Source organism: Hyaena hyaena, unplaced genomic scaffold (assembly GCF_003009895.1).
Source record: "Hyaena hyaena isolate Hyena2069 unplaced genomic scaffold, ASM300989v1 scaffold_420, whole genome shotgun sequence".
Classification (NCBI taxonomy): Eukaryota; Metazoa; Chordata; class Mammalia; order Carnivora; family Hyaenidae; genus Hyaena; species Hyaena hyaena.
In genome coordinates this window covers 80208-152296 of record NW_024081045.1, presented here as the reverse complement: position 1 = coordinate 152296, position 72089 = coordinate 80208, and the positions used below count along the sequence as shown (strand labels likewise).

Sequence of the window (72089 nt, the reverse complement as noted above, 5' to 3'; positions counted from 1 at the left end):
AGACAGATTCTGCCAGTGTAATAGTTGTCCAGGCAGGAAAACAGATTCCCGGTGCTTCGTGCTCCTCCATTGCCCTAGAATCTTCTGTTGCAATCCACTCCTCCTAACTTTTTAAGGAATATAATTGGATATTTTTAAAGGTGTTTGTATAAGCCTGGTCATAACACTATTTATCACTGCAAAAAAAAAATAAAATAAAAGGAAAACAACCTATGTTTCCAATAATAGAAAGTGACCCAAATAAGTTATGATATATTCATAAAATATAATACTATGCCATTACAAAATTATACTATAGATCAAGGTTTTGAATGAAAAAGTGCACCATATACATTGCTAATGTTACAAAAAAATCATAGTGACTGGTTCACAAAACATGAAAAAATAGTATGCGTGAGCTTTTGTAAACACGTGCATGTATGTGTGTGTGTGTGTGTGTGTGTGTGTGTAAAACACAGGCCCACTAAATTGTAACCTCTGTCATGGGAAAAGTCAAAATCCTCCTGTTTTCATTATGCAAGAGACATTAAATTGCATAGAAGAGTCAATGGCATTTCCATGTTTATTATTTCAATGTAATTCACATTTAAAAAATATTTTTCTTTTAATGTTTATTTTTGAAGGAGAAAGAGAGAGACAGAGCACGAGTGGTGGAGAGAGAGGGAGACACAGAATCCGAAACAGACTCCAGGCTCTGAGCTGTCAGCGCCAAGTCTGATGCGGGACTCGAACCCACAAACCATGAGATCATGACTTGAGCCAAAGTCGGACACTTAACTGACTGAGCCACCCAGGCACTCCCACATTTTTATTTTAGAAAAAGACCACAACGTAAGTTTGTGTGTGGTTTGGCACAGGCTAAGAAATAAATATCTCAAAAATATTCAATCGGAAGAATTCAAAATCTATGAGGAGAGAATGGACAGATTTGTAAAGGGGCCAAGAGAGTTTTGTGAGAAACAGAAAATCTCTTCCTTCTGTTTTAAGGTCAATATTATGGGAAAATTCCCGGTGGGTGGAAGTACCATGCGGACAGCCCAGGAGCGCCCTTAACATGTTAATCACTGTGTGAGAGGTAGAAAAATGGACTCTAAACTGTGCTGAACGCTAGGATACCCAGGGACAGACATGGCTGAGCCGAAAACTTAACACTTCTTCTTCTGACCCAAACGCATTGTTTGGGAAAAGCCGCGTTCTAAGTGCTGGAGGGGGGGGGGCGGCAAAGTTATGTGGGTGTGACTCTGTGTGTGTGCCTGTGCGTTCTCGGTCAGGCCTGCATTCTCGGTCAGGTTTGTGCTTATACACTGCAAGAGCTCTGTGCTGAAGCCTAACACTAGAAAGCAAGAGCAAAGGAAACAGAATTAAAAATGCAAACAGTAATTTTCTTAGACGAGTTGATTTATTGGAGACTTTGCTTGCTTGTTTTAGAATTTCTTTTTCTGTGTGTTTTGGAGAAAAGTTTGGAGCTGTGCCAGTTATCAAATGGATTATTCTCCCTTCTCCTAATTTGCGCAACGCAGAGAAGAAATAAAAATCAAAGTAATATTTTTGTAACCAGCTCACAAAATGGTCGAGGCAGCTTTTGAGCAAACTGTATTGTTTGTTTGGCTGATGGGTTTCTCTTCTCTCTGTCTTTGTCTCTCTCTCCAAGAGTATTTATTCTTTCTGCAGAACTGTTTTGGGGGAACAATCATCATTTCTGCTGACTGCTTTTTGGAACTGAATCCTTTGGGAGCAATACCAGAAAGATATAAGACTTTAGGTTTCCATTTCAATGAATTACACAGGATGGAAATAGAAAGAGGATACCCGTCCTATCCCCGCTTTCATGAATGTGGGTGAAGAAGGAACAGGTTTCCTGTTCAATGCATCTGTGCTCTGTCTCTAGGCCTTCACTGTGCTCCCTTTTAAGGACCGAGGCTTGCAGAAACCTGGGCAAACTCCCATCCTAGACACAGAAAATAAGGAAGGAATTCCTGTCCAGTCATACAAATTTTTATTTTTCTTCTGCTTGCTTATTTGTTTATTTTGCTTTGCTTTTAATCTTTTATTGAGGATAAATAAAAGATTTTATTTGGACTGTGCCAAGCAGTCAAAAGGTAAAAGGAAATAAAACTTGATTCTGGAAGAGTTTAATTTTTACTCATAGTGGCCCTGGGTCTTTATAACAAAAGAGAATTGGAAGCATTTCGGTTAAAGTGGTAAACCACAGGGGCGACTGGGTGGCTCAGTCGGTTAAGTGTCTGACTTCAGCTTAGGTCATGATCCCACAGTCTGAGTTCGAGCCCCACCAGGAAGTATGGAACACAGAGGAATTAGGCCCCACACTCTGACCCCGCCCCAGGCAATGAGGTAGGAATTGGAAGTGTATTACCTGAAAACACTCCAAACCTAAGGAAACAAAATAAATTCGTGAGAGGTTACAAATGAAACTACAGAAACTTCGGCCAGCCAGCGGCCTGCCCCCCACATTGGACCCCCACAACTCTACCCCTCCGCCCTCCAAGTCACAAGATTAAGCTTCTCTGAAGATACTAAGCAGCTCTGGATAAATGCCCTCCAGCACAGAAAATTGAGGGCACCCCGGAGAAGAGGTCCTCCCACAACTTAATCTCTAGAGAGTGATTGATTCTGTCATTGCAGGTGTTCGACAAATAATTGCATGAGGAAGTCATTCATCCAACAAGCATTAAATGGTTGCCTACAATATTCTAGGCATCGTGGATAAAGCAAATAAGTAAAGTTTCTCCCTCGATGCGGCATATACCCCTGTGAAGGAATTACCAAAAATAAACACAAGAACTAATTCATTAAAAATAAATACCAACAAGCAGATAATACGGCAGTTGGCGGGAGGGTATAGAGAAAACGAAAACTGGGTAAAGGCGTAGCACTATCCAGGGGGACATTTACTGTTTTATGTGAGAATTCTCAATGAAGGCAGGAAGGCAAGAGGAATGTAAGTGTGAGACAGAGTCCGGGAAAGCCCTTCGGATTTCCTTGGAATAAGCCACTGGGGAATTTTAAGCAGAGAACAAAAAGGATCAGACTTGCATTTGCAAAGGTTCCTTCTTGCCAGTGTATGAATAGACCCTCTCTGTTCTCTTCTCCATCCTAAGGGGAACAGCAAGGAGGCCTGATATTTGTAAGTCCTCATGATTCCAGCAGATTCACCCGCCAGGGGAGGGTTGGGACAGGTGAGGGAACAGGTCAAGGGAGAAGGTAGGTCTTTTTCTCCCCCTTTCTCTGTTTCAGGCAACAACTTCTCTGCGGTGTCAGGACTCATGGTGCAGACCCCACATGACTCTAGGTTTTCCGAACAACAATTGATTTTCAGAGTCTGGAAATGCCATCTTACCCTGTAGCACCTCCAGCCCCTGAGCCATTTCTCCACAGTGCCTTTCACCTTTTCAGCTCTTCCAACCCTAGGTAAGCAATTTCCTGGGTAAGAATGTCTCTACTTGAGGTTCTTAGGTAATTTGTAGCTGTCCTGATTGAGCACTGATTGATTCACAAGCTACCGCCAGCAAGACATGATTGAGGTTTGGACTTGGATATAATGGCTAGAGACCAAAACAGAAAAGCAGAAAAATAGACACTCAGGGATGGAGGGAAATTTTCCACAAAGTTACAATTATTCTCGGAGAGATACACAAAATATACTGTAAACATGAAAGAAGAACCCAATGCCAAGGTAAGAAAAAAATAAGGCAAAGTTGTTTAAAATTGAAAAAAATAATAGATAAAACATTTAATAAGATGGTACTATGGACTGAATGCTTGTGTCCCCCTCAAAATATATTTTGTAGCTCTAACCCCCAATATGATGGCTCTAGGAAATCTGGCCTTTGGGAGGGAATTAGATTTAGATAAGGTCCTGAGGGATTAGTTCCCATATAAGAAGAGCCTCTCTCTCTCTCTCTGTCTCTCTCTCTCTCTCTGCCTCTCCCTCTCTCTCTCTCTCTCTCCCTCTCCCTCTCTACCATGTGAGGACAGAGCAAGGAGATGGCCATCTGCAAGCCACAAAGAGAGCAGTCACCAGACACAAGATCTACCAGTGTCCTGAATTTGGTCCACCAGCCTGCACAACAGTGAGAAATGAATGATCCCTGGTAAGCCAGTCTATCATGTTTTTCTTTTAACAGCCTGAAATGACCAAGACAAAGAGTTGACGTCTAAGAAATTACCAGAAAGCAGAACAAAATAACAACAGAGACTAAAATGAGCAAAGAAATGAGAATCTGTGACCGATCTCAAGGAGTTCAAGCTTGTGAGAGCAAAGAAATCAGATATTATTCAATGAAGAATATCATAGTTATTCATCTTTCTGATCCGTAAGAAAATGGCAGCTGCCTGATTTCAAATTTTTCCACACATGCTCCCACACATGAACAGCTAAATGCACACAGGAGCTACCTTCAGTATGACTAGACAACAGAGATTACTATAATTTTTAAACCCAACTCCAAATCCCAACAGAGCTCCTACCACCATCAAGCCTTTGAGTGTGAAGAGCATGGAATGGATGACTTAAGACAATTGGTAAAAGTGTGGAGAAACATAGGAGCTGTAGAAAAGCAGAACAAATCACTCCATAAAGAGGAAGTTTTATGTTAAGTGCCACAATACTGAACACTGGTCAGGACTTGCCTAAGGCACAGTGCTAGCTGCAGGGAAAGGCTTGAAAGAGAATGGGACCAAAATGGCGTCTCAAAGAAGGAGAGCTTCTGCGAGCGAATTTGCTTCACGGATAAGGGGTTGGTGCCTTTGGAGGCATGATAGTGAAGGGAAAGGAGAGATAGGGAGGGAAGTTAAGTATTCTGGGTAGAAGAATATTGTGTTAATGTTACAAGTTCTAACAGAGTAAAAAGAAGAAGGTGAAAAGAATGGAAAGAGAAAAGAGAAAACTGAATAAGGTAATTAATTGTTATCTAGGTAATACATAGGAGTCAAGGATACTTCTAAAGACTGATAGATGGGGTGCCCGGGTGGCTCAGTTGGTTAAGCTTCTGACTCTTGATTTCAGCTCAGGTCATGATCTCACAGTTTCGTAAGTTTGAGCTCCGCTCCGGGCTCTGCACTGACAATCTGGAGCCTGCTTGGGACTCTCTCCCTTTCTGTCCCTCCCCTACTTGTACTCTCTCTGACTCTCTCAAAATAAATAAATAAACTTAAAAAATTCAAAAACTTGATAGATGAGATAGTACAATATTAGTTATGACAAAAGAATTGGAGGGGCATTTTGGTGGCTCAGTCGGTTAAGCATCTGACTTCGGCTCAGTTCATGATCTCCCGGTCGTGAGTTCGAGACCCACGTTGGGCTCTGTACTGACAGCTAAGAGCCTAGAGCCTGCTTTGGATTCTGTGTCTCCCTCTCTCTCTGTTCCTCCTCCATTTATGCTCTGCCTCTTTAAAAAATAAATAAAACATTAAAAAAATGAAAAAAAAAGAAAAGAATTAGAAGCACTATAAAGGAAACTCTTAGGATAATACAAGTTTTGCTAAATACCAAATGAAATTATTTTTAAAAAGCAATAAATGACATATCAAAGAGACAATATCACAGGAAAACACACACCCACATAACTGGATTATACCAACAACCATCAACCATATGAGCTTTGAAGAGGAGTCTAAGCTCTAAAAGAGGAACACACCTGGGGCACCTAGGTGGCTCAGTTGGTTAAGCATCCGACTTCAGCTCAGGTCATGATCTCACGGTCATGGGTTCCATCCCCACGTCGGGCTCTGTGCTGACAGTTCAGAACCTGGAGCCTGTTTCAGATTCTCTGTCTCCCTTTCTCTCTGACCCTCCCCTGATCACACTGTCTCTCTCAGAAATAAATAAAACATTAAAAATTTTTTAAATAAAAAATAAAAAAGGAACACACCCACCAACACTCCTGATTCAGCCCAGGAGACCCTACAGGGAGAACCCAGCTAAGCTACAACTGAACTCCTGACCCACAGACATTATGAGGTCATAAACATTTGAGGCACAAAGTTTGTGATGACTTAGTACACAGCAATGCAAAAAGGATACAGAGGCCCACAGGAAAAATAAAATAGAACTGATGTTATCATGTGTTTAGAAAATACTGCTGTTTTGCTTGAGGTAAAGATATTGGGGAGAAATATCAATCAATCAATCAGAGATGAGGAGTAGTAATACCAAGAACACAATAAGAGTCTCTTTACAAGAAAGAAGAAATGTTAACCATGTGGCTCAGAAGTATATTTTTACACTATTATAAATACTGATATCGTTTTATCCGTAAATTATAACATAGCTATGTTCGGTAATGTGGGTTGTAGGAGACAATGCAGGAAGTCAATATACTATGTGCATAAGATATAAATCAAGAAAAAAATAGGTGCTTTTTTTTGATGTGGAGATAATACAAGTGGAATTGGTGAGGAGAGTTGAAGTTGATTGCCTCTCAGGAGCAGCTCTGTCAGGTGAGAAGAGGTGATGTGGAGTACTGCTGACTTATGATAAGACATTAACACTTTTACTTGAACCGTGTGCAGGTAAATTTCCTATTACATTTGGTTTTAAGCAGTGGTGGGCCAGAATCACCTCAAAATGGTTCATTTTCAGGTTTATTTTACATTTTACATGATTTTACATTTTTAGGAATCTTGCATGTCCATTAGTAAACACAACCATTATTAAGAATTGAATTACAGAAACATATAGTTAAATAAATTATGCTTAACAGGTAAATACTCAAAACTCACCACCTCCTAATTATTTTGCTACGTTCTACTATTGGTGTATTCTTGAGGATATTTATGGCTATTGTGTTTATGATGAAATATGATGAAATGGTGCACTAATGTGCATTTCTTCCCAGTTTCTCACTGCTGACATCACGTCGGTGGTCTGAATTGGCCATGGTGGGAGAATTTGCAGTGTGGAAGCTATCAAGTGTTTCAATTCAGAGCCTGGTTATTGTACCTTTCTTGTCTAAATTTCACAAACTGGGAACAAAATGTTAATAATGAAGACTACACTTAATCTTGTGCCCAATTTGTAGCTGCCATCATGTGAGTAGCACAAAAAGTCTTCAGAAATATCCTTACAATGTTTGAAAACTGTTATTCAATTCAGCAAAGCTCACAGACTTAGAACAAACATCTACATTGTTTCATTTTGCCTCACTTGTTACCCCAATGAAAACATCAACAGACATTCTGTCAGAACTATAGTTACTCATCAGTTAAAACCATAGATTGGATACAGTTACAAGAGTTTGGCAAAATATCAGTGAAAGCTTTCTGTGAGAATCAACTCTTTGGAATTTCAGTAAAGAATATTGTATATTTGATTATTGTTTATAAAGTAATGCTATAATCTCTTATATCAATAAAATCTATAAAAATCTTTGTACATATTAATACATACCTTTTTAAATTCAGAATCTCAATTGTTAAAATGTACTAGCATGTGAGTGGGGCATAGTATAATTCATTGAGCTCTATTCCAAAAACTCTGTGTTCCCTCATTTTTCTAGGTCTAGAATCATGTATAATATTTTTAAGCTTATTCATTTATCTTTGAGAGAGAGAGCATGAGCTGGGGAGAGGCAGAGAGAGGGGGAGAGACAGAACCCAAAGTAGGCTCTGCACTGTCAGCACAGAGCCCAAGGCGGAGGTCAAATTCACAAACTGTGAGATCATGACCTGAGCGGAAGTCAGGCGCTTACCCAACTGAGCCACTCGGTGCCCCCTAGAACTATGTATAATTTTAAATAAGTCAATTGGTGCCACCTTTTCCAGAATTCAAAAAATCATGAGATTCCAGGTTGCAAGTGGCCCCAAAATAAAACACAATAAATAAATGCTAGCACAAATTCCTTACAAATGACTTCCTTATGTTTCAAGAGCCTTAAAAAATGTTCAAAATTTTTATGAACTAATTATATATTTAAATATATTTCACAATGGAAATTATTAGAAATGTGAATGGTAGTACCTATATATTAGATGTTCATATCATTATTTGCAAAAGCAAAACTTAAGGGAAATTCAACATTTAAATTTAGGTAAGGGTTAAAGTGATAATAATACATCTATGTGGTAAAACATTCTGTAATTAATAATGAGATTTGCAGATAATTTATGTGAAATTATATATAGTTATAGTAAGATATTAGCAATGCACAAAGATAATATATAAAATATAAAAATCTCAAGTATCCGGGGTGCCTGGGTGGCTCAGTTGGTTAAGCATCTGACTCTCGACTTCAGCTCAGGTCATGATCTCACAGTTCATGGGTTTGAGCCCTGCTTTGGGTTCCACACTGACAATGCAGAGCCTGCTTAGGATTATCTGTCTCCCTCTCTCTCTGTCCCTCCCCTGCTCGCATGCTAACTCTCTCTCTCTAAAAATAAACCTCTCTCAAAATAAATAAACAAACCTAAAAAAAACCCCTCAAGTATCCAAAGAAAAAAATAAATAGAATAAAAAATAATATCAACATATTTACTATTATTCCTGGGATGTGTGGTTATTTTTATTTTTGCATCTTTTCATATATCAGTGATTATCAAATTTCCCCACCAGCACTTTCATAATGAAGGAAATACAAGGAAAACATTGAAAACTTCTCAAAGGGAATTGACTAGAACATTGTCTGATCCTTGGAGACGGAAGAACTTCCAATTGAGATTGCAAAGTGATGAAGAAATAGCATAAATAGTCAAAGGACATAAATTAGTGACTCATTTTCTGTAAGAATATGATATAGTAAACAAGCACATGGGAAATGCACAATCTCAGGAGCGAAAAAGAAAAATAATATAAAATTAGTAAAATAAAGAATAAGACAACATGCGGACAATCTCAACTGAAACAGGAACAAAAATGTCTGGATTATAAATTGGAATGAAGCCTTTTGAAAGTATATATACATTATATGGGGCGCCTAGGTGGTTCAGTCGGCTAAGCGTCTGCCCTTGGCTCAGGTCATGATCTCACAGTTTGTGAGTTCGAGCCCCACGTCAGGCTGTGTGCTGACAGCTCAGAGCCTGGAGCCTGTTTCAGATTCTGTGTCTCCCTCTCTGTCTCTGCGCCTCTCCTGGCTCATGCTCTGCCTCTCTCCCTCTCAAAAATAAATAAACATTAAAAAATTTTCCATTCTGTGTCTCCCTCTTTCTCTGCCCCTCCCCTGCTTGCACTCTGTCTCTCTCTCTCTCAAAAATAAACATTTTTATGTGTGTGCTGAGTGTGGGTATCTGTGTCTGCATGTACATATATGGGTACATTCACATTTACTCAGCATTCTTAAACACTGATGAAACAACTTCACTTCTAGAATTCTAGCCTAAGTAAAAAATTTTAAAACAGATAAAACCTTCTCACTATGTAAACTACCACAGAAGAGCAAATATATAACAATAGAATGGTAGGTTTAATCACAGACCCAGAAACACACACACACATACTCACATACGATGGAAATATTATACACCCAATTAAACTGTGCTTAAAATTTTTCTTTCAAAATATTTATATCTGAATGGAGAAAAGTAGACAGCATCATGGGAAGGGAGACAAAGTGCAAAATCGCACAACCGTGGAAGTAAAACGTAATAATTCATATTCATTAAATACTGGAGGTTGAATACTATGCTCCATGCTCAAACATTAGATTTTGTTAAATCCTCACAACTCTCAGTAGGTAGAAACATTACCCCAATTTTATAAATGATAGAACTCTCTAAACTAAAAATGACATATCATAAAATTGGGGAAAAAACATAACAAATGTTAACAAAGGATTGTTTTAGATTATTAGATTATTAGATTAGAGTGAGTTTTTCTTATTTTTGCTTCCCTATTTTCTAGAGAATCTTATGAATTGGGAACTCTTATTTTGATAATTGCGATGACAAACCAATGCACTTAATTTTTTAAATTGGTTATTTGACAATAAAAGCATACATCAAATAAATGCAGTGAACACAATGTTTGATCTCAGACAGTAGCCATAAAGGAAAACAAGTGGAGAGATCGTAAGTAGCATAACTATATTAAAATGTATGATTTGATCAACAGAATGTTGAGAACTAATATACTTTAAGATATCATTTAAAAAGTTAGTATTTTTAGTGTTTAACAATTTAGTGCATAAAAATATTTAAAGTAAATCCAAACAGAATAACTTCTGGATCAAACAAAAAATAAAACTGTAAAAATCTAAAAAGAAAGTCCGAAGTAATATAATACAATATTTACCAGATCTGTATCATGACAGCAATCTCAGCTTTGAAGCAATGGCAGAAATCCCAGAGAGATAAACAAATGTATTTGAATATAAAATATTTATGATATTTATGATCTGCAGAAGGAAAAAATCAAGAAGCAACAGACGAAGAAAAACATTTTTTAAAAAAATATTGCAATTGGGAAAAATCACTTGCCAATTTAATTTTGCATTTTAATTGATCTTTATGTTAACATCCCATTAGATACCTTGGAAAAGATTAAAGTATTTCACACACAAAACTGCATACAGCTTTATAAATCGCAAACAAAATGTGAGAAAATAGAATTCTAAATAACCAAAATACAAAATACAGCAATAGCTGAGTATCTTTCACTTAATAGCAAAAAATACTGTATAAAAATGATAGAAGCACCCAATGGATAGGATTACCATGGAATTATCTTGGCTCACTTTAAATGTTATAGGCTTTTTGGAAACTATTTTTTTTAACACAAAACAATCTCACATTATGTGATGCCATACTTGCATTATAGGACTTTGATTTAATGAATTTATGAATTTATTCTAAGCCTAATGAATTTAGTATCTCATACTATTCTTACGGCCACCCAGAAAAATAGGCATTACAATCCCCAATCGGCCAAAGAGAGAGTCAAGACTCAGAGCAATTTAATAAGTCATTCACTGCAGTTAGCACAACTCTGTCTCTGCTCCCCAAGATCACGTTTCTTGCACTGATACCTGTTCTTGCCAAGCAGCCAGGCAGTCGGTCCCCAAGCAGTCACAAGGGCACAAATGGGAGCTGCAATATCACTGGTGTATCTGTTAGGTCTGCCTGCGACAGCCCCCTAGACTCAGTGGCAAGGTGACAACAAGCCTCCGTGGATTTGCATGGTTGCTCACTTACATCCCAAGTCGAACAGCCTGGTGACAGTTCCCCATGTCCTTAGTTCCACAGGATGACACTGAACCAGAGAGTCCAGATGACTAGTGCTCAGCCACTGAGGAGCCACATAGTTTGACAGGCTGCAGCCATACCCAAAAGGGCATAAAAAATTGTGTGTCCCATATTTTACAGACACTTGGAGGTGCAGAAGAGAGAGCCTCACAGTGGCCTCCTGTAAGACGGAGAGGATGGTGAGCAATGGCCTTGACAGCTGCCCACGGGGCAGCTTATCTCCCTGCATGCCGGGCCAATCCAGCAAGTTTGCAATGATGTGGGTCAGGTTGTGATGAAGCCTCCTCTACTTGACGTTGCAGGCTCATCAGAGTACTGCAGTGAGCCTAATCTCCGTGTTGCTTTTTCTTGCTTTCTGTCTGGCTCGGGCTTTTCCCTTCTTGATCCATGTTCCCTTGTTATTCTCCTGCCAGATAACCATCTTCCCATCTTTCCAGTATGCCTCCAACTTCAAGAGCGTCATCTGAATCTGGGCCTGACTTTGTGCCAAGTCAGTGCTGCAGGGCCATGCCGCTGGCGAGGCTACCAGACATCCCCAGGGGCCACACACATGGTTGGAATGAGCAACAGGTGTGTATTAAACCATCACAGAACTTAGTGTGGGTTCTCCACTTAGAATGTAACTAGTTGCTTTAGTAGAAGATGCCCCCATTGCAACTACCACCATTCCTACCTCGTACAAGTCCATGGGCTTCTATTGAGTGGTACTGGCTTTACCCAGCGCTTGATTTGCTCCATCAGCAGCAGCTGTGTGGCAAGCAGACCCTGGACTTCTTAGGCGGGAAGGTCTCTCACAGCAGGGGCCTCTATGCTGCCTGCTGATATGGCCTATGTGATAGGACATCTACTGTGACGTTTTTATGATCAGTCAGGTGGTGAGTAGAAAATTCACAAAGTACAAGGGGAAAAAAAAGCCCTAAATTTCTTTTTCCCTCCCACTTGTGGGCTCTGATGGCTAAACTCTATCAATAGGGGTTCATTGAGCAAAGGTATCATATTCATTTCCCAGGGCCATGTCCTCCGGAGAAACAGAACTCACTCTGCCATTAGGGAGCAGGCAAGCCCCAGCATCTGCAGGGTGAGTCAGTAAGGGGAGAGCCCAGGAGAGCCGATGGTGTAGTCCCTGTGCAAGTGAAAGCCTGAGACCCAGGAGAGTCAGTGGTGTAGTTCTAATCCGAAGGTGGGAAGCTTGAGACTCAAAAAATTCAAAGTTTCAGTTTGAGTCCAAAGGCAGGGCAAAAGCCAAGGTCGCAGTTCAAGGCAGCCAAGCAGGAAATAGTTGTCCTTTACTGCATGGAAGGTCTTTAAAGGTTTTCAACCAGTTAGGTGAGGCCCACCCACATTAGGAGGGACAGTCTGCTTTACTAAGTCTACTGATTCAAATGCTAATCCCATCCTAAAATACCCAGAATGATATTTGGCCAAAAATATGGGCACTCATGGCCCAGTCTAGTTGAGACTTAAAATTAATCATCGCACATGGCATTCTCTCTATGTCTAAAACTCCCCATTATAATGGCACTAGTCAATGGATTAGGGCAATTAATGATTATTACTTAGAATTAATTGTGACTTGATTACATCTACAAAGACTCAATTTCCAAATTAAATCACTTTTTACAAGTACAGGAATTAGGACTTGACCACCTCTTTTTGAGGAACACAATTCAGCCCACAGCAGGTATCAATAGATCAAAGCTATCTCGATTTCTGGCAGATTACATCTTCATGGGACAATAGACCTTCACTGGGATCATTTGAAAATTGTATTGAAAAATAGAAGCAGAGGAACGTATGCTGTGTTCTCCTGGCATCCACAATGAGGAAGTTATCAACTCTGAACATGTTGAATGAAACTTGATCTGGACACAAAATTCTGTATTTTCTAGGCTGTTACAGTGCTGACTCCAATGAGACAAGCAATTTCCCTTTCCTGATAGAGCCATGATAGAACAATGAGGGGGAAAATACTAGAGTTATTGCTGGTGTGGGCGGAAGGTGGTAGAACCACTTTGGGAAATTGTCTGGCAGTTTCTAGTAAAACTGTAACACCACAGCCCCCTACTAGATATACATCCAAGAGAGGAGTGCATATTTGCACCAGAAGACACATACAAGCGAGGACACAACTGCAAAGAACAGGAAACAACCCAAATTTCCCCCCACCACCAGAAAACCAGTAAATACATTATCATATATTCATACAATAGAATATTTATCAGCCATAAAAATAGAAGAGCAAACTACTGATACAGCAACAACAAGGATGAGTCTCACAGACACAGTGTGGAGCAGCAGAAGCCAGACAGAAAGACATACAAACCGTATGGTTCATTTGCATGCCATTCAAGAATAGGCAAAACTGGGGCCTCTGGGTGGCCTGCTCAGGTCATGATCTCGTTGTTCAGAGTTCGAGCCCTGCATTGGGCTCTGTGTGCTGACAGCTCCGAGCCTGGAGCCTGTTTCAGATTCGGTGTCTCCCTCTCTCTTTCTCTGCCTCTCCCATGCTTGTTCTCTCTCTCTCGCTCTCTCTCCCCCCTCTCATTTTTTTTTAAATAAGCAAAATGAATCGGTGGTGACAGCCATCAGATTGGTGGCTACCTCCTGGAAGGGGTACTGAGTAGAAAGGGCACAAGGGAACCTTCTGGAGTGATGGAAATGCAACTAGTGCAGCGAACACCCAAGGAACAGCGAGGAGCTGGTGAGAGTGGACCAGAGCAGGAAAACAAGTATGGAAGGCGTAAGATCCACGGGGATGTGTTGGAAATGGTGAGGCTTGGGAAGATTTCAAAGAGAGAAGCAATGGGACTTGTTGATGGATTTGAAGTGGGATTTTCAAAGAGAGTGTATCTGTATTTTGCATCTGATTGTCTTGTAGCATAAAGTTGTCTTTTATAGATATAAGTACAGGGGAAAATGAGGGTTTGAAGAAGTCAGGAATTCAGTTGTGACCTTATGGATCTGTGATTCCTACTAGATATTCAAGTGCACTCAGGAAGGCAGCTAGTCATCTCTGTCTATAGTCACGGAAATGGTCTACACTGGAAGTTTCAATTTCTAATTTTATAGCATATATATTAATAATGTAATATATATAATATAACATATAATAATATAACATGTATATTTATATATATAAATAATGGGGCTGGATAAGATTGACAAGAGAGAGGCCGAGGGGATGCAGAGGTTGGAAACTGTTGGATTTTAAAAGAAACAACTGCTCTGCAACTACTTGACTTCTTAAATTATGTGCCTGCATAACTTTGATAAAACAAAACCTAAAAATAAATGTAATAGTTAATTACATTTACTCTCGTAGGTAATTAATTTCTGTACACAGTATACCCATATCTTCCCTCCAAGTTCATTTTTCTTCTTGCTGAAATACATCTCAATATTTTAGCAGTTGTCAAACCTCCTGGTCTTTTTATATCTAAAAATGTCTAAATTATCTTGAATGCTAATTGAGTTGATATAATGGGATATTCAGTAAGAAAATGCAAAGGCACCAAAGTCCAAAGTGAGTTCTAAGGCAGACAACCCACTTAGAGGCACACATTTTCACTGGAAATGGCTCAGCCGTCTTGAACAACCTTTTAAATATCACAGCGACTAGCGGGTTAGCTGCTAACAGGAGAGCTGAGGGAGAGGTGACCAGATTAGGACCAGCCAGCAACCCCAGGGGTGGTCAGGTCAAAGGGGAGCATGAGTTTTACACATGGAGCAAATGTGGACCACACCCCAAGACCCCCAGCATGAGTCCTCGAAGGTCCTGTCCAATAGGCTTCCCATAGGACTGGGGTCTTAGCACCAGAAGCTGGAGGTGGCACACTGGATTCTGAATGGCCAGAGGACAGAGGGTAAAGGCAGCTGCAGGAAAGGGAATATCTGGCCAGATCAGTTCAGTGCATGGGAATCACAGCCAGCTTCAAACATTACTCAGCCCAGAAAGTAGAGATTCTGGTTCTGAAGAAGTCCAGTGAAATTTTCCGGTCCCCCTTCTTGATCTTTTCTCCACCAGCCTCTGCTGAAAGGAGGAAAGTGGCATAATTTTGTATGAAATTAGAAGCTTTCACTGTGGGACAAGATTGGACAATCTAGAGACCGGTTTGAAAATGTGTTTCATATTTTGGAGTGCCCACAAAACATTTTTATTAACTTAAGAGTGCTCAGAAAGGGGGGCGCCTGGGTGGCTCGGACGGTTGAGCCTCCCATTCTGGTTCAGGTCATGATCTCACAGTCGGTGAGTTCAAGCCCCACATTGGGCTCTGTGCTGACAGCTCAGAGCCTGGATCCGGCTTCGAATTCTGTGTCTCCCTCTCTTTGCCCCTCCCCTGTTCATGCTCTGTCTCTCTCGCTTTCAAAAATAAAATAAAAGCATTTTTTTAAAAAAGTGCTCAGAAAGACCATGGGGCTGCTCATTGTGAGAGAGGACTTCCTTCACTGGAAATATTGAAAGGGAAAGTGGGGGAACAACTACATTTCATTTGCAATGATGTCATCCTTCAGGCTGGGTTTGGCCAGCATGGAGACCACAATAGCTATATCAGCACTTTGAAAATATGATCCCCATTTACCAATGCCCACTATTGCTGCCCAAATGTTTATCCCTTTGAAGATTATTGTTTCCCTCGAGATGCATATTAGATTTTCTTTATATCCTGAATATTCTGCAGTGTGTCATGTATCTAGGTGTGGATTTGTTTTTATTTAACTATCTTGAAGAGCTTAGACACCTCTTTTGATCTCAGGTCTCAAACAATTTTGATTGATTGTTTCAATGCTGACAATTATCTCTTAAAATATTTTGTCTTCTCCATTTCTTCTATTCTGTTATTCTGGAGCTCGCATCAAATGTGTTTGAGAGATTCTCAATCTGTTTCCATGTCCCTGGGTTATAACGTCACATTTCTGGTTCTAACTCTTGCGGTAGCACTCTGCAGCAATTCCTCAGCACCAGCTTCTAGTTCCTTATTTCACTATGCAATTGTGTCTAGTCTAAAATCCCTCCCATCTGGCTTTTTAAAACAGTTTTATTTCTAAGATTTTAATTGATTTTTCTTTATATCTTGCTGTTTTTAGCTTTTCTGCTTTTTAAGCATATTATTGTTCATATTTTTACAGGGACTATTCTGTTCTATATCTTTTTTTTTTTTGCATTTTTCACTGTAATTATTGCAAATATTTATCCAGCTATTTCAAGTAAATTTATCTCCAGTAAATTTAATATTTAAATTTACTATTTTGTTTCTTAATTTTGCCTTATGTCTTTTTATCATGAAATATTTTATGTGTTTTACATATGTATCCAAGGTTATTTTCAGAAGTTTTTGTTTTTCCTTTTATTTTCTCTATCTGTTCTCTCTGTTTATCTCTCCTTATGTAGAGATTTTATGTTGCCTCCACTTAGTCTCCCAGGCATCAGCTTAGAAACAGGTAATTTTATATTTCCTCATCCATATTCATAGTTGGGACAATATTATTTGAATAATGTGTTTTGGTCAATGTTATTAGGCAAGTAGGCACATTGGTTCAGGTGTGGGCATGAAACTGTACCTCTGTCTAGCTGCTTTCCACGGCCAAAATCTCTTATAAATGAGACTTCATTTATATTTTTCTGTCAGAAGATTTATCCTCCCCCATCCCCCCGCCAGCTTCAAGTTGTGAGCCTAAACCTAGAGTCTTTACTCAGCAGGTGTTAAATGCTGCCATTGCTGTGGCCACACCCAAAGTCCAGTAATCTTTGCCAGCAACATTGCTCCTGTTTGGATTTTTTAAATACCTATTATTTTAAAAATATCTATTATTGCTTTGAGTTGAGGATACAGAATGCACCAAGGTATGAACTTAATATACCATTTTGACCAGAATCTCCTTATCTGTTCTACCCTATTGAATTGAATAATTGGTTTATTTATTTCCTCTCTCTGTTTAAAACAGAAGCAGTCCCAGCTAATATAATAAGGCAAGAAAAAACATAAAGAGTACACTGATTTGGAAGGAGAAAAAATAAAACAACCTTTGTTTGTAAATGACTTGATTTTCTAGGTAGAAAATCTTAAAGAATCAGCCAAAACACCCTGGAACTAATAGCAAGGTTGCAGGATACAAGGTTAATATCCAAAAGTCAACTACTTTCCTATATAACAGTAAATAAATGAATGGAACTTGAAATGTAAAATGCAATACCACTTATATTGGTATCCCATAAAAAATGTTTATATAAAATAAAACCTAACAAAATATGTACAGGATATATAGGAGGAAAACTATAAAACTAGTAAATGAAATCAAAGAACTAAATAGAGAGCTATTCCATATTCATGGATAGGAAAACTCAATATTATCAAGATGTCAGTTCTTCCCAACGTGATATATAGATTTAACGCAATTCCAATCAAAATCCAAGCTTGTTATTTTCTGGTGATCAAAAAACTGATTCTAAAGCTTATGTGGAAAGTCAAAAGACCAAAAATAACCAGCAGAATATTGAAGGGGAAAAACAAAGTTGGAGGACTGTACTACCCATTTTTAATATTTACTTTAAGCTACAGTCATCAAGATTGTGTTGTATTGGCAATAGACAAATAGATTAATGGCATGGGGACCCCATAAATAGACTCATATAAATATAGCAACTAACCTTTGACAAAGGAGCAAAGGCAACACAATGGAACAGAGATGGCTTTTTAAATAAATGGTGCTGGAACAACTGGACTTCCATATGCAAACAAACAAAAAACAACAAACAAAAACAGATAAACAGAAAACTGGTTTTATATAACCTGAAATATTAACTCACAATGGACCACAGACCTAAATGTAAAATGTAAACCTATAAAACTCCTACAAGATGAAAATCTAGATGACCTTTTGTTTGGCAATGACTTTTCCCCCTGATAGGAAGTGCTTCTGTGTCAAAAAGTTTAGAAGGTGGAAACAGCTCTTTGAGTTGTATTTGAAGACTTGTTCAGGAAGGTTGGTGTTAGCAAGCTTCACCTTCTTGGGGACTCAACAGCAGGTAAGTACAGCAGGCCTGGGGACAACAGCTTCTGGAGGAGGGAGAGCCTAATGCAGATTGGTGTAGAACGCACCAGGCGCTCATTTATGTCAACTTTTCTTTGGGATCCAGCTATACAAATAAGTTTGTTGCATCTGAGTATAGGGTCTTCTTGTCCATGCTTCAAACATTACAAGAAACAATTTCCTTCCTTCAACTGTATCAAATTGGGTATTTGTCACAAAAACAACAACAACAAAAACAGTAGGAATTTAAAAGTGATGTTGAGATCATCAGTCATGACAAATCCCCCAGCTATAATTGCAGACGTATCAACCGTTGCATCAGTCATGGTTGCAATGGCCCCTCCATGAAGGAATCCAGGTACTCCTTGCAGCTAAGGACCTCCTCAAAATATGCAAACTATCTTTTCTTCAACATTATTATGGAACATCACTTATTCCAAGTCCAAGTCTTCCTCAAAGCTTCTAGGGAAGAGCTGAACCTTTGACATTTGTTAGATTACAATATTTTTGTCATGAAGAAAGGTTTCAAAGTCTTCAATCCATCAAGTAGATTTACATTTATATGGAGGCAAACATTTCCAGGAGCTCTCTTCATATCCCTTCATGAACTGGTTAAAGAGGAGTCTCATGTCCTTGCTCCATCTGGGTTGGGGACAGAATGGTCCCTATTAATGATCTCAGATGAAAACTCCCTTGGTGGCAGCTGTTCAGTCCCTTGCCAGTGGAGGCGTGCCTCCTTGTGGTTAAGCAGGGCCCGGAGTGGGCACAGTTACAAGGCACAGCTCCATAGCATGGTTCCAAGGGTGCCCGGGCTCCACAGGGATGGCTGCCTGGCTGCCTGGCCACCTGCTTTCTCCTCTCACTCACGGAGGGGCAAATGACACCTGGCTATGACTTTTTAGATGCAACAAAGGTACAGTCTATGAAGGAAATAGCTGACAAACTGGATTTCACTAAAATTAAAGCTTTCTGCTCTTTAATAGACACTGTCAAGTAAATAAAAAAACAAAGCCACAGACTGGGAGAAAATATTTGCAAAACTATGTCTGACAATGAGCTGTTATCCAAAATATGGACAAAATTCTTAAAATTAAACAATAGGAAAAAATCTCATTAAAAAATGAGGTAAGGTCTCATTCTGTATCTCCCTCTGTCTCTGACCCTCCCCTGCTCACACTGTCTCTCTCTCTCTCTCAGAAATAAATAAAAACATAAACAAATTTTTTAAAAAATGAGATAAGGTCATTAACAGGCATCTTATCATAGAAGATACACACGTGGCAAATAAGCAGATGAAAAGATATTCCACATCATGTGTCATAAGGGAAATGCAAATTAGAACAATGGGATACTACTGCATATCTGTTAGAATGGCCAACATTTGTAGCAACATGGATGGACCTTGAGGGTGTTATGCTGAGTGAAATATGTCAGGCAGAGAAGGACAGATACCATATGTTTGCACGTATAGGAGGATTAGGAGGAACTTAATGAAGTACCATGGGGGAGAAGAAGGGGAAAAATAGTGGGGGAGGGGGAAGGAGGCAAACCATGAGAGACTCTTGAATGCTGAGAACAAACTGAGGGCTTATGGGGGTAGGGGAGAGGGCAAGGGGGTGTGATGGGTATGGAGGAGGGCACTTGTGGGGATGAGCACTGGGTGTTATATGGAAACCAACTTGACAATAAACTAAGGAAAAAAAAAAAAAAGAATGGCCAAAATGTGTAACACTAACAAACACCAAATATTGGTAAAAATATGGAGCAACAAGAACTTTCATTCATTACCAGTGTGAATGCAAGAAGTATAGCCGATTTAGAAGATAGCATGGTAGTTTCTTAGAAAACAAGACATAGTCTTACCGTACTATCCAGCAATAGCACCATGAAGTTCTAAACCTTATTTTCAGCTCCTCTCTATATATATTTACCACTATATGCACCATGAAAAAGAAGCCCCAAGTCATCAAAGTTCCTATTTATCCATTGTCAGGAAGAGACACAAGAAATGCTATTGCTGAATAGTATTTACTCAAAGAAGTTGAAAACTTATGTCCACCCAAATACCTATACATGGATGTTTACAGCATAACATAACTCATAATTATTCATAATTGCCAAAACTTGAAGGAAACCGAAATATGCTTCAGTAAGTAAATGGGTAAACTGTGATGTATGAAGACAGTGGAATATTATTCAGCAACATAGGGAAATGAACTATCAAGCCATAAAAAGACATGAAGACACCTTAAATACATAGCACCAAGTAAAAGAATCCAATATGAAAAAGCTATATATTGTACAATTTCAACTATATGACTTTCTAGAAAAGGAAAAACTATGAAGATAGTAAAAGATTCGTGGTTGCCAGGGATTGATGGGAGACAGAGATGGACAGGCAGAGCACAGAGGAGTTTTAGGGTAGTGAAAATACTCTTTATGACACTATAATGGTAGATATGCATCATTATACACTGGTCCGAACCCATAGAATGTACAATACCAAGAGTGAACCCTAATGTAATCTATGGACTTTGGGTGATCATGACATATTAATGTAGGTTTATCAATTACAATAAATGTACCACTTTGGTAGGGGGTGTTGATAATTGGGGAGCCTATGCATGTGTTGCGGGAGGGGTATGAGGGAATCCTCTGTACCTTCTTCTCAATTTTGCTGTGAACCTAAAAATAATAAAGTCTTAAAATACAAGACAACCCCCTCCCCGCATGGCATTTTAGGCTTCAGAGTTTGACCAAATCCTATGAGTTTTTATAGTCTTTTCATTAATTTCATTTTCTCAGTAAGCTAAAGTTCCTCTTTGGCTTAAGAACTACTTAAGAATTTTGTTTCTTTTGCCTTCAAAATATGAATCAGTGAATAAATCACCTCTTTTTTTCTAGTTTTAAACCTTATTTTCAGCTCTTCTATATATACATTTACCACTATATGCACCATGAAAAAGAAGCCCCAAGTCATCAAAGTCCCTATTTATCCATCGTCAGGAAGAGACACAAGAAATCCTACCTCAGCAACCTTCATAGCTCTTTCCTATCTTTTACTGCTGATGAGATCCTGGCTAAAATTCCCCAGAGCTGACAATATAACCAATAACATAATATGAGAATTTTTCGTAATACATGTCTCCATTCCATAATGTTAGATTTACACTATTTTTCTCTATCTTATACCCTGATGATTCAAATTGAAAAGGGAAATAAAAAACACTTCAGGAGACTTATTTATATCCATTTTATTAAATTCAAGCTCAATCCATGAAGGCCGTTAAGAGTGTGCATCAGAGCTGGAAGCTGCTTGGGGTAAATTTCTGTATTTTGTCCTACTTCACATTGTTAAATTCAGTAAAAATGCACTGAGAAAACAGGCAGGAACATTGAATGAATTTAAATCTATCTCAGCTGCTGACTTAATCTGATAAACGTGTACCCTTCTTTAGAGCGTGAAGTAAAAGTTAAAATTTGAAATAGGCTCCATTTTACCTCGTCTTCCTGAAGGAATGGGATATTGCCAAAGGAAAATGTCAGCAGCAATGTCCGTCGCTCCAGCCTTGGGGCCAGCAGTTATATGTCAGTTGTCTGGTGTGCAGGCACATCACCAGCCAAAATGAGCTAATGAGAAGAAAAAGAAGTTAGAACTGAGCTGGATAGCCATTTGGAAAAACAACAACAACAACAGCCTGGAATGAGGGAGGTCTTCCCTCTAGACAATGTTTTGGTTCCGAACACTGTTTCTCAAAGGGTATCCCTAAACCAAGAGCATCAATTTTCCTTGTGAGCTTGTTAGAAATGCAAATTCATGGGCACTTTTGTGACCTATTGAATCAGAATCTCAGGGGTTAGAGCCCAGAAAACAGTGTGGTAAAAGCTCACCAGGAGATTTTCTTATGCATATTAACATTTGAGAACCACAGAGGTAGGGAAAAATATTCAATTAGGCAAACTGGGTAGGGGAAACTCAAGAAGTCAGAACTACTTGTGAAGACAAATGGAAATAGTCATCTGGCTTCCGGGATTGGTGCAGCTAGAGCAAGACCATAACCCACAGCTGGTAGAGAAGAGGTCCAGAGAGGAAGTTTAGGTTTTTAATTAGAATTATTGGCAGGAATTACACAGGGTTTTAGGGCTTAGACCAGCTAAGTGGAGTTAACAGTGCTAGTCTACTCCCAGGGGGAACTGGATTGTTAAGTAGTCAAACCCAAATTTAAGTCTGGTTGTAAAGGTTAGAATCAAATTAGATTCTAATACAATCATTAGATAAATAGGGCCGGGGACAAAATGAACACTGCTATGCCATGTGCTCTGCAGATGTCTGGCGCTAATCTCCAGCATATCAAGTGCGGATCTGTAGTTAGCAACATGAGGTACTGTCCCACTAGATGAGTTCCATCAGGCTTAATGACTCTGATTTGGTTTCTGCCTTTGGTCAGCGCTGATTTGAGACCTGGCTCCACCAAGACAATGCCTGGCAGGGGAAGGAAGGAGACGATCGCGGAGGAAATGGGAAACAACCCATCCTGATTTTAGCACTGAAAATCCAAGATTCTAGCAAAACCCACAGTTTCAGTAAAACCAAGAAATGTGGTGACCCTACAGCCAAGTGAAGTCTGATTTTGTGAGGTAGATATAACATCTATAATTTACCCTTTGTTCTCTTTTGTTATCTTGGCATCTTGTTAAATCAAGTCAAAGGATTACTTTAATAATAATTTTTTAAAACTTAAAAAAAATTTTAAGATTCGTGTGATTTGAAGGTGTGTATTTCCAGATATTTGCATATCTGTTTACTCTTTGTAGATCGTGGACCAAAAAAATAACTGGAGATGCATATTATGTAAAATCATGTGCTATAGATTTTTGGTTTTTTGCAACACCACTAATCAAAATTTAAAAAAAAGGAAAGTTCATATTTTTAGCTTTTAATCAATGCTTACTAGGCAGGTGGATAGTTGAAGAGCCATGGGACACCTGGAGTGACAATCTTTGTTGATACTCAAGGACAAAACTTTGGAGCAGATGTGTTGTGAATGAGATACAAAGAGGATGAATGAATCACTAAATCACAAAACTGTTGGATGCAGAAAGATTCCAAACAGGTGCAGGATAAAGCAAACAACTCTGATCTATTTAATCAAATTGGAGGGCTTATGTCTGTTATTTAGAACACTTGTGAAAAGAAATACCAGTTCCTCTTAACTTGAAAGGAATATTCCAGCTCTTGTTTTATAATTTTGATATAAATCACTAATATTAGAATTTTCTCTGGAAAATCCTTCTGAAAATAACCACATCTTTTAAAGGAGCTAATTTTATATATAAAGTCTAGTGATGTATATAAGGGACTTGGGACTTATTCCTCTAAATTATGAGTCTATAATGATGCACTCTGAGTTCAAGGTCACATAAACAAAAATCAAAGGCTAATTGAGCCTAAAAAGTTGCATTATCTCTTGCAGAGAAACAGCTGCAGGAGAGTCAGGAATACAATGACTTGAGGCCCTTTCAAAAGCAAACATTTTTATATGAATCCTGTTCAAAAGAAACCCTTTTCACCAAGTCAGCATTGCACAAACCGTGAGGAAGAGGGTGACTTTTATAGGAAACAGCTGTCCTGATAAACTGTAATAGTCTAGATCTTCTTAAATTGTCTAAATTCTACTCACCATGGTCCCAAAAGCCTTTAGGATCAGTCAGAGACAGACAAATACCATATGGCTTCACTCATATGTGGAATTTAAGAAACAAAACAAATGAACAAAGGGGGGAAAAAAGAGAGAGGCAAACCAAGAAACAGACTCTTAACTGTAGAGAACAAACTGATGGTCACCAAAGGGAAGGAAGGTAGGGGGATGGGTAAAATAGGCGATGGAGATTAAAGAGGGCATTTGTCATGATGAGCACTGAGTAATGTATAGAATAGTTGCATCGCTATATTGTACACCTGAAGTTAATATAACAATGTATGTTAACAATACTGGAATTAAAATAAAAAAAATTTAGAAAAGCCTTCAGGAAATAAGTACATGGGAAATCAGTAAAATTAAGAAAAATCAATTTTTAATGTGTAGGTCAAGCTATGTCACTTTAAAATAACCTTAATTTCTAGGGGAAGGCAAAAAGACTGCCTGGCCTCCTTCACCCTCTTACAATTGGTATCAGGCTTCAGAATGTTTCTTAATAACACATGTCAACAAAATATCTTAGGACAGAGCAAAGAGATAACTAAAATTTAAATAAGTTTCTTTTTTTTCAATAATTTGTTTACAACATAGTTTATTGCATGATGAAAGGACATTTTTAATACTAAATAATTTTCAACATGAAATTATTAAGATTTCTTACTATTGAGGACTTTGTTGGAGACAATATATCGAACATGTGACTCTCCAACATGCTGAATGTATGTGTATGAGATTTGCATGGGATAAGAGAGGAAAGTTATCTCTTTTTTAAAGATTTATTCTTTAATTCTTGACAGAAAGAGAGCACAAGCAGGTGAGGGTCAGACTGAGAGGGAGACACAGAATCTATTTGAAGTAGGCTCCAGGCTCTGAGCTGTCAGCACAAAGCCCAGTGTGGGGCTCGAACCCACAAACTGTAAGATCGTGACCTGAGCCAGAGTCAGACACTTAAGTGATTGAGCTACCTAGGCACCCCAGAAAATGTATTTCTTGAGTGTGAGACATTAAACTCTTTGGTATGCAAAAGTCTCCATGGTTTAGTTACGGTTTTAAATAAATAATCACAAGATGGGGGTTCTGGTTTTAGATGGTGAGCAACTAACCAAGTCAAATTGTTCTTTCCCAGCTCTTTGTTAAATTGCCAAGGAAAACAGAGGGATGAACAGATGAATGAATGAATGGATAGATAGATAGATAGATAGATAGATAGATAGATAGATAGATAGATAGATAATGGATAATTAAGTAAATGATTATCCATAGGGAACTTAAGAGAAGTAATGCATGTGTTTAGGACAGGGGTGGATTGTGACTGTGTGGAGTGCAAGTTGGCAGTAAGTGGGTATAGAGTAGGGAATAGGTAGTGAGTAGGTGAGGTTGAAAGGATAGTGAGTGAGCATGGAATGGGAAGTAGATAATGAATGGTTGGTACTAAGCAGGGATAGGACAGGGATTAATTAGTGAGTGGATAGGTAGTGAATAGATGTAGGTGGTAAATGGCATGGGATAGATGGTAAGGAATGAGTAAGTGTGAGGGGAGGGGAGGCAGAATAGTGTGGTTAGGGGAAGTAATTAGAGTGGATACAAGACAAAGATTATGCATATGTGTGGGTATGCATAGAGAGCTAGGTAGAGAGTGAGTATGGAAACAAATAATGAGTATGTGTGGTTAGAAGTTAAATACCTCTAACCCTTTAACCCCCAAGTGAGTGGCTGAGGGGGCTAAAGAGGTGAGTAGGTAGAGAGTGGATGTGAAGTGGGTTGTGAATAGTAAGCGGTTAGGTAGTCAATTTATCTGACACAGTGTAGTTTTTAAGTGGCTGTGAGGCAGGGTAAAAATAGTAAGTAAGTAGGTAAAGAATGGGTTTGGAGCAGGATGTGGATAGTAAGTAGATAGAGAGTGGATATGGGTGTGGACCTGGTCCTTGTGGTGAAATTTGTCTAGTTCATTGGACCTGACCTTGAACATGGAACTTGGTTTTGGAACTGTACTTTGAACATGAATCTTGAACCAGGATTTTAAAAAAATGTTTTATTTATTTTTGAGAGAGCACAAGTGAAGGTGGGGCAGAGAGAGAGGGACAGAGGATCTGAAAAGGGCTCTATGCTGACAGCGGTGAGCCTAATGTGGGGCTTGGACTTATGAACCACAAGACCATGATCTGAGCTAAAGCCAGGCACTCAATCAACTGAGCCACCCAGGTGCCCCCAAACCAGGATTTTTGATCTAGAGCTTGAATCTCTGCACTGGCTTTGGACTTTGATATTAAGTATTGGAAGAGACCCTCTTGTCTCCGGCCTGAACTTCTGCCTTTTCATGAGACTTAGACCTGGACCTTAGAAGTAGAAATTGGACCTTGTATTTGAACTTTGGAGGCAAACCTCAAACCTGGATCTTTGACCTAGACCTTGTACTTGGATCTGAACCTGGACCTTAGATCTGAAATTGTTCCTTGGACCTAGACATTGAAACTTCATCTGGATTTTGAATCTAAATTTTGAAACTGGAGTTTGCATCTTATCTTGTGGTTTCCTCATGTTAGGGCAGGGACATCTCCCTATAAGACTGGCTCAAATGTCAAGGCTGATGATGCCATACATGCACCAAAAGGGTATAAAAGTTATTACTCACATAGTGAGGTCTTCCTAGGGAAAGCAGGAAAGAGCTCTAGGGTGGTCTGAAAATGGTTGAGAGAGCAAGGAGGGGCAAGTAGTTTGAGGTTTTATTGTGGACAGGGGATGGGGGCAGGGTGAGGGCGTGGGCCAGGACTTCCATGGTTTACACTTTCTGCTAGTGCCAATGGAAGGAGAACATGGCCTTGTTGCAGTCTTTCCAAACTATGAGGCAGAAAAGGATGAGAGAGAGGTGGAGCTTGAAAGATATCAATAGTCAAACATTAAAAACAGACTCAGACTCTTTATTAATATTCACCTCCTGATGATTGAATTATGGCTGAAATATGCCTCTTTCACAAAATTGAATTTGAACTTGTTTAAGTAAGCCAATATAGTGCTCTATGAGGCCTATAGCTGGAGGCCAATAAAAGAAGTAAAATTTCAATTGAATGCTGTGTTCAAGAACCCAGCACTGTGTATTCTGAGAAGTTAAATGAGAGTCTTTGCTATTCTAAATAACACCTCAAACTTTGCAGAAAATAGGGAGTACTTTAGTAAGGCTTTGAATTATAGATCTAGTGGTATGCTGAGACCTGTGTGATCTTGACTTATATTGGGGGTAGGTGTGAGGCAAGAAATGCCCAGTTCTTTATACTAGAGACCACGGTTTTTGCCATTGGCTAAACCCAATGGTCAGATTATGAACAATGACCAAGAGTGTATTTATTTTATCAAGGTTTCAGTGGCCATGCCAAGCTTGTATTCTGTTGCCTCTAAGACTCAAGGGACAATGGCAACTGGGTGTAGAGAGTCACAGGCTCAGGGCCCATAAGACTCCATCTCTAGAAGGACCCAACATGGAGGCAGTAACTTTCACTCTACTGGTGTATAACATGGGACTCAGGAGAGCAGAAGCTCATGGGTGACTTATGGCCGTCTTGGGCTCCCTACAGACTCTGTGAGGCAGAAAAAGAGGCTCCTAAAAACTCTACAATAAGGGACTTTATAAGGAGCACAAATGACAATGCTTATTATATTGTCATTTAGACAGATCTAGAGCCTTTAGGCTCTAGGGCCAATTAGTGAGTAATAGAATAAATGGTCTTGAGTAAAATTGTAAATGAGGTATATGTTGCCTCCAAAACCCAAAAATGCCTTAAAGTGCCATGCTATTTTAACATTGTAAGTGATAACAGAGTCATTACTTGTTTCTTGACAGTTTCAGGAAGAGAGCATCCTTCAACTGACCAAATAATGTCCAGAATTTTGCTGAGGTGGTGGGGCCTTGTACTAGGTGTGGGACATCCCTTTCTAATGAGCTCCCTCATAAATGTTTGTATGTGCTGAGTGAGTGTGCCAAACGAATTTCCTCAGAGGAAGATTTAACAATGTAATGTCATATCTATGTTCCTGGAGAAATTTAAAGGTGGCACTGAAGAGATGGTGTCGAATGGACTGTCGAGGTACCCCTAAGTAGCCAGGTTAAGGTGTATTATTGTGTCCTTTAAGGTAAAAGAAAATTAGTGCTTGGGAGGCTGTTGAAATGGGCACTGAACAGAATATATCAGCCAAATCTTTGACTTGCTGATTAGATGGAGTCAATAATTTCAATAATACTGAGTATTAGAGACCTTAATGGATGGGACCGTGGCATTAAATAATTCATCGTGAGCACCATTCATTCTTTCCAGGTTTAATAACAGGCTATACTGGGCCTAAATAGATTTCCTATAATAGATTTTGATCCTTGAAAGTCTTGTTTTAATTTATTTTGGTCTGTGTTAACAATTATAATAGGTTGGGACAAATCTGCAGGGTTTCTTTTGGTCAAAACTATTTTAAATGCCTAAGACTTAATTTAATTTTAATTTATTATTTATTAGGTCAGAACATCCATGCCCACTGTAAGATATTTTACGGAAAATGGAACTATGAGCCTGGAGAATTTAGGCAAGGCAATAGTTTTAATTATTAAGGTGAGGCATATTTCTGTTTCTTCTATTTTATGTTTGCAACTCCTTTAAGATTATAGGAAGTACCTTATTTAAACTTAGTGAGATCCCCAGGTATAGGATGACTTATTTAAATTTAGTGGGATCCCCCAGGTATAACTCTAATTTGAACTCCAATACAGATTAAGGTCTATATTGATGAAGGTTTAGTAGTTTGAGCATTTCAGCAGGTGTTAAAGTTAATTTAGAATTTAGAAATTAAATTTAATTTATATATTAAAGTAAATTTTATCTTTTTATTGTATAATATGTTTGGTAAATCTTTGATTTCCAATTAGATCAAATCATGGTGCAGAGTTCCCATATCCTAGTCTAAAGTCTAAGTCCAGGTCTAATTCCAATTAGGAATTAAGGGCCTAATTTCAAATTTAAGGTCATGTCCAAGGAACTGGAAATTTCTAGATCCAAGTTTCATGTTCAACATTCACGTCCAATGTTAGGTCCAGTTCCAGATCCAACATCCAGATTTTATCCTCTGGTCCAAGACAAGAGGACCAATTACAACATTCACCACCATGGTACAAGGAATAGATCCAAAGTCTAGGTGTTTCAGTTCAAAGACCAGGTCTAATCAATTACAAATCCATATTTAACTTGCAGTATTAGTTCATTGTCCAGGTACACAGTATAGATCAAGGATGGAGGTTCAGATGCAAGTTCTAGATCCAAAGTTATGTCCAGATACATGTACAAGGTCCAAGATAGACTTAAGAGATCCTCATCCAAGGCCCAAGTCCATGCAAACAACCAAGTCAAAGGTCAGGCCCAAGATCCTGGACACATTCAGGCCGAATATTTGGTGTCCTATATCCAGGTCAAAAGCCAGGATCTATGGTCCATATTGAAGCCTGAGGCCCATGTCTAAATTCCATTGTCCAAGTCTTGGTCACATCACAGACATAGGTCCAGGTAAGTATAAAGAATAATATTTACCTATAAGTTGCAGTTCTAGCCCCATAAACCCTATGTCTAAGAATCATTTCCAGGTCTGAGGTCCAGGAATAAGATATGAATTTCACTGTCAACCTCCAGGTGTAAAGTCCCAAATCCAGCCCAAGGTCTAAGGTGTTTATCCAAATTTGACACCCAAAATCTTGGTCTAGGATCGAGATCCAGATCCTAGTACCAGAGCCAAGACTGTGTATTAAACTAGATCTGAGATCTAAGATGAAGTTTAGAGGTTAATATACAGGACTCTACTCCAAAGTTTAATTCCATGACCAAAGACATCATCTAGAGTCAGTTCCAAATTCCTCAACATCTAGGTTCTAGGTTGAGGTATTATTTTGTCCAGGTGCAAGAGCTAGATTCGAGGGTCAGTTCCAGATCCAAATTCCAGGTTCAAGTTCCAAGACCAAGGTCTATGTTCAAGGTCCAGGATCACAGTTTAATCAAAAGTCCATGGCTTATTTCAAAGGTCACGATCCAAGTCCAAGTCCAAAGTCTAGGTCTAAGCTCAAGTCCAAGGAACTCAGGTTCAAGGTTATATCTGATGTCAATGTCCAAGTCCATTGCCTATGTCCAAGTTTATATTAAAGTTGTGCATATTATGGGCTTCTGGGTTGCTCAGTTGGTTAAGTGTCTGACTTCGGCCTAGGTCATGATCTCACTGTTCCCAAATTTGAGACCCATGTCGGATTCTGTGCTGACACCTCAAAGCTTGGAGCCTGTTTCAGATTCTCTCCTCTCTCTCTCTCTCTCTCTCTCTGCCCCTCACTCACTCATGCTCTCTCTCTCTCTCAAAACTAAATACACATTAAAAAAATTAAGTTGTGCATATTAAAGAAAATGCAGTTGAGTAAAATGTGTGAGTCTCAGAATGTGCAATTTTGTTTAGATACAGCTTACTTTAACCTTAATAAACATTCCATAAGAATCTATTTTCAAGCTGAATCTAAGAAGTATCTGATTCTGAGCTTGACTTCTTATAATACTAGTTTGTATACATGCACACTATTTTCTTCTAAATGTACTCAAACTCACAAGAAAGTACCGGTGAGAACAATGTGTGAATCTAAACTTATTCCCTATGTACTGCTTAGGTTTACTTGAATTTGTTCTAACTCACAGGGAGAAGATGGAATTGGGAAGAATGTAAGTTCCTGAGCTATTTTTTCTCTCATATAAATCTTGTATTCACCTTAGCTTATTCTAATAAGTTACTTTAGAGACAAGTGTCAGATACAGAACTTATTTGCCCATACAGTACTTTCCATAAAAATTGCTCAAATTCATCTTACCTTGCTCTAACATGAGAAAACGCCTTTGATATAAATTTGTGTTTCTGACTTTTTTGCCCATATAAAGCTTTTTTAACAGACAAATAAAAATTTTAAAGATGTTTCTGATTCTAAGCTTGTTAATTTCGTTCTCATTTATGTATACTAGATTCCATCTAACACACAATAACACATATTTTAAAGGATAATGTATGATATTGAGTTTGCTTAATCATATATTATTGTTTTCACACTGTGTTGATTTATCTTAATTGCTCAAATTCGCTGTAAAATAGTACAGTTGAGAATGTGTGTTTGAGAACTTTTTCTCATATAATCTTACACTCATCTCAGTGTATTCTAATAGATAATAATTTTCTTTAGAGAGGAATGTCTGATTCTAAATTTTTCTTCTTATACTGTTTTTTGTATACTCAAATTCTATTTAGATTTACTTTAATCTCTACTAAGAGTTTTAAAGCACTTATTTATACTTATACTTGTTTCTACAAATACTGCCTTGATACCTTAATTTGGTTGAACCAATATTAAGAAGAAATATTTGAGAGCAATAAGTGATTATAGACTCACCTACACAAATACTCTTTGGATTCACTATAACTTGCTCTGACTCAAAATAAGAAGGTATTTTTGAAAATAATATGTGACTCTGGGATCCTGTTAACAAATACTGCCTAGGTTCATCAGAATTTGTTCAGACACTAAATAGGTAGTTCCTTTTGAGAGTAATATGTAAATAAATACTGCTTTTCACAACTACTAGACCCAGACATTGCACCTACACCTTTGACCTGGATTTGGATGTGACCCTGGACATAGAACTTATACCTGACCCTCACTATTGGACCTAGAACGGAATAAGTACCTTGGCTCTTGACCTTGAATTCTGAACTGGATCTAAATCCTTGGCTCTTAACCCTGGACCTAATCGTCAACCTGTGCCTTTGAACTGGACCTTGGATATTAACCTCTAAATTCAGACCTGGGTTACAAGCCTGCAATTGTGACCTGGATGTAGACCTGACCTTTACCATGCACACTGGAGCAGGAAATTGAATATGAACTTAAATCCTGAACCAGAACCTGGCTCTGGATTTGTCTAATTCGTTGCACTTGACTTAGAATATGTTCTTGGACTTGGACCTTTGACCCAGATCTGGATCTTAGGCCTGGATATGGATGTAAACTTTGTACCTAGATTTTTCCACATCTAATGTCCAAGGCAAAACCAGGTATGAAGTCTATTGAAAATATCATATGTACAGTTTCTCCATCAAGGACTAAGTCAAGGTACAAGGTTCAAATTCTAGGCTCAAGTCCAGGTCAAATCTAGACCCTATATCCAATACAAAGGTCAAAGGCCCAGATCCAAGGTCCAGATCCATGTCAGGACACGAGGTCAAAGTCTAGGTCCCATCTTCAGATCTAATATCAGATTAATTGTACTGGAAGATCAAGGTCCAATGTCAGAATCTAAAGTTCAGATCTTTTACTTTAGCTCGAAGTCCAAGTTACAGGTCAAAGTCAGTCTAGTTCCTAGTTAAATGTCCAAGACCAAGGTCCAGGTCCAGAACCAATTACAAGTTTTAAATCAGGTCTATGTCTAGTGGACACTGAACTGGATATTTATATTTTTTAATGTTTATTTATTTTTGAAGGAGAGAGAGACAGAGTGTGAGGCAGGGAGGAACAAAGAGAGAGGGAGACACAGAGTCAGAAGCAGGATCCAGGCTCTGAGGTGTCAGCACAGAGCCCTGCACAGGGCTTGAACCCACAAACTGAGAGATCATGACCTGAGTGGAAGTAGGACGGCCAACTGACTGAGCCAGTCAGGTGCCCCTAGACAGGACATTTATAAAATCCAGGTCCATATTTCAGATCCAAGTTCCAATTCTGACTTAAAGCTCTAACTCAAAGATCTAGGTCCAGTACTTAAGTCCAAAACCCAGATAAGACTTCAGAAAATGTTCAGTTCCAGGTCTGAAGTCAAGTCCAAGACCCTGAACAAATGTCCAGGAACAGGCACAGATTCTGGTCCAGTTCCAATGCCCAGGAACATCAGTGTCCTACTTCTAGAGTCAATGTCTAAGATCCCCAGTCACTACAATAAATGTCCAAGTCCAAGTTCAGGGATATGCTTAGGTCTAGAATCAAGGTTCAGGGGAGCTTAGGTAGTTCAGTCAGGTAAGCATCCAACTCTTGATTTCAGCTCAGGTCATAATCTCACAGTTCATGGGACCGAGCCCTCCATCAGGCTCTGCACTGACAGTGTGGAGCCTGCTTGGGATTTTCTCTCTCCCTCTCTCTTTGCCCTTTCCCCACTCATTCTTTTTCTTTCTTTCTCTCAAAATAAATAAATAAGCATTTTAAAAAATAGAATCAAGGTTTGGCTGCAAGTTTCAGGTCCAGGGTCATATCCAGGTGTAGACATGAGGTCTAGGTCCAAGGTCCAATTCCAGGGTCCAGGTCTGAGATACCAGTCAGGATTAAGAGGTCCATGTCCAAGATCTAGTTCTAAGATCAACCTCTCTAAGACCCAGTGAGATCCAGGGTCCTAGAAATATTCAGGTCCATGGTTGAGGCACAACTTCTATTTCTAGGGTTGAAGACCAGATCCACATCCAGGTGTCCAAGAATAAAGAGCAATTTCTGAACTGAGGCTGGAAGAATGTCCAGGTTCCAAGCTCAGGTCCAAAATTCAGGAGCAAGGTCCCAGGCCAAAATCCAATATTCAGGTCAGATCCAACTTTCATATCCATAAATGAGATCCCGGTCACTATCTATCTTCACCTCCCACTCATTCACTACCTACAACCTACCCCATATCTACTTACTACTCTCCACCTCACTCATTATCAACCTTCATTCTCAAATCTTCCACTTGCTACTTAACCCCTTACCCATATCTACTTGCTACTTACACTCTACCTTACAGCCCCTCTCACTACCTACCTCTACTTCATAACCATTAACTAATTACCCCTGGCAAACTAACTCTTTGTATACCTTGGCCTACCTATACTCAATACCTTGCTTCATATTACTGTACAACCTCCCCTTTGCCCCACAACCACTAACCAACTACTCCCTACCCCAAACCCATTCCTTATCTACACTCCACATCATACACACATGCCACCCACCCCCTGACCAGCACTCACTGTCTACATATCCACACATATACTTAATACTTACTCCTCACCCCTTACCCACTCAAAATCTAATTCACTCCACAAATAAAGTTACCTATTCTCGGCTCCAAACCACTCATTACCTATACTCTAGTTATGCAGAAAGTACTACTAGGTTATAAAACACAATAATTAATTATAAGGTAACAAGCTGGCATTGCCTGATTCACCCACTTGTTCATTTTATACATTCATTTCATAAACATTTATTACTTACCTCACATACTTATTAAATATCAGAAACTGTTTTAGATAAAAATAAGAGTAAAACATAAGAATACAAATTAAACATAGTTCCAAACCTTCAGAATACTTCAGCCTATTAAAGGACATGCACAAGCAAATTGATTATTGTAATTAATAAAATGAACACTAAGATAGAGAAAAGCTAGAAGCTCTGATAAAACATAGGGACATCTGAAAAGGAGGCCATGGAAAAAAGGGACACCTGATCCACACCCTGAAACACAAGTGGACCTAAAGCAAAAAGAGCATGAGGGGGAAGAGAGGATGTTGCATCATCAGAGAATGGCCACATAGATAATCAGATGATGGTAAAATTTTAAATAACATGTATACCAAGCATCATGTTCAAAACTGTGCAATAATGATCCAAGTAATGCTCATATGCCTCAGTGATGTAGCTGCTACTATTATATTCCCTTTTTAGGTGAGAAAAATGAGGCTGAGAGAGCTTGACTACTTTCTTAAGGTCATATGGGTACTAAGCAGTAGAACTGAGAGTAGAAACTAAGACTAAGAAGCCAAAGCGTGGTCTATATACTGCCTTCCTGACACCAACATGAATAATTAAGGATGAACGCAAGGGAGAAGGAAGAACTAGATCATGAGGGTCTTATCATTTGCTAAAACATTTGGATGTTCTCTTGAAGACCATAAGAAGTCATTGAAGAATTTACATAGCAATGTTTGTTAGGTATTTTGACCCTAGTCATAAAAGTAATTTCGGTTATTTTTTCAACATTTATTTATTTTTCAGTGAGAGAGCGAGTGAGAGAGAGAGAGGGAGGGGCAGAGAGAGGGAGACAGAGGATCTGAAGCAGGCTTTGCTCTGTGAGCGCAGAGCCTGATGCAAGGCTCAAACTCACAAATGGTGAGATCATGCCCTGAGGTGAAATCAAGAGCTGGCTGCTTAACTGACTGGACCATCCATGCGCCCCAAAAGTAATTTGAATTACTGTTATAAAAATTATACAATAGGATATCCCCAAATGGCAATTTGAGAGGCCCCTGAATTTCCTCCTTCTCACAGACCCAACAAATGTACAGCTACATATGGAGCAATTTCCTCTGAGAGAAGTTCAGAAATGAGTTGAGTGGCTTCTGCACACTGGACACCTGAGAAAACACCGGCATTGAGACGAGTGGGAGGGGCTGAGTCACTCTCTCACCATAACCCCAGCCAAGCACATGATGCATCCTAAGGGAACCTCCAACTTTCAGCTTTTCCCTGACGAGCAAAGGATTTGGAACATGCAATGGATGTCCCACGTTTCAAGTCTGCCACTCAGAGGATGAACTCCAAATCCCCTGGATCTGGACGCCAGTGAGGCTGGTGCAGGAGTCCTACAGGATGCAGCAGAAAGGAGAGTGAGGAGGAGGAGGAGGGGGAGGGGGAGGAGGAGGGGGAGGGGGAGGGGGAGGGGGAGGACGAGAACAAGAAGGAGGAGCAGGAGTGGGGGGAGGAGAAGATGTTAAGAGCACAGGGCTCTGTCCGTGGCTTTCTCCTGGAATTCAGCACGGAGGGTGCCGGCAGAAACGTTCACTCCCGGTCTCTTCCAGGAAGGGGTCTGACGCATGCTAGCAGCAACCTGGGGGCTCAGCATGCAGCCAGGTGCTCAGTGAAAGCCTCCCCAGAGCCTGAACAAGCACTGGGCACGTCCTCTACCTTCTTCTTTTGGCTCACGCCAACAATACAACCCAGTTACCAGCATCTCCCTAGAAGGGCTGTCCACACACCTAGTGCCCCAACTTTCATGACTCCCACGTGAAGGACAGGCCTTCAGATCACCTAGCTCTGACAGCCAACAGGGCTTGGCAATCACAAGTCCCATGGGAACATATTTAAAGACAACAGAACAGTTTTCAAAAGGGCACACAAGCAGTTGCCTACTTATCCTCGGGCTCCACACAGAGGAAGCAGGTAAAAACACCCAAGATTCTTCCTGCAAGGGAGATTTGACTGCCTTCTGTCCCGGCTGCTCCCTGAACCCCTTTAAGAATATCAGCATGTTTTGTCAAGAAGAATTCTTGGAAGCAGAAGGGAGTGGGATGATACATTCAGTGTGCTAAAATAAAAAATAAAAAACCTGCCAACCTGAAAAAAAGTGTTTTTCAGATTCGAAGGTGAGTTAGTTTTCTGAACAGAAGCGATAGAACTCATCCCCACTAAACCGGTCTTAACAAGAAATGTTAAAAAGACTTCTTCAAGCTGAGGCCAGAGCATGCTAATTAGTTACATGAAAACATATACAAGTACAAAATTCACTGGTAAAGAAAAGTATGCAAATTTATAATACTCTAATATTGTGAATCACTCCATTAGCTGAGAAGGCACACTTATGTTCCAGAAACCTGAACTGTCCCGCCCTGCCCAGACTTCCTTCCAATCCTTTATATAATTTGCCATTCACTCAATAAAAAGCAAAAATGCTCATGGAGAGTTTAAGTGCTGCTGAGCACAGTTGTCAGCACAGAGGTACACTTGTGAACAAGACAAACACAGCACTTCTCCGTGCAGAGCTCACTGTTTAGTGACAGAGACAAACCCTGCACAAGGAATGATAGACCAAAGGTTTGCAGTGATGTGCAGGGCCATTGACGCATGAAATATAGGCACCCAAACTGGCTACAAGGTCTAGAGAAGACTTTGAAGTTGAATCTGAGATCTGGGAAAAAAAAAAAAAAAAAGACATTGGCTGGGGAAAGAGTGAAAGAAGAATATTCCAAATGAAAGCTGCAGTAGTATGTCCGGAAGGTACTAAAGTGGGGGAAAGTATGGCACTTCTGAAGGGAAGAAAAATATTCTTACGTGGCTGGGGCATATTGACTAAGGTAGGTGAGCTTGGAGACTTTGGCGGTGACCCATTAAGGCAGGACTTTGGAGGCCATTTAAGAGTGACAGGAAGCCATTCAAGTTCCTTCAGCAGCAGAGTCCCACAGAGATGTGGGGATGTCTAGTGTGCTGTTCTGCATCACCAAGGGTTGTGTGACATGGAAGGACCCAACAGGAGGCAATTATGTTCAGGTGAGTCATAATGACATTGGCCTAGAGTGGTGTCAGTGTGTGTGTGTGTGTGTGTGTGTGTGTGTGTGTGTGTAGGGTAAGAGAGAACTCAGTTCACAAATTCAGATAAACAAAAACACTTCCCTGGAAATAAGTTCTCTAAATATTTCAGTACTTCAGTAATATAGTAATTTTTCATCTTCAGCTTCCTCAGTGTTATCTCCTCCTTTCCTTTTCTTCTGACTCTCCCTTTTCCCCCTCTCTCCCTATCTGATCACAATTCTCTCTTCAGTAGAAGGCAAGAGGTAGACTGTTAATAAAATGTTTATGATTTTTACATCTAGTTCTTTATTCCACATTAAAACAGTCTCATTGTGTGTTGTGAAGTAAGGTTCTATGTTTTTAATCCACATACTTGGCCAGTTTTTCCAAAGCCATGTACTGAACCTGTTCCTTTCTCTTTTGTTTTACACATAGCTTTATTTATACTGGGCCTATTCACCATCTGCTTCCTTACAGTGATTTACCTGTTGTTTCTTATACTACCACTGTGTAGTTTCCATTTTGATTACTACCTTGGCTAGTCTCATCTGTTTTCCAAGACCTTTAGAATTATTGAATCAAGATTTTAAAAAATGAGACATAGATTCAAATTGCATTAAACCAATATATCATTTATTCTCAATGATAGTGATGTCTAATTTATAATAGTTGGCATTTTCAGCCATCAACTATTTGTTTCTCTCTCTTTGTTTTCTTTTATGTTTTTAGTAATAATTTTTACTAATGATTTTAGTTGTATATTTCTTATTCTTTTGCTGGCATTGTAGGGTTTTTTTACAATACAATTTATATCTGGTTATCTATTCATTAGTCAGTGAACACATTTTTATTGAGCACAAACCAAGTGTCAGGTATTGTACATAATAAGCATTGATGAACAGGACAAATGTTTTTAAAAGGGAGTACAAATGTGCTTTGGCATGCATAACTGGAGTATTTACCTAATCTCAAGACATTTCTTAATGAAATGATACTAAGCTAAGTGATCTCAGATAGGACCCTGAGGTGGCATTTTGGAAATCTGTGTGGGTAATTTCATTGTCACAATGACTGGGGTGCTTCTGAGATTTTGTGCATGGTGGATGTTACTGACATTCTGTATTCAAAGAAGCCTAGTCACTAAAAGGATGGCAAAATGAGATTGCGGGCAGTGAGAGGAATATAGATGGAAATACCCAGCACATTCTAGAATGAACACATGGATATTTAATAGTAAAACACAAGACAAAGCTATAGTAGTTGTAACTGTGCATCACTGAGCATAAGAATAGACCTGATGGATTCCTACAAAGTATGAAGGTGTCATTTTAAAATTTTAATTTAATTTAATTTTCTTTAATGCTTTAAGTTTTTATTTAACTTCTAGTTCATTAACATATACTGTAATATTAGCTTCAGCCATAGAATTTAGTGGTTAATCAGCACACATCACACCCACTCATTACAAGTGCCCTCTTAGTACCCATCACCCATGTAGCCCATCCTTCTGCCCACCTCTCCTCCAGCAACCCTGTTTGTCCTCTATAGTTAAGAATATCTTTTATTGAGCCTAAGTGTCCATCAACAGATGAATGGATCAAGAAGATGTGGTTTATCTATACCATGGAATACTCCATGGCAATGAGAAACAATGAAATCTGGCCATGTGTAGCAACATGGATGGACCTTGAGGGTGTTATGCTGAGCGAAATAAGTCAGGCAGAGAAGGACAAATATCATATGTTTGCACGTATAGGAGGATTAGGAGGAACTTGACGGAGGAACAAGGGGGAGAAGAAGGGCGGAAATGGTGGGGGAAAGGGAGAGAGGCAAACCATGAGAGACTCTTGAATGCTGACAAAAACTGAGGACTGATGGATGTGGGGGGAAGGGGGAGGATGGGCATGGAGGAGGACACTTGTGGGGATGAGCCCTGAGTGTTATGTGGAAACTAATTTGACAATAAACTATTTGTAAAAAAAAAAAAAAAAAAAAGAATATCTTTTATCATTTGCTTCCCTCTCTTTCCCCCCCTCCCCTATATTCATTTGTTTTATTTCTTAAATTCCACATATGAGTGAAATCGTATGGTAGTTGTCTTTCTCTGACTGATACTAAAGGTGTAAGGCTAAGTTGTGTACTTGAGACTTCTCTTGTTTCTTGAGGTAGAGCTGTAGTGCTATAAATTCCCTCTTCTGTCTGCTCTTGCAGCACCCCAAAGGGTTTGGACAGTCATGTTTTCACTTTCATTTGTTTCCATGTATTTTTTATTTCTTCTTTTAATTTCCTGGTTAACCCATTTATTCTTTAGTAATATGTTCTTTAACCTCCACGTATCTGTGGTCTTTCCAGTTTTTTCTTGTGCTTAACTTGGCATGGTGGTTGGAAATATGCATGGTATAATCTCAGTCTTTTTGTACTGGTTGAGACCTGATTTGTGACCTAGTATGTGATCTTTTCTGGACAATGTCCCATCTGCACTTGAAAAGAATGTATATTCTGCTGCTTTAGGTGAAATGTTCTGAATATATATGTTAGGTCCATCTAGTCCATTGTGTCATTCAAAGCCATTGTTTCTTTGTTGATCTTCTGCTTAAATGACCTGTCTGTCCATTGCTGTAAGTGGGGTGTTAAAGTCTTCTACTATCACTGTATGATTACCATGGGTTTCTTTATGTTTTTTTATTAATTGATTTATATATTTGGCTTCCCTTAAGTTGGTGGCATAAGTATTTACAATTGTTAGAACTTCTTGTTGGATATCACCCTTTATTATGACATAGTGCCCTTCTTCATCTATTGGTAGAGTCTATTCTTTAGAAGATAGTTTGTCTGATAAAAGTATAGCTACTTCAGCTTTCTTTTGACATCATTAGAATGATAAATTGTTCTCTATCCCTCACATTCAATCTTCCAGTGTCTTTAGTTCTAAATCAGTCTCTTGTGGGAAGCATATAGATGAGTCTTGTTTTTTTTTAAATCTATTCTGATACCCCATGTCTTTGATGGGAGCATTTTGTCTATTAATTTCAGAGTTATTATCGATAGATATGATTTTAGTGTCATTGTATTACCCTTAAAGTCATTGTTATTGGAGGTTTTCTCTGTTTCTTTCTCATCTTTGTCACACTTAGTTTTTCTCTACCACTCAGAGTCCCCCTTAATATTTCTTCTAGGACTGGCTTAGTGTTTATGAACATCTTTAGTTTTTGTTTGTATGGGAAACTCTTTATCTCTCTCTCTATTCTGAATGATAGACTTGCTGGACAGAGTATTCTTGGCAACATAGTTATCCCATTCAGCATGTGGAATATATCATTCCATTTCCTTCAGGCCCGCCAAGTTTCTATGGATAGGTCTGCTGCTAACCTTATTTAGCTTCCCTTATAAGTTGGGGATTTATTTTCCCTTGCTGCTTTTAGGATTTTTTCCTTATCTCTGTATTCTGGATAACTGTGACATAATTTGGCATTGGTCTGCTTTTGTTGATTTTGATGGGAGTTCCCTATGCCTTGTAGATTTGGATGTCTTCCCGGATAAGGAAGTTCTGAGATATCACTTTTTCAAATAAACCTTCTGCCCCATTTTTCCTCTTTTGCTTCTGTGATTTCTATGATACAAATGTAATTACATTTTATGGAGTCACTGAGTTCCTTAAGCCTACATTCATAATCTAATTATTTTTTCTCCCCTCTTCTTTTTAGCTTCAAACTTTCCCATAATTTTATCTTCTATATCTATATCACTTATTCATTCCTCTGATTATTCCATCCTTGTGGACATTACATAAAGCTGGCTTCTCATTTCAGTTATAGTATTTTTTATTTTTCCCTGACTAGTTTTTAGGTCTTTTATCTCTGTGGCAAGGGACTCCCTGGTGTCTTCTATGGTTTTCTCAAACCCAGCTAGTATTTTTATCATTGTTTTAAATTCTAGAAAAGGATGTTGTATCTGTTTCAATTAGATCCATGGCCATGATCTTTTCTTGTTTTTTCTTTTAGGATGAGTTCCTTTGCCTTCTCATTTTGTCTATGTCTCTGTCTTCTTCTCTGTGTTAGGAAAGGCTGTTATATTTTCTGTTCCTGAGTAATGGCTTTATGAAGAAGAGGTCATATACTGTCCAGGGCCTGGCACTTCAGGATGTATTTCTAGTGTATGCTGTGTATTCTCTGCTACTGTGTTTTGGCTTCTTTTTCCCTCAGGTCAGTCCTCTGCAGGTTTTCTCCTTGCCTGCAGCGGGCAATGTTTGGACCTTGTCTAGTGTGTGGTGAATTTTAACTAGGTGTGCTCTGGTCTGCTTGTTAAAAGAGTCCTGACACATTTCCACTAGAGCTGAAGCTTCAAAAAACTCGAAGCTCTGTAGGCTTGGTGCATACAGGGGGTTTGTGCTGATTTTCTGCAGCAGGGGCCTCCTGCTCTGGTTTCATGCTCACTTGCCCTAGAAAAGAGGCACCTGAAGAGAAGAGGAATCAAGATGGTGGAGTAGAAGGGGGACCTTGGGCTTGTCTTGTCCCTTGAACACAGCCAAATCAATATCAAATTGTTTTGAACACTTAGGAAATTGTTTTGAAGATTAAGAGAATATTGCATAATTTGAGGGAGAGAATATGGCATGTGCACAGTGCAGAAAGGTGAATTGGGGAAGAGAAAAGCTGTGGTGCTGCAGAGGGAAAGGACCCTTTTGGCAGAGAGGAGAAACAGAGATGGGGAGAGAAAGCAGTGCATTGGAGTCATGCAAGAAAAGCACTCCCCCAAAACTATTGATGGAGAAATCTGGAGGAACTGATAATCACAAGTTTTTGCAAACGGTGGTGATAAAATTCTGAGTTTTTGAAAATCTGTGTCATTTGCTGGAATTGATCTGGGTGAGCAGTGGTGCTCCTAGGGAGCAGGAGGGGAGGCCCAGGAGCAGACAATGTGGAGTGGTTATCCCCTGGGTTGCATTGGGAGAGAATGTTTCCCTTCTTGGAAGAATATATATTGCCCCTCCAAGGATAAAAGGCCTGGATGGCACCTTTGAGAGGCCATTTGATGGCAGGAGACAGAGGCATGCACAAAAGCAGGATAAAACAGTCACAGTTTTTTGCTATGCTTTATCATAAACTCCAGGCACCTTCACGGTCATGAAAATGTTTTTCTGGGACAGAACGGTGCCAGACACAGCCCTGCAAGGGTCTCCTCCATAGGAGGGGAGTGGAGTGGGTCTGTGTCTTGCCAGGTCTTTTAATATTTTGAGCTTTGAATTCCAGTTGTGTGACAGAGATAAAACACAGGAGCATGTGGTATCAGGCTTGTTGATGACGAGGGCACAGAAAGATTGAGGGCAGGGATCAGACAGAAGCCTGGGACACAGGAGGGGAGAGTGTTAGCTTGTCTATAAGGGCTACTTGAAAAGCAGTGTGTGAAAGTTCCCCTGCCAAGAAAGAAGAAAGTGGGTTATGCCATCTTTCCCCAACCACCATCTCAGTAGGAATTCAGTGAGCAACACAGAGCCCTCCTTCCCCCACCGAGTGGAGGCTGGAGCTGCTAACACCAAACCCCACCCCACTGCACCCTGCAGGGACATCTTTAGTAGGTCAGGTCTGACTGTGAGCCAGCGCAGTGGGCCTCTCCCCCAGAGGACCAACTCAGTCCCTTCCCCCCAAGTGCACCAAGTCTACTGATCATAGAATGCTCCAAAGCATCAGTTGCAATTGTGGTGGAAACTGTTTTTCTGCTTGTTTGGTTTTTTTTTTTATTGTTGTTGTTTCTTTTCCTTTTCTCTTTCTTTGGGTCAGGCTTTGTCGGGGAGGGGTATTAATTTTTACAAACAAGCCAAAACACACCTAGTTAAAGGCCCAAACGCTCCCCACTGCAAGCAAGGAGGAACTCTGCAAAGGAAAGATCAGAGGGAAAGAGCAGTCAAATCACAACAGCAGAGTGAACACAGCATACACCAGAAACACTTCCTGAAGCTCCAGGCCGTAGACAGTGTATAACCCCTTCTTAATATAGGATTATTTTCAGGAATAGGAAAAATAACAGCTTTTATAAAATTCAATGGAGAGAAACCTGACAAAATGACAAGACAGAGGAATTCTTCCCGAGAGAAAGATCAAGAAGAAACCACAGCCAGGCTTTTGCTCAAAACAGATATAAATAGTATATCTGATCAAGAATTTAGAACAACAATTAAAAGACATTATCTGGGCTGAAAAAACCTTGGGAGACACCAGATAAACCCTTGCTACAGAGCTCCAAGACCTAAAAACTAGTTAGGCTGAAATTTAAAAATGTCGTAACTGAGATGCAAAAATGACTGGATATAATCACAATGAAGATGGAAGAAACAGAGGAATAAATAGATTAAATAGAAGATAAAATTATGGAAAATAATGAAGCTGAAAAGAAGAGGAAAAGAAAACTACTAGATCATGAATATAGACTTAGGGAAATCAGTGATTCCATAAAGCACAATAATATCTATATCATAGGAGTCCCAGAAGAAGTAGAGTGGGGAAAACAGGCAGAAGGCTTATTTGAAGAAATTATAACTGAGAACTCTCCTAACCTGGGAAATGAAACAGTCATTCAAGTTTAAGAGGCACAGAGAACTCCCTCAAAATCAACAAAAACACCAAGACTTATTTGTACCAAATACAAAGATAAAGAGAGAATTCTGAAAGTAGATAGGGACAAAATATTCTTAATCTACAAGGGTAGATACATAAGGTAACAGCAGATCTATCCACAAAAATTTGGCAGGCCAGAGGGGAGTGGCATGATATATTCAACATGCTAAACAGGAAAAAATATGCAGCTGAGAATACTTTATCCAGCAAGGCTGTCATTCAGAATACAATGAGATAAAAAGAGTTTCCAAGACAAGCAAAAACTAAAGGAGTTTCTGAGCACTAAACCAGCTCTGCAAGAATTTTTACAGGAGACCATTTAAGGAGGAAAGAGAGACCAAAAGCAACAAAGACTAGAAAGGAACAGTGACAATCTACAGAAACAATTTCACTAACTCCAAACCTATAATAATCATGCTGAATTTAATAAACCACTTGCTCCAATCAAAAGACATAGGGTACCAAAAATGGATTTTAAAACAGGATCCATTAATATGCTGCTTACAAGACTCATTTTAGACCAAAAGACACCTCCAGATTGAAAGTAAGGAGATGGAAAACCATTTATCATGCTAATGAACATCAAAAGAAAGCCAGAATAGCCATACTTATATCAGACAAGCTAAATTTTATTATTTTTAAAAATTCATTTATTTTTGAGAGAGAGTGTACCTGTGCAGGGGAGGAGCAGAGAGAGAGGGATAGAGAGGGAATTCCAAACAGGCTCCACACCAGCAGCACTGAGCCTAACGTGGGGCTCAAACTCACAAACCATGAGATCATGACCTGAACCAAAACTGAGAGTCAGATGCTTAACTGACTGAGCCACCCAGGTGCCCCCAGACAAACTAGATTTTAAACCAATGACTGTAATAAGACATGAAGAAGGGCAGTATATCATAATAAAGGTGTATATCCAACAAGAAGTTCTAACAATTACAAATATTTATGCCCCCAACTTGGAGAAAGCCAAATATATAAAATCAATTAATAGCCATCTGAGAGAAATTCATTGATAATAATACAATAATAGTAGGGGACTTTAACATATCACTTACAGCAAGAGAGACAGATCATCTAAGCATAAAGTCAAGAAGGAAATAATGGCTTTGAATCACACAATGGAACAGATGGACTTAACAGATATATTCAGAGTATGTTATCCTAAAGCAGCAGAAATTACATTCCTTTCAAGTGCACATAGAACATTCTTCAGAATAAATAACATACTGGGTCACAAATCAGCTCTGAACAAGTACAACAAGATTGAGATTACACCATGCATATTTTCCAACCATAATACTATGAAATTTGAAGTCAGCCACAAAAAAAAAAAAAAATGTAGAAACACCACAAAATCTTGGAGGTTAAATAACATCCTACTAACTAATGTATGGGTTAACCAGGGAATTAAAAAGAGAAATTTAAAAAAAGAGAAAAAAATTTATGCTTAAATTTCCATATAAAGCAAATGAAAATTTGCTTTATATGAAAGCAAATAAAAATGAAAATACGACAGTCCAAAACGTTTTTTTTTAATTTTAATTTTTTATTTTTATTTTATTTCTGAGAGAGAGAGAGGTGAGCAGGGGAGGGTCAGAGAGAGAGGGAGACACAGACTCTGAAATAGGCTCCAGGCTCTGAGCTGGCAGTCAGCACAGAGCCCGACGCGGAGCTCGAACCCACGAACTGCAAGATCATGACCTAAGTGAAAGTCGGACGCTTAACCGACTAAGCCACCCAGGTGCCCCAGTCCAAAACGTTTTGGATGCAGCAAAGGCTGTCATAAGAGAAAAGTATAGAGCAATAGAGGCCTTGTCCAACAAGGAAGAAAAATCTCAAATATACAACCCAAACTTACACCTAAAGTAGCTGGAAAAAGAAGAGCAAATAAAGCCCAAAATCAACAGAAGAAAAATAATAAAGATTAGGGCAGACATAAATGATATAGGAATCAAAAAAACAAAACAAAACAAAACACTAGAAGTGATCCACAAAACTAGGAGCTGGTTCTTTGAGATAATTAACAACAACAACAAAAACTAATCCTAGCCAGACTTATCAAAAGGCAAAGAAAAAGGACCCAAATAAATAAAATCATGAATAAAAGGGGACAGATCACAACAAAAACCATAGAAATACAAACAATTATAAGAGAATACTATGAAAAATTAAATCCCAACAGGTTTAGCAATCTGGAAAAAATGGATAAATTCCTAGAAACATATAAACTACTAAAACTGAAACAGGTTGAAATACAAAATTTGAACAGACCCACAACCAGCAAAAAATGGAATCCATAATCAAAAGTCTCCCAACAAAGATTCCAGGGAGGGATGTCTTCTCAGGGGAATTCGACCAAACATTTAAAGAAGAATTAAAACCTATTCTTCTGAAACTGCTCCAAAAAAATAAAAAGGAATGGAAAACTTCCAAACTCATTCCATGAGGCCAGCTTTAGCTTGATTCCAAAACCAGAGACCTCACTAAAAAGAACTATCAACAAATTTTCCTAAAAAGGAAAATTACTGGCCAATATCCCTGATGAACATGGGTATAAATATTCTCAACAAGACACTAGCAAATCCAACAGTACATTAAAAGAATTAACCATCACAATCAAGTGGGATTTATTCCTGGACTTCAGGGATAGTTCAATTATTCACAAATCAATGTGATACACCACATTAATAAAAGAAAGGAAAAGATCCATATGATAGTCTCAAAAGATACAGAAAAACATTTGGCAAAAACAGCATCCATTTTTGATAAAAACTCTCAAGAAAGTGGGGATAGCAGGAACATACTTCAATATAATAAGGTCCACAGCTAATATCATCCTCAATGGGGAAAAACTGACAGATTCTGCCCTAAGGTTAGGTACAAGATAGAGATTTCCACTCTCACCAATCGTTATTTAACAAAGTACTACGACTTCTAGCCTCAGCAGTCAGACAACAAAAAGAAATAAAAGCATCAAAATTGGCAGGGAAGAAGTCAAACTTTCACTATTCACACAAGCCATGATAGTGTATGTAGAAAACCCAAAAGATTCAACCAAAAGAATTGCTAGAACTGATACATGAATTCAGCAAAGTCACAGGATATAATATCAAGGTACAGAAATCTGTTGCATTTCTATATACCAATAATGAAGCAGCAGAAAGAGAAATCAAGGAATAGATCCCATTTACAATTGTACCAAAACCCATAAGATACCTACAAATAAATATAACCAAAGAGGCAAAAATCTATACTATGAAAACTACAGAATAATCATGAAAGAAATTGAAGAAGACACAGAGAAATGGAAAAATATTTCAGGTTCGTGAATTGGAAGAACAAATATTGTTTAAATGTCTACACTCCAAAACAATCTATACATTCAAGGCAATCCCTATCAAAATGCCTCTAGAATTTTTCACAGATCTAGAACAAACAATCCTAAAATTTGTGTGGAACCACAAAAGTCCCTGAATAGCCAAAGCAATTCTGAAAAAGAAAATAAAAGTAGAAAGCATTGCATTTGTGGACTTCAAGATGTATTACAAAGTTGTAATCATCAAGACAGTATGGTACTGGCACAAACACAGACACATATGTCAATGGAAAAGAATAGAAAACCCAGAAATGGACCCACAACAGTATGGTCAACTCATCTTTGATAAAGTAAGAAAGAATATCCAGTGGATATCCTCTGGAAAAAAGACACTCTCTTCAACAAATGGTGTTGGGACAGTGACATAAAGAATGAAACTGTACCACTTTCTTACACCGTACACAAAAATAAATTCAAAATGGATGAAAGATCTAAATGTGAGACAGGAAACCATCAAAATCCTATCAAAAGACATAGGCAGCAACCACTTTGATCTCAGCCACAGAAACTTCTTACTAGACATGTCTCTGGAGGCAAGAGAAATGAAAGCAAAAATGAACTACTGGGACTTCATCAAGATTAAAATCTTCTTCACAGTAAAGGAAACAATCAACAAAACTAAAAGACAACCTTCAGATTGGGAGAATATATTTGCAAATGACACATTGGATAAAGGGCTAATATCCAAACTCTATAAAGAATTTATGAAATTCAACACCCCAAAATAAATAATCCTGTAAAGAAATGGGCAGAAGACATGAACAGACATTGATCCAAAGAAGACATGCAGATGGCTAACAGTCACATGGAAGATGCTCAATATCACTCATCATCAGGGAAATACAATGAGATCCACCTCACTCCTGTCAGAATGGCTAAAATTAACAACTCAGAAAACAACAGATGTTGGTGAGGAGGCAAAGGATTTAGTGGGAATGAAAATTGGTGAAGCCACTCTGGAAAACAGTGTGTAGTTTCCTCCAAAAATTAAAAATAGAATTACCCTTACAACCCAGCAATAGCACTACTAGGCATTTACTCAAAGAATATAAAAATACTGATTAGAACAGGCACATGCACCCCAATGTTTATAGCAGCACTATCAACAGTAGTCAAATTACAGAAGGAGCCCAAATGTCCACTCATTGATAAATGGATAAAGAAGATGTGGTGTGTGTGTGTGTGTGTGTGTGTGTGTGTGTGCGCGCGCGCGTACGCGCATGCACGCATACAATGGAATATTACTCAGCCATCAAAACGAATTAAGTCTTGCCATCTGTAATACACGGATGGAACTAGAGTGTGTTATGCTAAGTGAAATAAGTCAGAGAAAGACAAGTACCATATAATTTCACTCAGATGAATCAGATGAACATAGGGAATGGGAAGGGAAAATAAGATAAAAACAGAAATGGAGGGAAATCATAAGAAATTCTTAACTATAGAGAAGAAACTAAAGATTTTTGGAGGGGAGGTGGGTTGGAGGATGGGTAAATGGGTGATGGGTATTAAGGAGGGCACTGATTGTGATGAGCACTGACTGTTATAACAGTGCAAGTGATGGATCACTAATTTCTACTCCTAAAATTAATATTACCCTATATGTTAACTAACTTGAATTTAAATAAAATATTGGAAGAAAGAAATAAAAAGAAGCACCTCAGAGCACAGGATGTAGGGCTTGGCGTAAGTGGCTCAGACCTCCATTGTTGGTGCTGTGCTGTTCACTGAAGTCCATGCTGATGGATGGGGGAGAAAAATGGAATCCTCCCTCTCCCTCTTGCTGAAGAGAGGAATTTGCAGCCACCATTCTCCAGGAAACACTCAGAGAAGAGTGAACAATCTCCCCTTGTGTGCTGCAGGGGTCCCTCAGATCCCTGTCTTTACCTGTCTGTGCCCAGGCTGTCCGACCACCTGGTAATGCAGTGCACCTGAGTTTCAAACCTCTGACTTTTAGGGACCTGCGCTGATCCTCTGGGAGAGGGTCTCGCCACACTGGGCCTGGACTGTTTTGTCCCAAAGGGTAGTCACAGAAATGCACAGGAGCTTGGAGTTTAGAGTAAAGCCCAGCAAAAACCCAGTGTTTTTGTCCCTGTGCTCAAGAACAGGGAAGCACAATGGTGCTCGCTGGCTCTTTGGGTCCCTGAGAGGCGGTGCCACCTCTCTCAGATGCTCTTCAAGAAGGAGGGAGACGTCTCTTCCAGTCATCCTAGATGTGATCCTCAGATCATGCCATCTGGGCCTGAGGTCCCGGCTCCTGGGCCTTTTCCCTCCTTCTCCACAGGAACGCCACTGTGCCCACTGAGTTCCACATCAGCCACGGCATCAGTTTCTAAAATGAGTTTTTTTAGTTCCGCTGGTGTAAAAACTCCCAATAAGCAGCCCCTTTCATTTTCCCAGTCATTGGTTTTGGGGAAGTGTTTTTCTTGTGTGATCCCTTGTGTGCTGAGCTCTCTCTCTCTCTGTCCTCTCTCCATGATCAAGGCTTCATCCCCTCCACAAAACCTGTGATTCTTTTCTCCCCCAGATCACGTCTCTGAACCTCACACCTCTCACAGCGTGGTCCCTTCGCTCCCTTTAGTTGTGCAGTTTGTCAGTCTTCTCTCGATTTCTTGAGTGTTCAGAATGATTTGATATTTATCTAGCTGTGTTGGAGGGATGAGGCAAGCATAGGGTTCCCCTTCTATTCCGCCATCTTAATTCCTTCTTTAATTTTATTTTAAAGTCTAGTATAGTTAACATACAGTGTTATAATAGTTTCAGGTGTACAATACTGTGATTCAAACTTCTATACATCACCCTGTGCTCATCACAAGTGCACTTCTCAGTCTCCATCATCTATTTTATTTATTTATTTTTTTTTTTTTTTTAAATATTTTTTTATTTATTTCTAGGAGAGAGAGAGAGACAGCGTGAGCGGGGGAGGGTCAGAGAGAGAGGGAGACACAGACTCTGAAACAGGCTCCAGGCTCTGAGCTGGCAGTCAGCACAGAGCCCGACGCGGGGCTCGAACCCACGAACCGCGAGATCATGACCTAAGCGAAAGTCGGACGCTTAACCGACTAAGCCACCCAGGCGCCCTCCATCATCTATTTTACCAATCTCCCACCCGTTCTCCCTCTGATAACCATCAGTCTGTTGTTGATAGTTAAGAGTCTGTTTCTTTGTTTTTCTCTATTGTTCTTCCTTTTGCTCATTTGCTGTTGTTGTTGTTGTTTCTTAACTTCTACATATGATTAAAACCATATGGTATTTAACTTTCACTAACTGACATATTATGGTTAGCATTACTACTCTCTAGCTCATTCATGCAGAATTTCATTCTTTTTATGGCTGAATAATATTCCATTGTGTATATATATCTATCTAGACATTTGGGCCGCTTCCATAATTTGGGTATTGTAAATAAGGCTGCAATAAACCAGGGATGCATGTATCCCTTTAAATTAGTGTTTTTATATTTTTGGTGTAAATACCTACAAGTGCAATAGCTGGATTGTAGAATAGACTTATTTTAACTTTTTGAAAAACTTCCATACTGTTTTCCAAAGTGGCTGCTCCAGTGTGCATTCCCACCAACAGTGCAAGAGGGTTCCCTTTCTTCCACATGCTCACCAACACTTGTTCTTTCTTGAGTTGTTGACTTTAGCCATTCTGACAGGTGTGAGATATCTCATTTGTAGTTTTGATTTGCATTTCTCTTATGATTAGTGAGGTTAAGCATCTTTTAATGTGTCTGTTGGCCATCTGTTGGCCATTTCCACAAAGTTCCCCTTTGTAGAAATGTCTGTTTATGCCTTCTGCTCATTTTTTAATTGGATTATTTGTCTTTTGGTGTTGAATTGTCTAAGTTTTTTTAATGTATTTTGGATACTAACCCTTTATCAGGTATGTCATTTGCAAATATTAAAGGTTTCACTCTTAATCACTTGGGGAAATATGGATTGATCAATTGTGCTAAGATAATCTAACATTATGGAATAAATAAAACTTGATTTTTACTTTAGAAGCAAGTTAATCCAACTGAATTCTAGAAATCCAAATTAGAAATTCAAATTTTAAAAAATCACACAAGGACAAGAATATGTATAACAAGAATAACAAGAATATGTATACTTATATAAGATATGTATAACAATATATTTTTAAGGTAGGGAAGATATTTTAAAGCATATTATCAGAGAAAAAAGCTCAAAAGAAAATATTGATATTTTGATTATTTAAAACTGGAATGTATATATGTAAAAAATACATCATCTGAACTGGATATTGGGTGATATATAATTGCTAATTTTATTAAGTTGGCAGTATAATTATGTGGATAATTCAATATTCTTACAAATATGTATGGAAATATTTAGGGGTGATGTATCATGACTTCAATAATTTGCTTTCCAGTGGTTTTGGAAAATATGTAGAGAACACAAACAAATAGGGATAATTGTTCACAATTAGTGTAAAGAGGTAAAGACTTTATGAGTACTCATTGTGTAAGTTCAATGCTTCTAGATGTTTGAAAATATTAAAAACTGAGTTTTGGAAAAATACAGTGTAAACAAATTTAGGAGGCAAATTGTACATTGGAAAAAATTCCTTGTAACTTACTGTGCCAAGGGACCTGGAGAAATCTTGCCTTAGGATGAACAATTTTTGGCCATTTGCCACATGAAATAAATGTTCTGTCTTCATCCAGGAAAAATACTTTAGGAAACTGACACTGGAGGATTATTGCACCACAAAGTCTTGTATATAAGTTATTACAGATGGAGAGAGGAAAATAATGAGATAAAAATAATTATGGCTTGCCCTGTATCATGAAAATGTTCTCAGTCATGAGCCACTGCAATGTTTTTATTAGAGTATCAAGTGCAGCTTTGTGCCCACTATGAGAAAGGAAAAGCTGTAATTGGATGCATCCCTGACAATTATCCCACACATTAAAGAGGGATGTGGGTCCTTCACCCAAGGAAAAAGCAGTGACTAGATGGTGTCCATGAAGGGCTACAATGGACTAATCTCATTTGGTCCCCATCTCCTAAAACAGAGGTAGTGTCCAATTCTGCAAAGGTCTAGGAAACAGATTAAAGAAATACACTTTGCCAAAAGCTAGCTGTAAATCCAATGCAGAGTTCACCCAATCATTAGGACTACTTGTCCAGAAATATAAAGAGGACTTAAAAAAAAAAAAAAAGACTCCTCTGACTAATGTCACCCTCTTGAATTCTGTTACAAGGAATCAATGCATAAATTAAGGGAAGGCAGTCTCCTCTAATTTTTGGTTTTGAATTCCCTAAAATGCACATAAGACATAGAAAAGGTGAACTTTAATATGTAAAGAACTAGGGGTGCTTGGGTGGCTCAATTGGTTGAGCTCTTGGCTTTGGCTCAGGTCATGATCTCACAGTTCCATTCATGGGTTTGAGCCCCACATCGGGCTCGCTGCTGTCAGCAAGGAGCATGCTTCAGATCTTCTGTCCCCACCTCTCTCTGCCTCTCCCCTGCATGTGGTCTCTCTCTCTCTTGCCCAAAAATAAACATTAAAAATTTAATATATAAAGAACTCTTACAAAACAATAAGATAAATATTTTTAGGAATAGAAATATAAGGAAAAGTCACAATCATGAAATTCACAAAGTAAGAAATATAAGTGCAAGCAGACAAATGAAAACAAGCTTAATCTTAAAACAAATCAATGAAAAGCAAATTATAACAACCAGAGAAAGTCATTTTTTATCTCTCAAAAAGACATACATTCTTTAAAGGATGGTAAAATGCAGAATAGATATTTCTTATATACTACTTATATATGAGCTATGGACAGAAATTTGGAGAAGGTGATTTGGAAAAATATCTTTAGCCAGCCAAAGTCTTAAATGTATGTATATATTTGCATATATGTGAAACAATAGGTGATTAATGAAATAAACTATGGCACATTCTTTTTTTTAAATTTTTAATGTTAATTTATTTTTGAGAGAGAGAGATAGAGCATGAGTGGGGGAGGAGCAGAGAGAGAAGGAGACACAGAATCTGAAACGGGCTCCAGGCTCTGAGCTGTCAGCACAGAGCCCCACGTGGGGCTTGAACTCATGAACCATGAGATCATGACCTGAGCTGAAGTCGGACACTTAACCAACTGAGCCACTCAGGTGTGCTCCAAAAGTGTATTATTTCAAAAAGAAAAAAAATGTGTAAAAAGTGATTCGTAGATGTTTCCCAACTTAACAAAAGTCAAATTGTAACCGAACTGTGAGTTTGCCCCTTAGTGGGTCACAGATTAAAACCACACAAGGTAGAGTTGCCACCACACACAGTAAAAATAAAAGTAAAAGTAAAGTAGAAATAAATAAACTTTATTTGCAGTAAATAAGGAGATCATGGGGAATGACTTCCAAAGCTGTGACTCCCTGAGCAGGGATGGCTGGGTTCCTTTTATTTAGGGTTAGGATGGATATTTGGAAAGGGGAGCCTTGTTGTCTTATGTAGAGGCTGGTATAAGGTCCTAATCACATGTGCCTTAAGGACACACGTCTACACATATATTGTATGCTATGGAATTGAGGCCTGTGCTCTTCCTTGGGCCCCAGAGATTTAGTATTATAAGGAGGTAACTGTTGGTCACTCCGTGGGTCATCTGTACAGGTGGGAGTCAGGGGTTAAGGTCAAACTGGTCTGGGTGGTCTGGGCTCCCAGAGCTCTTCATCCAGGCTGCTGCTATAGCTTGAGGAGTACTTTCAGTTCCCATCATGGGATGTTTCACCCCTCACATCTTTTGCCTAAGAAACTGGAAATAAGAGTTTAAGGGAAAATGCTGGACAAAGGCTGTTGGGGACAAGCAGGTGAGCAGTAAATTCTGGGGTCCAGCTGGGGACAAAAATGGTGACAAACAGTAAAACCAAAATTGAAAAATGCATGCTTTTCCTTCTAAACTCCATGGTTTTTTTTTTTTTAAGTTTATTTATTTATTTTGAGAGAGATGGAGACAGCACTGTGGTGGGGAGGAGCAGAGAGAGAGAGAGAGAGAGAATCCGAAGCAGGCTCTGTACTGTCAGTGCAGAGCCTGATGCAGGGTTTGAACTCACAAAACCAGGAGATCATGACCTGAGCCGAAACCAAGAAGTTGTATGCTTAACTGACTGAGACACCCAGGCACCCCTAAACTCCATGTTTTTGTCATTATGTCATATAACTTACTGGTTGAATTAAAAAATCCTATCTTAAAACAATGAGGCCAGATTATGCAACTCTTAAAAGCACACAGGTGGCCTTTTTGGGTTGATGGATTAGAAAAGTGTCCCCTTTTCCTGGCTGATATGGCTTGGTGCCAAGGCACTACCTTGGCAGTGCCAAGGCAGTACTGAGGCACTACCTCTGAGTTCTAATCAGTGGACACCTCAGCCTCTGTGCTCTGCACAAGCTGTGACACCGTCAGTGGGACCAGGGAATATGAAAGACCTTCAAGTTCATTCAGAGGTCACTGGATATAAGATTTATGATCTCTTCAAATAACCCAATCCTTCAGAAAATAGTAGCAAAAGATAAGTCAGAATTTCACCGGCACCAAGTGAAACTCTCCTGAATTCTATGGAGGAAAGTTCTTATTATATAAAACACTAATTATGTGCCGCCAGCCTCACTGAGAGAGAGAAGTAAATCACACGGAACAAGCACGAGAGCAGATATTTATCAACCACGGCAAAGATGATGGAGCATTACCTAATAAACAATAATAGACAGTTAATAAGACCCTCAAATCAATATTTTTCCACAATAATGCCAGAGCAATTCAGTTAAGATGAAAAAATATATAAATATGAGCTATTTTGTCAAAAGATGTACAGCTGCATTCAAAGTGAGAAAAATTTATAAGAGAGATTCTGTGAAATAACCATAAATATGGAGTTTTAATAACACAATATGGTCAATACAAAATATAATTAATCTAAGGTGCCATGACTTACATGAGGAATACACTTGATATTTATTCTAGAAAGTCTTCCCAACCTTAAATTGGTTTTACAATGTTCTGTGCCCCAAATCACGATCCAATCATTTCATTTGTATGCTTCTGGCCTACTGTTTTCACAATATGGCCAGAATTATACTATGTGGTTTCATCCTTTACCCAAATAGGGATATTTTAATACATTAAGAAGCTTGGGTTGTATCAGGAAAAGGTGTATCTTCTAATAGCTCTACAGCCAGATTTCCACCAACTCTTTCAGTGACTTGCCTTCATTAATTCTTTGACAGTGTTGTTTGTGGTCTGATGTTTGGAGTGCACGTCCCATGCTCAACCTGTTCTGCTCTGGGCTATAGAGTATCCAGATATTTGGTTAATTCTTATTTCCGGGTGTGCCTGTGAGCGAGTTACTGGATGAGATTAACATGTGAATTTGGCTGACTTGAGTAAAACAGATGCGCCATCCCAGCCTCCTAACCTAGCTGGGCTTCATTCAATCCACTGAAGGCCTGAATAGAATAGAAGACTGAGGAAGAACAAATTCTCTTTCCACCTACCTGTCTTTGAGCTCAGACATCTGTTGTTTTCTCCCTTCAGACTCATACTCAGATTAAAATTTATATAGTCTCTCCTGGTTCTCAGACCTTTGGACTGGGACTGGGACTATACCATCCAGGTACCACTCCAGGGCCCAGCTTGGGACTCTCAGCCTACATAGTCATCAGGTAAGCCAGTTACTTATAGTAAATCTCTCTCCTTCCCTGCATGGATGGATGGATGGATGGATGGATGGATGGATGGATGGATGGACAGATGGATGGATGGGTGGGTGGTTGGATGGATGGATGGATGGATACATACATACATACATACATACATATGGAGGTGGAGGTGAAAGTAGATATATATATATTAGAATACATGTCTCTTATTGCTTCTGTTTCTCCGGAGAACCCAGATTAACACAGATGATTACAAAGAAAAGACACAGGTAAACACATACACGCAGTGCAGATCATATGAGAAACTGTGCAACATCAAAAAGCAGGCATGATCTATATACTCAGCATGCAGAGAAAAAGATGTTTCTGAAGAAAAGAGGTGCTATGGGGGAAAAGTTGATCTAGGTGGTGTTTACATGGATGAATGTATGTGTACAAATTCATCAAACTGTACTCCTAAGGTACATGCACTTTACTGTGTTATACTTCTGTGTAACAAGCAAAAGTACACGAGAGGAAAGAATTCAATAACAGATTGGGAAACTGTAACCAACAAAGTCTCTACACATCAAACTAAATTTAATGAATAATGTTAAACTGCCCCCAACAACCACTATTACAGTAATTAAGAGGATGGAAGAGAGATAAGCAATTTGAGGGCCTATCTTCTAGACCCAAACTAGAAATACTAGGTGAAAATCAGAAGCAACTATCAAAGAAAAAAAAGAACCTACTTATTGATGTGTTGATTATTCTTTGCTAAGACTGGTCCTTTGCTTCACAACTATGTTGTGCCTGTTATCTGTAAATAAATCATCCCCAACATTTGGGGACTTAAAGGAGCACTGTCTATTTCCTTACAGCCCTATAGATTAGTAATTTGGGTGTGGGGTGTGCTCAGCTAGGGCTGGGCTTACTCGTCCTTTGTAGTCAGTTGGAGGTCAGCTGGGAGTGGACTGGTCCCAGATAACCTCACTCACACTGAGGGCCTCAGCAAAGATGGTCGAATGTCTGAGACAGCTGGACTTCTCTCTTCATGAGATCTCTCAAGTTGCTGGCCGGGACTTGTGAGTAAGGGACAATATTCCGGGTATTCCACTGCTGGAGTGGAAGTCCCACAGCCTCTTGAGATCCAGGTTCAGAAGTGACAAAACATACTTCACCATATTTTCTTGTTCAAATGAAGTCATAGAGCCGACCTGGATTCAAGGGGGGAGAAATAGATTCCACTTTTTAAAACATTTTTTAAGGTTTTATTTATTTTTGAGAGAGAGAGACAGCATGAGCAGGGAAGGGTCAGAGAGAGACGGAGATGCAGATTCCGAGGACAGGCTCCAGGCTCTGAGCTAGCTGTCAGCACAGAGCCCAATGAGGGGCTCAAACTCACGAACCGTGTGATCATGACCCGAGCTGAAGTCAGATGCTTAACCGACTGAGCCACCTAGGCGCCCCTAGATTCCACCTTTTGATGGGAGGGACAGCGAAGTCATGGAGGCATGAGTATAGCATGAGAGAAATTATTGTAACCATCTTTGCAAACAAGTTTCTCAGTTTTTCCTTTCACTTAGAACAACATTGTTTATTTGTTGAATAAATTAGTATTTCCAGTATACACCGCACTGCATTTTGTGGTATCTTACTTAGATGTTTCATTAAGAAACTCCTATTCCAAATCAAATAAGCATTCACCTACATTTTCTTCAATTATTTTAATTGCTTTAGTTCAGCGTTCAGCAAACCATTTTCCTTAATGGGCTAGATAGTAATTATTTTAGTCTTTGTAAGCAATAGGGTGTCTGTGACAATTCTGCCTGGAAAAGCAGCCATTGGCATTATATGCACAAATGGGCAAGGCCATGAACAAATAAAAGCTTACTTACAAAATCAGGGGATGGGCTAGATTTGGACCTTGGGTTGTGCGTTGTTCATATCTGCTTTAAGATATCTGGATTTATGTTTATGTATGTGGTGAGAAAAAAACACATACTTTTTAAACAATATCATAAAATTTAATAATTATTTAATTATTTAAAATTTAATAATTATTAAATGAATAGTCCTTTTCTTACTCTTTGTTACGCTATATTTGTCACCTAGTATTAGAATCAGTTTTCATGCCATACATGTAGTTCCACTAATCCTACTCATGCACTGTAAATATCTAGGAAGTCACATCATGTTTAATTATGTTTACTCTTTTTGCTTGAAAAGTGAAATATGCCCTTATTCTCCTTTTTTTTTTTAAAGTATCTCTGCTTATCTTTCCAAAGCATTTTTGTAAGTGAACTTTAGGATAACTTATTTTTTTAATTTTCAGACAATTTTTCATTGATAGTTTCACAAGAGTTGTATTAAAATTTTGTATTAGTAAGGAAAAAAGTCTTTACAATATTAGGTTTTCTCCTTCAAAATAATGGCACTTCTCATCACTTAATCCTTCTTTAATCTATGTATTAGATTCTTAGTTTTCTTCTGAATTCGTCAACACATTTCTAAGATTCTTACTAGATATTTGTGGCAAAGAATACTGGTGCTCACCAATATCTATGTTTTTCTTCTTCTTCCTGGCCACAGAGGAAGACTACATTTCCCAGTTTCCCTTGACGTAAGGTGGGATGATGAGATGGATTCTGGTCAGTAGAATGTGGATGAAAGTAATCTATAATCTTCCATTCTCCTTCTGCTGTCTCCTAGATGGATGTGGAAGATCCTATAAAAAGCTCTAAGGCTCTAGAAGATGTCAAAACTACTAAAAGGAATTTGGACCAATTTAAGCTATTGAGGAAGACCGCCTGTCAGAATTCATTTGCATTATAATTGTGAGGTAAACTTTCAGCTGTCCAGCGAGGGGTACCATTTTTGTATAAGTTATTCTTCTCTGACTTATATAGTATTCTGTATTTTTATTCCAATTGTAAATGAGTTCTTGTTTTGTTTTATATTTTCTGATTGATTATCTTCTACATAGGAAAATTATTGATGTTGCTAATTTCTAGATAGTTTAATCTTGTAAATTTACTAATTTCCCTGATTTTTATTGTTTTTCACTTGATTCTCTTTTGACTGCCAATTTGGCTATGAGCCAAATAATATTATTTATCTCTTCCTTTTGGAATAATTGTAACTCATATTTCTATTTTTTAATTTGTTGATTCCAGAAATTCTGCAGTAATTATAAAAGAACCAGGGAAATGAAAACCATTTGACTTTGTTGAAAATGTCATAATGTCAATATTCTTGGTGTACCTGGGTGGCTCTGTCAGTCCGACTCTTGATCTCAGTTGAGGTCATGATCTCATGGGTTTGTGAGATTGAGCCCTGTGCTGATAGCACGGAGCCTGCTTGGGATTCTGTCTCCCTCTCTCTGCTCCTCCACCACCCGCCAGGCTATCTTTCTCAAAATAAATAAACTTTTAAAAATATATTGTTTCATAAGAGATATATGGTCTTTACCATATTTTTGTACTTATTTTTTAAGAATGAGTACTGAATATGAAAAATTTATTATACATTTTTCACTTTTGTCCTATTTAATAAACTATATTCATTGATTTTCTAACATTAATACATTCTCCTATTCCTTAATTGGTCATGGAAATTCAACTTTTGGAAAACAATGTTGTCTTCAGTTTACTGGTAAAGGAATTTATGTATCCTTTGTTAGGGAACTTAAGCATCTATATTTCAGTTAAAAGTTGTAGCTTCAGGGGTGCTTGGGTAGCTCAGTCAGTTAAGCATCCGACTTCGGCTCAGGTCATGATCTCATGGTTCGTGGGTTCCAGCCCCACGTTGGGCTCTGTGCTGACAGCTAGCTTAGAGCCTGGAACCTGCTTCGGATTCTGTGTCTCCCTCTCTCTCTGACCTCCCCTGCTCATGCTGTCTCTGTCTCTCTCTCAGAAATAAATAAAACATTAAATTTTTTTAAGTTGTAGCTTCAGTTTTGGGTTGCATATATTAAGTTTTACTGTTAATATTATTTTGGATTTCATTGAATTCTGGAGCTTTTAATCAGTTTTGAGTCAACCTTATTCCCTTCTTGTGGCCCAGGGATAGTGAATAGTTGAATATTATGGGTAACATAAAGTTTAATATGTACTTCTCCTTTCTGCATAAAAATATGACCATCAGTAAAATTTCTAGATCTGATTTCCTGGAGACATGATAAAAGTAGAATATCAACTCATTCTTAGACAACACTGTTTATGGTAAAACCTTGCTGTAAAAATGTATCTGAACTAGGAGAATTTTAAATACCTTTTAAGCCATATATTTGGGTTTCCTTGAGTGTAATGATCTTGTAATTGGGTGTCTCCCTTGCAGGTACTGTAGAAGCATACCTCTGCAAATATTATGAGAGATTTTGTTGTCTGTGCATCATGAGGTTTTCAAGCTAGGGACTCACCCTCCTCAACCATGACTGTCTCATCCCTTTGCACCTGAAAACAAAAATATATTTGCCGGGTGATTTTTGGACTACTGCAAAGAATACCACAGAAGAAAAATACCTGCTCCCACATTGATAGCATGATGTGTTTCTTGCTCTGTATCTTCCTATGTGATTATCTTACACTGGCCTATGTTATTCTTGTGAGTCTGAATGTTTAATTGAGTTTCAGAAGAAGATCGTTTGGTGGGTTTTGAAACGCCATCATGAGCACAGTGTTTTTCTTCACCGCGATCTTCATTTAGCTCATTATTGGAATCCTTACAGGCCATGTTGATGGTTTCAGTTTGGTAAGCACAAGACTTACGTGACTTGGGGCAACACCACTCCATGCTGCCTCCTTCCACGTTGTCTATATGCAACTGAGACTGAACTTGGTGTTGGCTGATGGTAATTCCAACTAACATTTCTACTTCCTGTACATAGGGTTTTCACTATCTCTTGTCTAGAGTACTTGTAGCTGTCTTGAAAAATGCCCATCATAGGGTGCCTGGGAGGCTCAGTCGGTTAAGCGTCCGACTTTGGCTCAGGTCATGATCTCATGGTTTGTGGGTTTGAGCCCCATGTCAGGCTCTGTGTTGACAGCTAGCTCAGAGCCTGGAGCCTGTTTCAGATTCTGTATCTCCCTCTCTCTCTGACCCTCCCCCGTTCACACTGTCTCTCTCTCTCTCAGAAATAAATAAAACATTAAAAAAATTTTTTTAAAAGAGAAAAGAAAAATGCCCATCATGCCACAGTGACAGGAGGCTGTGGCCTTAGTTATTGTGGCCATAGTTATTAGAAAGTTTTTATTTGATAAGGTCAATGTCTGAATCACATGCGGTTTTATTTTTATTTTGTGTCAATACTCTTGGTCATTGGTAATTTGATTTTGTTTGTAGACATACCTGGTGATTTGGTTTGAATGTCTGTTTTCAACTTAAGTAACTACACTTTTGAATTTTTAGAAATTCTATTTACTATTTCTCAAAAATTTGGGGTCTTTCTATTGATTATAATGTCTATTCCTTCTTCTACATGTATGAGTATTTAAAAATAATTTGTATGTAGGGGCACCTGGGTGGCTCAGTTGGTTAAGTGTCTGACTTCGGCTCAGGTCATGATCTCATGGTTCATGGGTTCAGGCCCTGCATCGGGCTCTGTGCTGACAGCTCAGAGCCTGGAGCCTCCTTTGGATTCTGTGTCTCCCTCTCTCTCTACACCTCCCCAACTCACTCTCTGTCCCTCTCTCAAAAATGAATAAACATTAAAAATTTTTTCAAAATAAATAAAAATAACTTGTATTTATAATAAAATAATATTATACTTAGTTGACTCAGTCAGATTCTTTTATTTGACCTTCTTTAAATGCCATGTTTTGGATTGCTTATTGCTTATGGGTAATTTCCTGTGTGGTTTATTATGATATGCTAAGTTATGTCATGGAAACTAATAATTTCCAAATTTAAGTGTTTTAAAAATTCATATCTATTGTGCTGCTGGTTCAAATTACCCTCTAAGGCAGTGTCCTCTTTAGGAGGGCTCATAATTGCATGTTCATTATCATGATACACTACCACAATTAATCACCATGGCAGAAAAAGAAAATTATAAAGAACAGCACTCAAACACTTAAATGCTTCTGGCAAGAAATGACCATGTAATTTACACTCACATTCCATTGGCCAGAGCATGTCATGATATTCTAAGAACATGATATTCTAAGGAAAGGGAAATGCATTAATACTGAATATCTAAATGTGGAAAACCCAGAAATGTTGGCGAGTAGCCTTAGGAACTACCGTCTATGGCATCTAATTTTTTTATTACGATTTCAATTTGTTTGGAAACTTTCCACTGTGAGTACTCTGTGCCCTATATATTTAAGATGTCCTTACAGAGAAGATTTGTATTAATTTCTGCCTGATGCCCCAAGGATTTTATATATAGTCAGTTTTGTGTTATTTTTCCAGCTTTGGTTTTCTCTACTCACAAATTATTGGCTCCATGCTTATAGGTTGCTGAGGTTTAGACTTTTCATATTTCACTGGATTGTTCACCTAGGAATTTTGGACCCATTACATGAAAGAGCTATTTTTGGACCCATTACACAGCAATCAGGGTTCCCATTTTCTACCTTTTCTATTCCTATACATATCCGAACCCCAGCCGCCAGCATTTAAAATGCATACCCTCTCTTGATGTCTTCATAAATACTGTACCATTGCTTTTTTCACTTAACATGCTTTAAATGAATGTCCTCTGTATGTCACTTGATGTTTCCTGGTAATGCATTCAAATATTTATTAAAATTTATTCTGCATTTATGTTTTGTCTGTGTTATTCAATCTATCAAGTTGCCAGAAACACAAGTGCTGTGCTGCGTGTTTGTTTAATTGCCAATCTTCTCTCCAGTACTGTAATTATCTCAAAGATAGGAATCATGTCAACTTATGGACTGTATCTCCATCTTGTTTCCCTAAACTGAGTAAATGTTTGACAACTGAGAGAGAATTAACTCTTACCACCAGAAGGTAATGGATAGTGTTTCTCTTCCTGCACATGTATGCCTCTTATCCTATCAACAGATGGGAACTATTTTCCTTCCCTTGAATCTGGGCTGGTCCTTTGACTTGCCTTGTCCAATGGAAATCATTGGAAATGATGGTCTGGGACTTCCAATCCCATGCCTTCAAAGGATCACAGCTTCTAGTCTCTTATCTTGGAGCTCAGCCCTCTGGCTGCTAGGAAGCCCAGACTAAAGTACTAAATGAGAATATATGAAGAGAAGTCCTACAGAATGAGCTGTCACCTGAGGTATTCCAGCCCCCCACAAGCTTTCAGCTGAATGAATATGCATAAGAGACGTTAAATAATTCTGCAGGAGAACTGCCCAGCTGAGCCCCAGTCACCCATGAAACTGTGAAAAATAAATTGCTGCTGTTTAGGCCTCCAAATTTTGGAATGGTTTATCACATAACAGTCAAGGGTACTTATTGGAATGAGCATTGGGTGTTGTACATAAGTGATGAATCATGGGAATCTACTCCCAAAGCCAAGAGCGCACTGTATATACTCTGTATGTTAGCTAACTCAACAACAAATTATATATACTTTAAAAAGTTGATAATTGAGATAATTTGCTAATAACCAGTAATTAAGAATGCTATTGAGATAATGGAAGAGAATTTGACACTTATTTTTAAATTACAATTTTTTAAGGGAAAGAGTCCAGAAAGTAAATTACTGTCTTTCAGGTGACAGGACTAAAAGAAAACAACTTTAATTTAATCAAGCAATTGTGAAAATTTAAAAACTGCTTCCAAAAATGAGATACTTTGATATTTGGAGACAGATCTTTTCTTCCGCTAAAAGGTAAGCAGTTAGTTGCTTTGATTTTGCCAACTGGGTTTCTGAAAGGTTTACTGAATTAAAAGTTAGTTTTATTACCTATGTACCACCTCTCAGTTTTATACAGCGGAATTTTTAATACATAGAAAAATTATAGATTTCTGCCCCAGGAAACTCACTAAAGATTTTCTCACTTTCAAATGATTTCAATTCTTTAGTGAAATCTGGCATTTAAAAATAAAACAAACGATTCCACTCCAGAATTCATGCCAAACAAGTCTTCAGCAAGAATCACCATGAAGACCGTAACTTCCATGCTTGTGACATTTCATAAATTCTGACTGTACATTTTAGAGAAATGAAATGAATTCTAAATTGTTAATCCATTTTATTACAAATGTGAAATAACACATTTCATATTATAGCATTATAATTTTGATATAATGGATGTCCATATGAGGGCAATAAAGTCATTCCCATGCATTTCAGCAGTACTGTCCAAAAGATGTCAGAATTTTGGATGAGAATAACTTGGAGGAGGTTCATGAAGAATATAAAGCATGATTCAGCTTTATTCTTGGTGACTGATGTATTTCTGCAAAGTTTCTGAAAGAAAGAAAGAAAGAAAGAAAGAAAGAAAGAAAGCAAGCAAGCAAGCAAGCAAGCAAGCTAGCTTTCTCTAACCTGAACATTTTTTATTTGATCTTGTAGAAATAAAGTACATTTATCATCCATATCATTTATGCTGATGCTTACTTAAGCATGAAATGAAAGAAAAGGTGAGAAAATAGGGCGGCTACTCATTGTTAAGCACGTGTTAATGACATCCCTACCTTCTGTATGAACTCAGCATAAAACTTTTAGTCTTAATATAGCTCTTCCAACACAGTTCCTCTGACATTATTCTTTTACTAAATCATCACCTAGAATACAATAGGGTAATTGTATCCTATTGGTGGAAGAAAACTATTGATACTTGATTTCCTTTTTATCTAGGAAAAGCCACATCAAGTGAACCTGGTTATTAAGTAAATAGCAAACAAATTGAACGCTGCAATAAATGTCTTCATCTGTAGAGTGCCTGGGTGGCTCAGTTGGTTAAGCTGCCAACTCTTGATTTCAGCTCAGGTCATGATCTCATGGTCACTAGGGAGATCGGGTCCCATGTTGGGCTCCAGGCTGGGCATGGAGCCTGCTTAGGATTCTGTGTCTCCCTCTCCCTATGCCCCTCTCCTGCTCTCTCGCTCTCTCTCTCTCTTCCTCCTTCTTTCTCTCCCTCTCTCTCTCTCTCCAGCTCAAAAACAGTCTTCATCTACATACATTACAGAGAGGAAGAAATGAAATTGTAAATACAGATTTAAAATGAATTTAAGATAAGTATAAAAATATTGTACTGTGAGGCATTATGTAAGTGAAATTCAGATGGCTCTTAAATGATGGGTTTCAAAGGATGTACAATTTTCACTACAGAAAAATTTAACTTAGTCCAATAGAACATCGACATTCTGCTGGTTTGAATAGTGGCTATATGAGCTATATCTATATTGTACTAAATAACTAGAAGAAAAATGAAATATATAAATTTCCTTGCCTTTATCTATGTAGTGTCACAGCACTGGGTACCCCTTTCTCTTTGACTTCTAGCACTGCAGTTCCCCAGGGCTCTCTCACTGGACTTCTTTCTTTTCTGGCTACACACAAGAAACTCTCTATCTTCACTTAATTATCGATCAAGAGCCTGGCAGCGATACAATGTGTGCATTCACACATACACATACACACACTAATTCTTGAAGCTCAAACTTCATTAAATAAAATAATTCCACTTTCAACCACATTGTGAAAAGATGACATATGTTTCCTTTAATAGAAAACTGTCTTTAACAAAAGAAGCATACAGCCCACAGGAGGAGGCAAAGAGCTATGTAGCTTTTTTTCTAGAAGAGTTTGTGCTGTTCCTTCTAAAGGCAATGACCTGCAGATATTGGCTAAGCTCTCCCTATATGGCTCCCTAACGGGAGCTGAGAAGTGGTGGCCTGTGTCTGACAGGGAGACTTATTCTACCCCCTGCCTCCTACCCAGGCAGAACTCCTCCTTCTCTGTCCCCAACACAACTCCTTGAGGACTCATCTCTTGCTTTCCAAAGTCAAGCTCAGGTGCAGATGTACAGTAATTTCCTTCTTCCTCCACATTGTTACATTCTTTCTGGTTCTGTTTTTATGTCACAGCTCTGTGCCTGCCTTTCCTCACGATTTGCCTTTGATTTTCAAAATACCGATTCTTTGTGTATACGTGTTTGTGTGTATATATATATATGTATATACGTATATAAACATGTATTTATGAATATGTACATATTCTTAAAAAGCCTGTTTTTAAAATATATATAATATATATTATATATGCATTGTTTTTTAAATTTTTAAATCTTGAACTTTGGGCTTGTATATCTTTGTTTATTCCCTCCTGCTAATTTCTTCTATAAGCAATGTATGGCCTCTGACTGACTAGGGAAAAAGTAACTTAAGTGACTAGATATAAAAAACATAGTAGTCAGTATTTCTATATATGACTATAATATTTCCCTTGAAGCAATATGTTAAATCCAGCAAACTTGGGGGATCAAAGCATCTGTAAATCTTTTAAGAAGATACCCAGCATATTTATAGTCTCAGCCTCCCAAAATCCAATGCATCTTAAAAGGTTCATCTTCAAGCAACCTCAGTGAAATACTTCTCACCTCCCCCAAGATATACACAAATAACCATATATGTTTTATTATAAATACTCTAATGAGTGCTTCCACTGCAGCAGTCAATGTGCTCTTGATAAGTCCCACTTCTTCTCCATCCTCTACCCTTGTTCGACATTCTGCTGGTTTGAATAGTGGCTATATGAGCTATATCTATATTGTACTAAATAACTAGAAGAAAAATGAAATATATAAATTTCCTTGCCTTTATCTATGTAGTGTCACAGCACTGGGTACTCCTTTCTCTTTGACTTCCTAACACTGCAGTTCCCCAGGGCTCTATCATTGGACTTCTTTCTTCTCTGGCTACGCACAAGAAACTCTGTATCTTCACTTAATTATTGATCAAGAGCCTTGTTCCTCAAAGTAGCACCAGTGTCTGTGAAGAAACCTGTGAGAAATGCAAAGCCCTAATCCTCATCCTTCACTTCCTGATCCAGAAGCTGCATGTTTGCAAGATCCTCGGGTGGCTCATAGTCACACCGAAGTTTGAGAAAAGCTCGAGCACCACTAGAAATGTAGGAAGAGGGTCTCCGAATTCCTACCGCTGCCTATCTCCCACGTCTAGAATTGCTTTGCCGTCACTCTAAAAAATAAGGGCAAAAATCACTCTTCCCTTTATCCTTAGTTACTTCAGGGTAACTCCCCAATCATTCTTTGAAAACTTCTGCCTAATTCCTGTGAGGTTCTGTATTTCCCTTTCTCTGATCCCATCTCTAATCCTCCTTTCCTTGAAATTCTTCCATTCTGCGATCTGGAATGCATGGTTAGTTATCAATAAATTCCCAGTGATTTCCTGTATCAGAATATTTCCTTCACTCCTGTGCGGCTCCAGCATTGCTTAGCCTGTAGCTCTGTCCAGGAGAATCTTTTCTTTCTCCATCCCACTGCCTAACACTAGGACCAGAGATGTGGTAGGTATTCTCCTTCCTCCTCAGTGCAGCTTTGAGATCGATCCATCATCTTCTCAAAACTCCACTCTCCAGCTTTCAACCTCAGAGCATCAATCAGTACCACTCGCTGCCCTTCTTAAGAGTGTCATCTACAAACTCTTGAGTCAGTCCTTTCTCCCACCTCATTCTGGGAAGATTTCATTCCTAGCTTGCTGTCACCCTGTCCATCTCTACTTCTGTTATAATTGTTGGTGATCTTCATATCCACAAAGGTAATCTTCTCAATTCTTTGAATTTCCAGTTTCTTGACGTCCTTACCTCCAAGGATTTGGATTTTCATTCTCTCATAGTTGTTGATTCCCATGGTCCTTCCAAGTGCTATAACTAGTCATTACCAGCAACTACAAGTTCTCCATAATTTGAATTCAAGAACTGTGCTTTCCACCACAAACTCCTGTCTTCTAGCTCACTGGCTGTAGTATCTCAGTTTCAACAAACCTTCAGCCCATTGGAACGCACGATCTATTGTGTCTCACCCAGCTCTTGTCTTCTAATTTTTACCCAGTTTAAATACCATGACACATCATTATATCACTCTCTGACATGTACCCTCAACCCACTTATTTTTTTCTTCATTTCTTCACTTAGAAAAATTCCTGTTTATTACCCTATAATATACTTTTTCCCTTTATTAGCAAGAACGAGCCATTCCCACTGCTCGGGCAGTAGATCCCTCTCTTCTCACCCCTGCATTATAAATGTTTCCTTTCTCCCCTGGGCCATTCCTATCACTATAAAAATACATTACCATTTCTCTCATCTTAAAAAGAAACCCCCTTTTGACCCCACGACCCCCTTCAACTAGCACCATTTATGGAAACCTCACAAGAGTTGTCTATAGTTCTTTGCTTATATCTCTAGCCCCTCATAGTCTTTGGAACCCACCCTAGTCTTGTCTTTGCCCCCAACATTATACTAAAATACTCTTACCAAGGTCACAAATACCCTTTACATTGCTCAGTGGCCTGTCTCTGCGTAAGCTGTCTCCATCAGTACGAATACTTTCTACATTGTTAACTCTCCATCTTCATCTTACATAAACTCTCAGCAGCATTTGACTCAGTGAGTCACTTACCCCTTGAAGCATTTTCTTACATAGTTTCCATGACACCACAATCCCCCAGTCTCCTCCTATCTCACTGGCTGCTCTTTTTCTGTCTTCTTAACATTGCACTTCTCAGGACTTCTATCACTGGATTTCTTTTCTTCTCTTGCTACCCACACCCTTTAGATGGTCTAATCTCATCTCAAGGCTTAAAACGTCTCTACCCTGATGCTTCCCAAACTTATATGTCTAGCCCAAGCATCTCCTGGAAACACCAGCTTGCCTACTCAATCTCCATTTGACTACTTAACAGGTTTCTCAAACTAACATGCCCCAAATCAAATTCCTGATTACCCCCAAATCCACTCCTATCCTAATCATCCCCCATTTTATTAACTACAACCTCACCAGGACTATATTTGTCTGTGAGTGATTCTTCAGTTTGTATGTAATTGTTCACAAGGGGGAAATATTTTTATGTCTGTTTGCTCATCAGTTTTGAAATATAAAAGTAAAATAGATTTCTTTTTTTAAGTTAACAGGGCAGGGCTTTTACTTGGAATTAATTCCTCATAAATAGAGGAAAGGTCTTGGGTAGATATTGCATTAGGGATTGCCATAGAAAAAGAATCTGGGTTTCTAAGTTTTTATTGACCTCCACTGCCCCGTGCATGGTTACCTGAGCTGAGCATTTAATGAAGTCAGTATGATGACCATAGCCATAATTGCTTGAGAGGTATTTCTAATGAGGTGTGGCTGTCCATGTTGCTGAATAGTTACATGAGAGTCATACCTCCCCAGTCACACATTTCATCCACTACAGAGATCATAATACAACAATGTGGTGATCTCCAGGTGGGAGATTAGGCCTTCGGCTGGAAAGATGAGCTGTGTGGACTGGGCAATGTTTCTCAATCTTTACCAAAGTTCATACCATTTACAAGCATTGTTAAAAGGTGCAGAATCCCAGCCCCACCATCTACAGATTTAGATTTGGTAGATGTAAAGTGGAGCCCCGGGACCCATATTTTTTACTAATACCTGGATGAGTCTTAGATTCTGCAAAGTTTGGAAAGCAATGGTATTTTTTTGTAATTTTTTTAATCTTTATTTTTCAGAGAGAGACAGACAGACAGAGTGTGAGTGGGGAAGGAACAGAGAGAGAGACACAGAATCCAAAGCAGGCTCCAGGCTCCAAGCTGTCAGCACAGAGCCCGACGTGGGGCTCAAACTCATAGACTATGAGATCATGACCTGAGCTGACACTCGCCCAACTGAGTGAGCCACCCAGGCACCCCATGGAGAGCATTAGCATTTAAAGACGAGCCTGGGTAACCCTGTAAGAATCCAACAGTATTAATAATAACAAAAAACAAACACAAAAGGTACAAATGTTAAATGAAACTGTAGAAATACATGTTCCCCCCTCATCCAAAAGTTGTTTATGACATTTTGCTTTTACGAAAGATATACATTAGTACCTGTTTTCACTAAAAAACAAACAAAAAAAAACCCCAACAACAACAACAAAAGATGAAATCTGAATAGGATTTTAACTTTTATGAAATGATCATTGCTTTCTTGATTTACTGTAATTCGACTTGGGGAAGTAGACTATTCATAAGAATTCAAGTAGGGGGGGAAGCCTGTTTTCAGAGATGTTACAACTAAGAATTTCTTCACCCAAAGATACCATAAAATAAATGAAAATCCCTGCCACAGACAGAAGATATGCATAACATAGTACAGCAAATGCAGAGTGGCAGGTCTCTTACCAGCCCTTTTGGGAGTAGCAGAGAGAGAGCACAGTCACTTCAGAAAATGACAGGCATCACCAATGTGGAGCATGCACATACTTTTGACCCTGTACTTTTTACTCTAAATATTAGACCAAAAGGAACATTTGCACAAATACACCAGAAGACATGCATGAGCACGTTTTTAGCAGCGTTATTCATAAAAGAAAAGGAAAAAAATGAGAAAACTAGAAATAGTTCAAATGTCCATCAATAGTAAAGCGAGTAAACACATTGTGGAATATTTTACAAAGGAATGGCACATAGCAATGAGAATAAAGGACTATAGCTATTGGAGCTATGTATCAATCTATATGTATCTCAGAAGTAGCATTCTGTGTGAAGAAGACAAGTCATAGAAGAATATAGGCAGTCTGGTTCCATTTATAAGAAGCTCAAAAACCGTCAAGCCTACAATCTATTGTTGATATGATCATACCTATAGCATACAACCTAAAAAAATGAGAGAAAATTCAGGATGGTTATAACTTCTGTGTAAGAGAAAAAGAAATACAATGGGAGGGCATAGGACACTTCTGGTTTGATTTAATTTTTAAAATTGGGTAGAGAATACATGAATATTTGTTTCATTGTTCTTTACACTATTTAGTCATGTGGTGTATACTATTTGAATATAAGACTAACATCAACTTAAAATATAATGACTATTTGTTGAACAATCATTTTATTCCAAACATGTAAAGTAGACTCGAAATAATAAACAATATTTACAACCACCTTGCATGGCATTTCCTCCTTATTTTACTGGTAAGGAAACAACCACAAATTTGCCTGAGTCCCTGTGGTTACTGAAAACCAGAGCTTGGATTTGAATCAGTCTAACTTGGAAGTCTTCTGCTCTCCTGCTCCTCATATTAAATGTTAGTTATCGGGACACCTGGGTGGCTCAGGTAAGCACTGGACTCTTGATTTCGGCTCAGGTCATGATCTCATTGTTTCTGGGATATAGACCCGTGATGGGCTGTGTGCTTACAGCATGGGGCCTGCTTGGGATTCCCTCTCTTCCTCGCCCTTGGCCCCTCCTCCGTTCATGCCCTCACACTCCCAAAATAAATAAATAAACTTTAAAAAGAAAATGTTAGTTATTATTGCGCCTGAAACTCTTCCAAGCACTTTACATGCCATATTCACAATTTTAGAGATGAGGGACTTGAGGCATGGCGAGAGGAGAGGATTTATCCAAGATAACACAACTGGTAAGTGGTGAGGCCGCCTCCCCTGTGCTCTGCTGCCTGCCAATGCTAAACTCCTCGGCCCCTCCTTAACCCACTTCCTAGCCCTCCCCTTTCTTTCTCCTAGTGTTCTTAATTCCAGATAATCCCATCACTTTTTGGAACACTAGCCTGCAAACTCTTTTCCTTGCTTTCAGTTTTTCTCACGATTATTACCACAATCGGTACATCCTCTGGAGTGCTCTTGCTATGGTCTCCCTAAACTAAAATTTGAACTAGTCCCAGCACCCGTCATCTGGATACATCATACAAAGAAATGCTGAGTAATATATAAGAAAACTAAATTTAATAAGCACATAGAATGAAGAATGGTGCTGGGAATTAACGGAGTCCTAGCCCCCTTTCTCACTATAGGTAGAGAACATGGCAGACATGCATTTATTTCCCAAATAAAAGAATAATAATATAATTTTACTCCAAATATTAATTAGTCCCAGAAAAACCTTTCCCATCTTGGTGCAAAGAAGTCCCCAAACATAATAGTCAGCTACTTGCAAATCACTCTAAGGTAAATATTGTTAGTTTACAAGCCCTGAAGATATGTCAGTCAGGGTCCAGTCAAGAAAAGAGA

General features: G+C 38.8%; 1 pseudogene; it reads right to left on the bottom strand.

Moving 5' to 3' along the window:
- Window positions 1-18301: 18301 nt before the first annotated feature.
- Window positions 18302-67728, bottom strand: LOC120245353 (annotated as a pseudogene).
- Between the last annotated feature and the right edge of the window lie 4361 nt (window positions 67729-72089).